The 71,219-nt window shown below is 44.7% G+C and overlaps 2 protein-coding genes and 1 non-coding gene across 5 annotated transcripts; 1 reads left to right on the top strand and 2 right to left on the bottom strand.

Annotated features, from left to right (window-relative positions):
* Positions 1-11,940: 11,940 nt before the first annotated feature.
* PGLYRP3 (peptidoglycan recognition protein 3) lies at positions 11,941-27,839 on the bottom strand. Of its 2 annotated transcripts, XM_055359686.2 has the most exons (9): positions 27,530-27,828; positions 25,504-25,599; positions 23,392-23,499; positions 21,945-22,146; positions 19,815-19,933; positions 18,722-18,874; positions 17,275-17,473; positions 13,977-14,095; positions 11,941-12,974 (listed from the first exon to the last, which is right to left on the bottom strand). In XM_055359686.2, the coding sequence occupies exons 2-9, from the start codon at positions 25,556-25,558 to the stop codon at positions 12,796-12,798; spliced, it is 1,134 nt and encodes a 377-aa protein (XP_055215661.1). In that variant the 5' UTR covers positions 25,559-25,599; positions 27,530-27,828; the 3' UTR covers positions 11,941-12,795. The 2 variants fall into 2 exon arrangements, with proteins under 2 accessions (XP_055215661.1, XP_004026768.4); XM_004026719.5 differs by lacking the exon at positions 23,392-23,499 and having other exon boundaries at positions 27,530-27,839.
* Positions 27,840-46,857: 19,018 nt separating this feature from the next.
* PGLYRP4 (peptidoglycan recognition protein 4) lies at positions 46,858-65,468 on the bottom strand. 2 transcript variants are annotated; one of them, XM_055359702.2, is made up of 9 exons: positions 65,180-65,468; positions 64,536-64,630; positions 62,748-62,837; positions 61,815-62,016; positions 59,739-59,857; positions 58,269-58,421; positions 57,033-57,231; positions 53,835-53,953; positions 46,858-47,617 (listed from the first exon to the last, which is right to left on the bottom strand). In XM_055359702.2, exons 1-9 carry the CDS (start codon positions 65,185-65,187, stop codon positions 47,439-47,441), a joined length of 1,164 nt encoding a protein of 387 aa, XP_055215677.1. In that variant the 5' UTR covers positions 65,188-65,468; the 3' UTR covers positions 46,858-47,438. The 2 variants fall into 2 exon arrangements, with proteins under 2 accessions (XP_055215677.1, XP_055215684.1); XM_055359709.2 differs by having other exon boundaries at positions 57,039-57,231.
* On the top strand, positions 48,294-48,400 carry LOC115932153 (U6 spliceosomal RNA). Its single transcript, XR_004068476.2, has one exon. It is a non-coding gene; the product is annotated as a U6 spliceosomal RNA (small nuclear RNA).
* Positions 65,469-71,219: the final 5,751 nt, after the last annotated feature.

The following is a 71,219-nucleotide window of genomic DNA, read 5'->3' as shown; positions in this document are numbered from 1 at the left end:
AGTTTTTCACAAAGTTAAACCTAGTCTTAGCACATGATCCAGTAATCATACTTCTAAGAATCTACCCAAATGATTTGAGAACTTAGGTCCACAAAAATGTGCATGCAAATATTTATAACATTTGTGCCATTGACTAAAGGTGGTGCCATTTTCATCATATCATCTCAAAGGGTACACACTATCACCATGACATCACTATTGGGTTGACCTTGATCATCTGGCAATGTAGCATTAGTCAGGTTTCTCCACTGTAAAGTTACTTTTATTCCCCCTTTGCACATGGCACTCTTTGGACAGAAGTCACATGTGCAATCTATACTTAAGGAGTGGGGAGTTACGTTCTACTTTCTTCAGGACAGAGGATCTACATAAATTATTTGCAATACTTTTTTCTCTTCTCTTCCATTTATTTATTTATTCAATTATTTGTTTATATTGGTATGGAGTCATGGATGTTTATTTTATGCTCTAGGTTATAATCTAATACTAATTCATTTATGTTCTTGTTCAAATTGTTTGATTTTGGCTGTTAAGAACTCTTTCAGTTGGCTCCCGTATTTTTTTATTTACCCCACCATTTTACTATTACTATTTTTGAGTAGTGCCTTACTTACTGGTACTATAAGAGGTTCCAAGCTTATATTGTATATTTCTTCCCAATCCTAGAGTCAGCCATTTCTCCAAGAAGCTTTGGTTTATTTCTTAGAGAATGGTATTAGAAACCAAGATCTGGCTACTAGGTGTGCTCATTGTTATCTCTGCACTCTTTCTCCCAAAAGCCCATAACCCCATTCTCATCATGAGAAAAATTAGACAAATCCCAATTGAGGGACATTTTACAAAATGCCTGACCAGTAATCCTCAACATTGTCAAAGTCATCAAAAACAAAGGATGTCCCAGAAGCTGTCACAGCCAGGAGGAGCCTAAGAAGACATGACGACGAAATACCTGGTGACATCACTCAGGGGAAGCAAATGGAGAGGATCCTCATGATGGGGGAGGGAAAGGAGCCCTTAAGGAAATCAATGAAAAGACAAGAAGAAAGAAATCTGGAGGGTGTATTGCCACCAGAGCCACAGAAAATGAAAGGTTTCAAAAATATGTAAGAAAATAATCAGGTGTGTCAGATACAGTTAAGATTGTAAGAAGAGGAGTGAGTGACAACTGCCCCCTTGGACTTGGCTTTACGACGTCCTTAGGAAACCAAGTAAGAGCAATTTCAGTGGAGCAGCGCTAAGTGGGGGTAAGGGCATAAGTGTAGTGCAGAGTAAATGAGACGTGAGAAACAGAATAATCTTTCTAGAGATGTGAGTGAGAAGAATAAAGAAGAGATTAGAAAGTAACTAGAGACAGCAGTGGAGTTAAAACAAATTTATTTTTGTTGTTGTTTTGTCCAAATTGTTTCAGGATGAAAGAATCTTGAGTATCTTTATAAACTGTGAGTATGAAGAGAGAGAGTATGTGAAGATGCATTCAATATATTCATTCTACAAATATTTTTTGGATTCTTACTATGTACAAGAACTAGAAAACAAAACAGCTGAAAATCCCTACCCTCCACAGAGCTGACATTCTAGTTGGGGGAGATAAACAAGAAAAATGGGTAAATACATTGTATGAAAGAGGGTGCAATAAAGCAAAGAAAGGAGACAGTGTGGCAGGAAGGGGTGTTGCAGTTGTGGGTGGGGTGACCAGGAAAAGCCTCACTGAGAAAGTGGCACTTGAGTAAAAGCCTGAAGGATATGAGAGAGAGGGCTATGTGAGTATCTGAGGGAAAAGCACTGCAGGCAGAGAGAACAGCAAAGCTAAGACCCTGAGGCAGAAGCCTGCCTGGAATGGTCAAGGAACACCAAAGAGGCCAGTGAGGCTGGAGCAGTGCGAGAAAGAAGAGTAGAATGTGTGGTCAGAGGCAAAATGAGAAGCTGGATCATGTAGGACCTTTTAGGTCTTGGTAACAACCTTGGCTCTTACTGTGAGTGACATGGGGAGCCATCAGAGGGTCTTGAGCCGAGGAAAGACAGGATCTGACATGGATTTTAACCAGATCTCTCTGTCTTCTGTGTTGAGAATAGACTTAAGGGCTGAAGGACGTCAGAATCAGAGGGACCGATTAAGAGGCTATTGCAGCACTTCAGGTAAAGGTGACTTGAACCAGACTGGTAGCAAGAGAGGGGCTGAGAAGTGGCTGAAATAATATATTTTTAAGGCAGATCCAGCCAGATGAGGAGAATGGGAGGAAAGAAGAAGTCAGTGGTGACCCAAGGTTTTTGTCATTTGGCTACAGATCATGAAGCTCCATGCAGGCTCCACAGCATGAGTCAAGCATAAGAGTCCTTCCACATCTCACCCTTGGCTTACTATATGAACACCACACTGTTACCAACATGCCTGATTCAGTATTAGGGTGGTGTGTCCAAAGTTCACTTGGAGAACTAAGGGCAGGCTCAGGGTCAGTTGGCCACAATACCAGGCCTGAGAGTGGAAGTGCCATTTACTGAGTTGTCCTGAGAGTGGAAGTGCCGCTTACTGAGCTGAGGAAGATTGTGGTAGGAGAGCTTTTAAGGCAAGATCAAGAGTTTGGCTTTGGGCATGAATTAGATGTTCTATGACACACACACATTGAGAGATAAATACATGGCAGAATTTGAACCTGTATTAAAGAAAAATGTGGTCGGGTGCAGTGGCTCACGCCTATAATCGCAGCACTTTGGGAGGCCGAGGTGGGCAGATCACCTGAGGTCAGGAGATCGAGACCAGCCTGATCAACAATGTGAAACCCCGTCTCTACTAAAAATACAAAAATTAGCCAGGCATGGTGGGCACCTGTAATCCCAGCTATTCAGGAGGCTGAGGCAGGAGAATCACTTGAACCTGGGAGACGGAGGTTGCATTGAGCTAAGATCGCACCACTGCACTCCAGCCTGGGAGACAGAGAGAGACTCTGTCTCAAAAAAAAAAAAAAAAGTTTCCACTGTAAATATAAATTTAGGAGGTAAAAGTGATGAGTTTAAAAAGAGAGCTCAAGGAATGTGAACAGGATGGGATGGAAGGAAGGAGTGAAAAGTTGACCCTCTGAAGCTGATGTCAAGGAAGCTTTGGGAATGTGGTTGCAAGAACATTTGCAAGGTTGCAAGAAGAGGACAGAGATCCTGCCAGATGGCCTCAATTTTCTCTGCTGAGTGGTAGGGGGTTGGGAAGGAAGCTTGGGGAAAGAGGTAAAATGTGGGCATGAATATACATGAGGACAGTGCTAGCAGGAGACTAGACAGGTAGGAGACTAGTCCCAAGGCAGTGCTGGGGCCCCAGCCTGGAGGCAGGGGAGGCTTAGTTCCTCTGACCTCCAACTCTTGGGACAGACAGCCTCACCACTCTGGCCCCTGATGTGCCAAGAGCAGTTTTGTGGCCAGAAGTACCAAGATGCCAACCACCCCCACCCCCCACCCGTGTAGCAAGCAACTGTCCCAGCAGGTTTGTATCTCCAGCCATTCTCCCTCCCTTTCTGTGCCTGTACCTGCTGGGTGCCCTGCCTCCTCATTAGGCAGGTCTGGGCAATGGCTCAGCTAAGGGCGCTCCCACTCCACACCCACCAGGGCTGGCCCAGCCCCAGCCCTGACCATGGAGCCAGCTCACCTGCACCACCTACTGGCGAGGCAGGGCAGGACTCCAGCGCCCTTCTGCTGCTATTCCCTAACCCCCCTTCCACACCAACAGCCGCTGGGACTTAGGGCTCACACTAGGACTCTTAGACTCCAAAGCGTTTCAGACCTGGAAAATGCCCAGGTCACCAGTTGCAACCCCAGTTTTACAAAAGGAGATACTGAAGCTATTCGTTCATTCCACAAATATTTATGGAGCTACCATTACGTGCTGGTGTATCTGGCATCACTCAGGAGCTAGGGACGCACTGGGGAGGTCCTGCCCTCATAAATGGAACAGGCCAGTGAGGAAGACAGATATAAACTAGATAGCCACAGAATTAAAGATAAGCTTTAAATGGCGCAACGTTGGAAAGGGAAAAGTTTATGAATGAATTTATGGCTGGCAGAAGGAGGGCTCCTCTCTGAAGACATGACCTTAAGACTGGAAACTTAAGGTTGAATATAAATTGGCCAGAAAAAGAAATGAAGGTGGGAGAAACATTCTAGACAGAGGAAACAGTATGTGAGAAGGCCCTGATGTCCACAGCCTATGAACAGAAGGCCCTGTCAACAATGGGGCTCCGGAGCTCTGGGGCTCCGACTCACCTCATGAGGAGAAGAGCCCGTGAGGCACACATCTGTTGCCTGGTGGGTCCCTCCCTCCCTCATCCCCCTCATCTCTGAATGAAAGCCCTCCTAAGGGAAGGCAATATTGATTGCTCTTACTTTAGTCGGTTTGAACATATGTATTTTATCCTTCAACTTCATAATATTGTCAGTTCTTCCTCTCTTTCCTTTAGATAGCAACCCAGAGAATTTCATTGTTGCCCAAATTTGACAGAATAGCAAACCAAGAAGGTTGATCAAGTATCCTTGGCTTCATTGAAACTAGCATCTAAACCAAGACTCCCTGTGCTTTTAAACAGCAACACACCTTTAACTTCCTTAAACACCAGAAGGCTATGCATCATGAAGCTCCATGCAGGCTCCACAGCATGAATCAAGCATAAGAGTCCTTCCACATGTCACCCTTGGCTTACTATATGAACACCACACTGTTACCAACATGCCTGGTTCAGTATTAGGGTGGTGTGCCCAAAGTTCACTTGGAGGGCTAAGGGCCAGCTCATGGTCACTTGGCCACAATACCAGAAAATGCACCCCTGAAATATGAACCTCATCACATGTGTGTAAAAAGACTAAGAGAAGAAAGGCAAGTAAGAATGGAGTTAAGGGATATTCTTGCCTTTCAGGGAAAGTCAATAATGAAAATTCCAGATTTGGGATCCAAAAGAATATTGGTGATAAATGAAATGATTGTGGGCATTCAATAAGGAAAATGGACTAATGAATAATAATGAGCAGTGGTGTTGGTACCCCACACACACACAAACACATACATCAGCCATGATTCCTCTTTCCCTCAGCAGTCACAGAATTACCACGATTGGATGATAGATAGTGCCTGTCAGTGCTCTTGTGGGTGACAATGAACAGAAGCAGAGACTTGTGGTTAATGGATTACCGTCAGCCTGGAGGTAGATCTCTGCAAAACCTACACGAGGCTATGGTGGTGCAGAGAAACAGACACTACCTAAGCTGAGTCTGTTATTCATGTATAAAGTGGGGGGGATAATAGTGCCCTCCTCACAAGGTTCTCATGAAGATCAAATGGGGTGATCTATGCAAAAGTTCCTGATATTCATTGCCCAGTACATGTGGATATTTGGGGCATGGGTGATAACGAAGGATTTGAATAAAAATGCTGGGCCGGGGTAATCCCAACACTTTGGGAGGCCAAGGTGGGTGGAGCCCTTGAGCCCAGGAGACCAAGGAGCACTTCAAGACCTGCCTGGGCAACATGGTGAAACCTTGTCTTTACGAAAAATACAAAAATTAGCCAAGCATGGTGGTGCACACCTATAGTCCCAGCTAATCAGGAGGCTGAGGTGGGAGAATGGCTCAAGCCCTGGAGGTCAAGGCTGCAGTGAGCTGAGACCGTGCCACTGCACTCCAGCCTGGGTGACAGAGTGAGACCCTGTCTCAAAAAAAAAAAAAACCTGAAGATAAAGACGTGAGCAATGACACATAGAGGATGACAACATCAAAATTCAAAAAGATTTCAACAGATTTGAACTAAAGGGAACACCACTAATACGACACTAAATCAAGACAAACCAGAGTCTTGCAGTTAGGTTGAAAAACAGGCCTGGTGAAGGCAGGAAGGGATGAGAGGCGGGTTAATAGCAATCATGATGAAGTGGAGGCTGATGGCATGATGCGGTGGCCAGAGAGGTAAAGCAATCTTGGGCTGCATTGCTATGGCCAGGGTTGTTATTATCACATGAATTCAGAGCTACAGCATTTACAGAGGGTTTCACATGTACCACCTATTAATTGAAGAATGTTGTTAGATCAAGGGAAGTGATTACTCCAATGAACCCTGAGTCAGAGGATCCCTGGAATTTTGTCTTCTGCCAGTCACCAAATGTAAAAAGAATATAAGTAATCAAACAGCCAGTGTGATATGGGCAAAGGAACAAAAACTCAGCTCAGCATTGACACGCACTAGCTATGCGACCTTAAGGAAATGACTTAATCTCTCCAAGCTGAGCCTCAGTTTTTTCAATAGAACGGCAGTTCCTACCCTGTAGAACTGTCTTGAGGATTAGATGTAATCCCATATACCATGTGCCTACCACAGAGTCTGCAAGCAGAAAAGACAATCAATTGTCATTAGGCCCGCAGCCCCCTCAGTTATCCACTTATGGGTATCTGCTCTGTAGTTCTGCTGGAACCTGGTTTCATTTCAAGTCAGTTTCCTTCTCAACCCTTAGTCATTACACACTGGGCCCTTCCCCCATCCTCACCCCAGTCGGAGCTGAGTGGGGACAGACCCAGACAAAGCCACTGTACTTGCCCCCTTCCCCGAGACATGCCACTGGACCATCACAGCACATGCTCCCCAGACCTGACGCTCAGCATGTCCAAAATGCTGACGGAGCACCTGCTACACACCAGGACTAGGTACGTAGTATGAGTGTGCTAAATGGGTTCCTGCTTTCACAGAGCTTATAATCTAGTGGGAAATTCAGATGATTAAAACATGTATACAGACAGAGAGAGAAAAACACATAAATAAGTAATTATAAGTGAACATAGTAGAGGGAAATCCTAATTTGGGGACCTCAAGAGCTAGGCTCTTAGATGAAGTGGCACATGAGCTGAGCACTGGAGAGAGAGGAGGAAACTCCCCAGCTCCCCTCCCAGGCAGGCAGCTGCTTAACTTTTGGGTACCAGAGGGCTCTCAGCCACTCTGAGAGGGAGCCCCAGCTCCCCACCCATGGGGTGACACTTCTTACTCCAGCCTACCATGGAAAGTTCCCAAGAGGTCCCTGCCACACGTCCTGGGAGCTCCACCCCTGCCCACCAGTGCTTCCACCTAATAACACCTTCCCCTCTTGCAGGGCCAGGCTCTAATTAACGCCCCGCCTGACGGAACCTGCTGGGCCAGAAACACACTGGGTGTGCTCAGTCTGGCTCCCAAATGCATACCTTCCCCAGAGCCACCCTGCGCCTGGCCTTCTGACCCTCTCCTCCCACTCCCAGCACCCCCGCAGCCCTGGGGCAGGGTGTGGAGATGATTTTCAGGGCGTAGCGTGGAGATAATTTGTGGGTGTCTACTGTACTGAGACTCAGACCCACTTCCCCCACTAATCCTTTCACACTGCCATATTCTAGATGTTGGTGAAAGAGAAGAGAAAGAATAAAGACAGGCACGAACAGGAGCAGAAGGGCAGACAGACAGAAAATGAGGAGCATGAAGAAACAGGCAGGGAGGCAGCGTGAGAGAAAAGAAGAGGCCGAGAGGGAGGGGAGGGAGGCACAGACACACACAAGACACAATGTTGGAAAGAAAAAAGCCCACAACATGAAGAGGAAGAGCCCAGGAAGCATGGGGAAGGGTGGCAGGAAGCTCAGGAAGAAAGGTTTTCCTAAGTCAGCCAGTCGGAAGGAAGCCACCGCCAGGGGAGCAGCTGCAGTCTCGTTTCCCGCCCACCACACCCCACCACACCCACCACCCACAGCCCCAGAGGCTGCATCCACCACAGTGAGGGGTCACAGGAGCCTCCACAGGGGCGGGGTTGGAGGGCATTTGGTGCTGGAGAAGATAGGATGTCTCCTCCAAATCTCACCAGCAGAGGGGAAGCCGCCAGAGGGTAAGGGGGAAGGATGGCCTGGCATTAAGAGGGAGTTCCCTGTGAGAAATCTGCGGAGGCTCAGCAGTGGAGACACTGGGATTTTCCGCTCTGCGACAAGAGTCTGAGACCAGCTGAGGGAGACACTGCCTCTGACCAACCCATCCTGGCTTTCCTCCTACAGACGCTTAGGTGGCCCCAGCAGTGTGCCAGGCCCTGTACTGGCCCAGGAGACGGAGCGAGGGGAGCAGGTGCAGCCCTCGGGGAGTCCAAGCCGGCAGGGAGAAGGCACGCGGGCAGCAAAGAGGCGCTACGAGGCCGGGGCCGAGTCCATGGGCGCTTGCGGTAGGAGACGCCATTTCTAGTTTGGAGAAGCAGGTTCTGGAAGAGCAAGCCTTTGAAAAGCAGCTAAAAAAAAAAAAAAAAAAAAAAAGTGGGATTGGAGAGGTCAAGAGAGGGGAAGTTGTGCAGGCAAAGGCAGGAACATGTGAAAGCCCAGCATGTGAGACTGCAAGTGACCCGCAGGGGCTTGTTCTGTGGGAAAGAGATTATGGAGGCCCTAACCGACATACTCGTGTGTAGTTAGTTGACTCAGTGGGGAAGGAGAGGCCATACCATGATTTTAGCAGAGGGGTGATAGGAATCATGCCGTGCCTCAACCTCAGAACCTGGGTGCTCCTTCCTCTACTTAACTCATGGGGCGACTTGAACAGGTCATCTACCTCCTTCCGGTTCAGTGTTCCGTGAAACAGGAGGCTTTAACCAGATTGATATTCACTATGCTGGAACCAAAGCAAACTTTGGAGTCTTTTTTTCCCAGCTTATAATCATGGACAACTACTGAGTCGATGAGCTCTGGGCCCTTCCCAACCTGACAATGCCGGGGGCCATGAAGGGGCTGTGCCCCCTCCTTCACTGTGGGCTCCTTCAAACCTGCCCCACCCACTTGCAGGCCTGCCTGGCTCCTCCCTGCTCATCACAAGGTCTGGGCACAATCTGCACCAATTTTCCCCAGGCAGCTGCGGTTGATGCCCACGAAGGCACATCCTTCCTGCCACAGCCAAACAGGAGTAACAGACAGCAACAATCACACGCCTCACCGGATGCCAGTGGAATGGTTCTTCAATGCTGAGCACGAGTTCTCAGACCCTTACACCTGATCGTTCATTTAACCCTCGCGATAATCCTGTGAGGGGGGTGTTAGTATTGCCCCTCACTCTAAATGATTAAGGGGAAGCTGGGAAGAATTTCTCTATAAAAGAACACAGGAGAAGCAAACTGCCTGGAATAAGCTGCCTTGAATTTGCCTTGAAAGAGCGTTTGCTGGCTGGGCACAGTGGCTCACACTGTAACCCCAGCACTTTGGGAGGCCGAGGCAGGTGGATCACAAGGTCAAAAGATCAAGACCATCCTGGCCAACATAGTGAAACCTCGTCTCTACTAGAAATACAAAAATTAGCCAGGCATGGTGGCAGGCGCCTATAGTCCCAGCTACTCAGGAGGCTGAGACAGGAGAATTGCTTGAACCCAGGAGGTGGAGGTTGCAGTGAGCCGAGATCGTGCCACTGCACTACAGCCTGGGCGACAGAGCAACACTCTGTCTCAAGAAAACAGGAAGGAAGGAAGGAAGGAAGGAAGGAAGGAAGGAAGGAAGGAAGGAAGGAAGGAAGGGAGGGGCATTTGCCGGTTGAGTGCTCTGATTTTACTTAGTATGTTTAAGATCAATAAAAGTAGATAATTTGGGAAAAACAATAATCCAGACCATGCATTATTTTTTCTTGAGACAGACTCTTGCTCTGCCACCCAGGCTGGAGTGCAGTGGCACTATCTCGGTTCACTGCAAACTCCACCTCCCGGGTTCAAGCAGTTCTCCTGTCTCAGCCCCACGAGTAGCTGGGACTACAAGCACCTGCCACCACACCTGGTTAATTTTTGTTTTTTTAGTAGAGACGGAGTTTCACCTTGTTGGTCAGGCTGGTCTTGAATTCCTGACTTCAGGTGATCCACCCGCCTTGGCTTCCCACAGTGCTGGCATTGCAGGCATGAGCCACCGCGCCCAGCCAATGTTGTTGTTTTGAGGCCTTCATGAGTGCTGATGGAGATGGGGAGTCTACAGTCTCTTCCAAAGTTCATAAGGGATGGGGATTGTGGAGGGAGGTCAATGAGTCCCTAAGGCCTGGGAATGGTGTTTAAATCAAAAAGAGGAGATCCTCTATTTTGGAGGATTATAAGGAAGGCCAAGAATTATAAGGATACCTTTTTCATGAAACCATTTCTCAGCATCTCAGTCTACCCCTTTGGCTACTTCCTGCATGAGGGGATGTTAAACTCACCCCTGCTGGGGAAGGTTCCTCTGGGAAGCCTGTGCCCACACCCCACCCCTCCACCAGAAGGGGGCTAGCAGGAGTGTCACTTCTTACTGCAAGAGGAAGACCTTTCACTACAGGAGTTCTCCTGGAGCCACCTTCCTCTGATTATATAAATGGAGCAAGAGTTCTGAGTCTCCCTGGGCTTATGTGACCCTCTAGACAAACCATTCTTCCCCTGCTTACATAACCAGGATGCCATAGGGCAAATGACAAATGGACAGAATCAATCTAATGAGATCGGAGGGACCGTTTTGAAAGCACGGAGCTGTATACAGATTAGGCTGTTAAAGCCTGCTTTGTAAGAGATGTGAAACACTGGAAGCAAAGACAGAGCATCAGTACTCAAAACATGTACAGGGGGAAGAAAGCCCATGTTTCTGGCACCCCTTCTTCCTCCTTCCCTCTTTAAACCAAAAATAAAGCTCTAATCCCCACAATTGACTGACGAACCTCCATCTTGGCCAAGGGTATTCCAAAGGAAACCTGAAAATCTAGTTCAGGCCATGTTGGGAAGTGGGGTCAGACATGGCTCATTATACCCTTCTCCCTTAGGGATTCAGGCACAACTGACCAGCATTAACCTTAAAACAGAGATCTTAAGACTGACCAAACAGACTGTTGCTATAAGATATCAACATGACAATTAGCAGGCCCTAAAAGAAATTGAAGTATTTTACCCCAAACTATATTTATTTGACATATTTTGAAATGGCCCTGTAAAGCTGTCTCTTGTGGGGAAAATTCCCATTCTGTAGAGAACTCCCTTCCCTCTCCAGGTCTTTTCCCTGATCCAGGAGAGAATTGACTAAGAGTCTGGCACCTTTTAGGTCTGATAAGAGCTCTGCAGCCTGCTACCTGGAGGTTTCATGTGCATGATAAACCGTGGTCTCCACAATCCCCATCTTAATCCAGACATTCCTTTCTATTGGTTGGAGGTCTTTAGATAATAACTCTTTCAACCAATTGCCAGTCAGAAAATCTTTGAATTCACTTATGATTTGGACGCCCTCCCCGCCACCCACCCACCTACCTCCTGCTTGGAGTTGTCCCACCTTTCCAGCGAAACCAATATACATCTTACATGTATCGATTGATGTCTCATGTCTCCCTAAAATATATAAAACCAAACTGTAGCCTGACCACGTTGGGTACATGTTCTCAGGATCTACTGGGGCTGTGCCACAGGCCGTGGTCACTAATATTTGGCTTAGAATAAATCTCTTCAAATATTTTACACAGTTTGACTCTTTCTGTCAACACCTTCCCTTGTTTCCAGATCAAAACCCGTGAAAAGGAGAGCCAGCTCACGTGCTTCCAGTAAACAGCAGTACGTCATCACGCCCCCATCTGAAGAAAAGGAGCTTCCCTCTGGGCAAGAGGAGCCCAGGTAGGGAGGGCTACAGAGCACCAGGGCTCTGGGCTCTCTCTCAGCCCAACACCCAGTGGGACCCGGCCAGGCAAGTGCAAGTGGCAGGCACTGGGCAGCTTGTGTGGACACAGCCCTGGCCTGACCCAGAGAAGCACATGCTCCCTGCCTTCAGGGTGCTCTTGGGGGACATGGACATGAGACCCTAACAATACAGCCACCATTACAGAGAGACGACCAGAGCCAGCTCTGAGCCTTGGACTGGGAGGGAACAGGAACAGAGAGAATGCTGGTGGGATGGGGACACTATCCAGGAAGGCTGCCTCAGAGGGAAAGTTCCGAAGCAAACTGGCAAGGTGAACAGGGACCTGGGTCCACTCATTCATTTATTCATCCATTTCTTTAACAAACATCTGTAGAACATATTAAACTCCAAACACTGCTGAGGAACTGAGGATAGAGATGAATAAAATAGAATTCCTCCCTTAGAGAAACTTACAACCCAGAGGAGAGGACAGACATATCTATAAATCATATCTATAAATAATTACAGCCCTTAAGTAAGGGCTGCATCCAAATATGTACCAGTCCATGTGTGAGCAGAGAGGAGGGGTGGGCACACTGACCTAGGTCATGGGTGAGGGATGAAGGGTGGGGGCTTCCAGGCAGAAAACAGGGAAGGCTCACCAGGCAGAGGTGGGGAGAGGGAGAGAGAGAGAGACAGGGAGAGAGAGAGAGACAGAGAGAGAGTGAGAAAGCAAGAAAGAAGGTGAAAGGAAGGAAGGAAGGAAAGAAAGAAAGAAAGAAAGAAAGAAAGAAAGAAAGAAAGAAAGAAAGAAAGAAAAAGAAAGAAAGAAAGAAAGAAAAGAAAGAGAAAGGAAGCAAAGAAAGAAAGAAGAGGAGACAGGGGTTGGGGGGAGAGAGAGAGAAATGCCACAAGGACCAGCCCATTGTCTCGCCTGACTGAGGAGGTAGGTGCCCGGGGGAGAGGTAGGTAAAGAGAGGGGAAGTCTGAATTCAGACCAAGAGGGCTGTGAATGCCCAGCTGTGAGGTTTGGGGGCTCCTGGAGGATGTTAGCAGGAAAGGACATGACCATTCAAACCTGAGAAAGGATGGGCTGGCAGGGGAGGGGGACACAAGGTGCTGAGCCAGCTTGGCTGGTGAGGGTTGGAGAGACCCGGCAGGGGAGGGAGGGCAGTCTCATAGGGAGTGGGGCCTCCTTCAGTGCTTGAAATGAGGCCAGGTGCTGATGATGTTATACAAAGCCTGCCCAGGGGACAGGATGTTGACCACGTCACTGTGACCCATCAGCAGGTAGTTTGGAGTCAGGTACCCCTCAACCACGGCACACTGGATCAGGTCCTGGGCCACCTCCAGCGCTGCAGCATTTGGAGGCTTTTCTGCAAAACACATTTTCCCCATCAGTCATTAGGGGCTCAAAGTTTCCTGATTAGGGAAGGGACAAGCACCTAGATTCCAGTTTCTTTCTTCCTCCATCACGCCCCATTCCGCCATCACCATAGCCAACACATTTACGTAAATTGTGGCAATCAGGCACAAAAAGAAAACAAGGTCATTGCTTTCTCTGATTCCTCCGTGCCAAAGTTTCTTCCAGAAGGTTAAAAACTGCTGTGGAGGGGGCCAGGCGCAGTAGCTCACGCCTGTAATCCCAGCACTTTGGGAGGCCAAGCAGGCGGATCACGAGATTAAGAGATCGAGATCACCCTGGCTAACACGGTGAAACCCCATCTCTACTAAAAATACAAAAAAATTAGCTGGGCGCCTGTAGTCCCAGCTACTCGAGAGGCTGAGGCAGGAGAATGGCATGAACCCGGGAGGTGGAGCTTGCAGTGAGCCGACATCACGCCGCTGCACTCCAGACTGGGAGACAGAGCGAGACTCCATCTCAAAAACAAACAAACAAATAAATAAATAAATAAATAAATAAATATAAAAAACTGTTCTGGAGGAGAACTGCAGCACAACACACCACTTCTGAGCAGGTATAAAGCAGATACAGCACCAGTGGGCCGCCCACTGGTTTTCCATAACAGGCAGTGGTGCTCCCCAAAGTGTTGCCATGGCTAACAAGAAAGGGGATGCATTTGCCAACTGAGCGATAAAAGCACTGAAGTTTGCAAAAGACGTTTCTCCCCTTGCTCCATGTTTGCCTTGGATATAAAGCAAGGTGGAGCTGGGCATGGGGATGGGTGGATTTGGGGGTAAATGCTCTGTCTGAAAGGGGATCCTGGTGACATCCTGTATTAAGAGTCCACTTTAAAGCTAAAATGTTCCATTCACACTGCCAGGCACTACAGGGCTGCCTTTCCTGCCATGCTTCCCAGACATGCCGCATGGTCCTTCAACCCCCAGCACCCCTCTATCCCATGCTCACCCCTTACCTACAAAGTAGCCGATGAAGGCAATTCCTAGGGCAATATCGTTGAATCCATAAGTGTGAGAGCCTTGGATGTGCCATCCAACCCCTTCATACACGCCACCATCCTGGCCCACCAGGAAGCTTAGGTCAGGAAAAGAAAATGAAGACAGTCACTCTGGGAAACATAATTTAAATACTTCATTCACTCCTTCAACCACTCATTCATTCTTTCATCCATTCATCCGATATTGACTGGAGATCTCTTATGTGCCAATGTGGACAAGGACAGAAAACAAAACAAAACAAAACAAAAAAATACCACAATCCATTTCGACCTGGCCTTTGTTCCCATCACACCACTAAATCTGACCCCTCCAAGGTGAGCAGTGGCTTCCTGGCACTAAGTACAATGGACACTTACTTTACTTCTAGACTACACTGACCCTGTTGACCACTCTCTTAAAATGTTCCCTTCCCCGGGCTTCCACAACCACACCCCTCCTTGTTCTCCTCCTCCTGCTGCTCCCTCAGGCCCCTCTGCCACCCCACCTTACCTTCCTCAAACATGGTGCTCCTCCGCACTCTAGTCTAGGCCATTCTCTCACTCAACGTATTCGCCCTGGACAATCATTGCCACAGCTTCAAGTACTACCTTCAAAAACAGTCCAAGCAAACCCACCTTCTTCTAAAATTTATCCAGCTAGAAAATTGGACAACACCCGGAATGCCTTCTACCCCCTCACTCAGCCCACCTGGTAACCAATCATGGCTTGTCAATTGTATTTCATACACAGCTTCTAAATTCCTCCACTTCTTTCTAGACCAACTGCCACGATCCCACTGCAAGTCACTGGATCACTGCAATAGCTTCCTGCCCAGAGTTTTGCCTCCTTCCAACCCATTCTTAAAGTAGCACCCAGAGTGATTTTTCTAAAATACAAATCCTATCATAGAGCATGACCTCCCAAATAGTCTGCAGCTGCCTTTCAAATTGAGTCAGTCTCTGTGAGTCTGCTATGAGGCCCTCCGCGATGTGGCCCCTCCCAGGCTTTCCCACCCTTACTACTCACCACTCCTCTCTTTCAAATCTATTTGTAATGCTCTGTCTGAACCCCGGGCCCTGGCAAATACTGTTCCTCCTCACCCAGATACTCTTCCTCCTTCTTTGCCTGAATAAACCCCACTGCTTATCCATGTCCCAATGAGGATACTCCTCCCTCTAGAAGCCATTCTCAGACCCCAATCACCCCCCACAAAGCCTTGATTAGAGACTCATCATATACATTATCCTGTTCTGCATCCATCACAGTGCTCAAACACTTTGACTTGTAGTTACTTGTTAGCCCTCCTTCTCTCCTATCTATCAGTGAAAGTTGTCAGAATCAAAATGGAGTCACTTGTGTCAAACTCTAACAAAAATAAATAAAGCCAGGAGGTTGAGAAGGGTGGACCCTCATGCACACAAGCCTACAATAAGAACTAGCACAAAGACTCTCTGAAGGACTCTTACGCACACAAGACTGTAACAAGAACTTTTGCCAAAAACTTTCAAAACTGCAGCTTGTTACTAGTCACAAGCTGAAGAACACTTGCCCAGCACACTGTCTCCACTAATGAACTGGTGTCACCTCCTGCGATAAGTGCCAATGTTCTCCAGTGTTCCCTTTATTTCAAAACAAACAACGTACACTTTTCCCTTTTGCCTTTAAAAGCTTCCCCTAGCCTGAACCTCTTTGGATATGCCTATGGTTCCTGTAGCATGCATATCCCAGATTTGCAAATTCCCTTTACACTCCCAAATAAAATACTTATCTTTATTCTCTTGCTTTTGTTTTTGTCTTTTTCAGACAGGGTCTCACTCTGTTGCTCAGGCTGAAGGGCAGTGGCACAACCATGACTCACTGCAGCCTCAAACTACTAGGCTCAAGCGATCCTCCGTTTCAGCCTTCCAAGTAGTTGGGACTGACTACAGGTATACATGCCACCACACCCAACTAATTATTTTATTTTTTTGAAGAGATGGGGTCTCCCTATGTTGCCCAGGCTGATCTCAAACTCCTGACCTCAAGCAATCCTTCCGCCTCGGCCTCCTAAAATGCTGAGATTATAGGCATGAGCCACCGTGCCTGGCCAAATTAATCATCTTTGGAGAATCTCTCTCTGTTTGTTGTTAGATTGATATATCTTGTCTAGCACCAGGCATATAGTAGCTATCCAATAACTATTGATTAAAAAACTAGAAAATAATGTGTGAGTGGGTGCTTTGTCTTGATTACAGTCCATATCAGGGTTACAGGTGACATATCATGAGGCTGGAGCAGAAGGATATTGCAACAGGTTTTGAAAAGTCAAGGAACAGGGATCGAGTCTCTAAAGACTGAGTGAAAGAGGAAAACAAACATTCCCTCACCTTCTGGCATTTTCCATGTGGAATTTCCAGATTTTTAGTCAATTTCTTGTTACCTGTGCTAAATAACCATAGAAAGCCTATGGAAAATCCTGCAAAGTGAAGCAAGAGTTCCCTCCTGTTTGCAAAGGCTGCTTTTAAAACAGGAGTTAAAAGGAGAGACAGTAGGCCCAGAACAACACATGTGCAAAAGCACATCTACCTGAGACTTTGTAAGATTTTTTGTGATTAAGTCACAGATGAATAATTGAAATACATTATACTCTAGCCCTAAATCCTTCCTTTGAAAATTCCAAGACATCTTCCAAGCAGCTCCTTCTACTCCATTAGTTTAATGTGTTTCTTTATTACAGACCTGGCATTAAAGGTACCAAAAGAAAATGTTTTGATCTTGCTCCCTGTCTTCAAACAGATAAAGCATTGTCCCTATTGTAGAGATGAGACAAAAGAGGCTCAGAGAGGTTAAAAGTTCCTACATCTATAAAATGAGGTAAGTAACACCAGAGGAATAGCAGGATTCTAACATCGGAGAGAGCAAGTTTGGAGCTGGGCAGACTGAGATAGGAGTGAGCAAGGCCTTTGTCTCTGACAGGTTAGAAGGGATTGCATTAAAAAGGTACAACCCTTCATGGCCTTCCCTGAGGGTATCACAGTCTTGCTTTATCACTAGGCTTCTAATGCCTTCTTTTCAGAATCTTCCCAACCACTTGTGGAGATACGTCCAAGCGAGGTAACTGACCATTAGCTATGCTCTGAATGATCCTCAGCCCAGTCTTGCAAAAATAAAATATGATGCCTTATGGAAAGCACCCAGCCCAAAGGAGAGGCTCAGGAAACATCAGTTCCCTCCCACAGCCTTCCTTCCTACAATCCTGAAGAAAAAGAGGGTTCTCTTGGCATTGATCCCACTTACTGATATCCAATGTCACAAAAGTTCCGTGTGTCCATGTGAAAGGACTGTATGTTTCGGACGACTGTCTGGCAGTCTGTGGATACAGTGCAGCTTGTGCCAGCGGTGTGGATGATGATGACGTATTTGGCTGGGAGGTTCATTTTAGGGCAGTGTGTCTCTCTGGCTTCCCAAGCAGATCGTTTGATGATGTTGGGGCAAACTGTGGTAAAATGAAAAGCCAAGGAAGTAGGAATTTTTTTTGCCTCTCTGTGAGCAATCACTCAACTCCAGGCTGGATTATTCCTCAGCCTCTCCCAGGCCTCCAGCACCCACGGGCACATCCTAATGTAATATCAGCTTTGGGATTCTGGGGAAGTCCAGTTGGGAGGTTTCTGATTCAGATGGCTGGAGCCAAGGGGCTGAGGCAAAAATCTACAGGCCTGATACCAATAGAAATCAGTGTATAAGCAGAAGGGAAAGGGCTGTGGGTTATACAGAGGCATGGTCATTGTCTTCAAAAGACCATGCATTGCAAATATATATGCAGGTATATGCGCTTATGTAACAGGGCTACTACGCAGAAGTCAGTGGACTCTCCGAACTGATCACACATATTTGGAAACAACTTGAAATCTAGAAAGAACTGTACAAATATTAAGAAATTATCATTATTGAAGATAGTGCCTGTCCAAAAGCAAGAAACATTTTATTTAGAGATTTACAGTTTTAAAAAGCTAATTCTAAAAATATCATTGATCCCAAGAAAAGGTCCACTAGCAGGAGTGCTTATTAATTTGACTGGTTTTAGATTGCTGCTTATTCACTTCAAAATAGTGCATTATTTTCATTACTCAGCTTTTTGTTATATGCACTCTGATGTCAGCATCATCTGTGAGCACAAGCTTTTCTCCGAGCTGTGGCTGTGCTGTGGCCATGGCTGGTTTTTGCATTTAGAAAGGTATGTAAGCTTATGTATGTCCTTCATGTCCCCACATAATAGACACAACTGTGTATACATGTTAATCCCACTCCATTCCCACTCTATTTTTCTCCATAGCTTTTATGCCATCTAACATCATATACATTTCGTTGTTATTTTGTTCATTTTCTGTCTTTTCTCACTGAAGTACAAGCTTCCTGAAGGTGAAGAGTTTCATCTGTTTTGTTCACAGTTGTATGCTCAGTACTTAGAACAGTGCCTGCTATGCAGTAAATATTTGTTGACTGACTGAAAATCTGTGTACATATGTATTTGTTTTAAGAAGTCTATGGCTATCTCATTCTGATGGGATGGAGAGGAGGCCAGGAAGATGCCCTCTCAGAATTTTCCAGATCTCAAAGTAGGCATGAGACGTTCTTAGTCCCAGAATCCCATGGGGTCTAACAGGAAAAAGCACTCCCAAACATGACTCCCAAACATGGCTAGGTGGTGACGAGGAGGAGGGTGAGGTGACATGGAGGGTCTTACCCTTCCTGGGCATCACTGGATGTTGAGGGTCCAGGCAGGTCTCTTCTTTCAGAAGAAGTGGCTGAATATACCTGGGCGACAGGTGACCCTTCTGGATGGCATAGGAGATCAGACCCTCTGCAGCTGATAAGGCAGCAGGGCTGGGACTGCTGCCTTAAAGAGGAGGACAGGGAGCACAGAAATGTCAGTAAGAAACTCCACCTAGACCAGACACCTGCAGGAAGGATGATATGACCACTTGAGCCTGAATAACTGGATTGGAAGAGAGGAAACTGGTCCAGTTGCCAGAACAGAGTGCTAAGAGGCAGGAAACTGCCTAGATCTCTTAGCAGCCAAGGTTGAAAACTTCTTCCAAGAGCCAAGCTAAGACTTTATCCACTCCATCTCTAGGCAGAAGAGCTGGAAGGCAGTGAAGGATACATGCAAAGGGAGGCCCACCTGACCAAGTCAGGTGTGCACTAGCACAGGAGAAAAGGCAACCAGAATTTACTCATAGCTCCCCTGACCAGGTGTGCAGTAGGCTCTTTATATCTGTTAACTCATAACTCTCACAGAAAACCTCTGAGAGAAATGCTGTTACCTAGCCCCAGCTGTCAAATGAGGATGCTGGCAGGTGCTGGTTCCATATGTATTATTTCTCAACTCCATCCCTGTTCTGTGCTTTTCTCTATTTTTCTAGGGGCTAGAAGCCTGCAAATTATACCTCCAGATTTCCTTGCCTGCTGCCTTCTGGTCAGTTTCTACCAGTGGAAGAAACTGGAATAAGAGATGAGCCATGCTTCTCTGCCTCTGGCAGTCACAGCATCTATGTCAGACAACCTCAGACTTTAGAAGTGACAGCAATAACCGTGAGCTCAAGCAATGCCCATGCAAGCTTCAGCAATATCACAGGAGTACAGACCAGTAAAGAGAGGCAGAGGACAAAAAGTATGCATGTCACAGGATCCAAAGGAGAAAAGAACTTCAAGAAAAGGGTGATCATCAGAGAAGGTAAGTATGATGTAGGGTGAAAAGATGAGTGTTGACACTTGGGAGTGGAGGAAGAGAGTGTACACAACTCTCCAGCACAGGGTCCGCAGGGAGTGACCCTTACCTATCTTATTGCCAAAGAAGGCGATGCCCAGGGAAATGTTGTTGTAGCCCTGGGTGTGCAAGCCTTGGATGCTCCAGCCAACACCTTCATACACCCTGCCATCATCCCCAACCAGGAAGCTGACAAGAAGGAAATAATGATTTTACTGCAAATCCCCATAAATGAAAACCTCTCACTGATCCTCAAAAGGAAAAGGGGTTCTGGAGGCTCATAAGTAAGTACTATGTTCCAATAACATAACAATGGGACGTGCAGAATAACCAGTTTTAGACCTCCAAGAGACATGGGAATATATTTTAATTTTTGTTGGGATTTAGCTTGCATGTGTTTTCCAGAACCTCACTTTAAAAATACTCATTTGGTTCAAAGTGGAATTTGACTGCATGACACTCAAGGACCTGAGGACATTAGTCCAACGCTTTTCAAGAGCTTAAAAATTACTACATGCTTTTAAATTATAAGACCAAACGCTTGAACATTCTCTAAAACAATTATACCAGATTCAATAGTTCCTTTTGAATTGATGTTTTTCTTCAGATTCTCTTTAGGAATTTCCTTAAGCTCTTCTTTATCATTGAAATGTGTTTAGAATGTTCCTTTTTCACATTTACTTTTTAAATCAATTTTTTATTCTACTTTTTTTATTCCTGCCTCTTTATAATTTCTCTCTTCCACTTTCCAATCAGTCTTCAGAACTGATGTTTTCACAACTTTGCCGTATTCATCTTTTAATAGAACATGAGTTTCCACAGCAAACTGAACACAGAAAGAACACCTCCCTTAGGTCAAGGAAAGACCCTGAACTGAGTCAGGCCGACTTTCCACCCTACACCGATGTCGACCTGAGGAATGGGTGTGGAGCCTGGTGTGTCCACCCCTTCCCTGGCTTTGCTGCCATTACTTTCACAGGTTCCTTGGTCACTCCTGCAGCACCCTGTGGTTAGTACAGTGTGAACAGTCCCTTACAGCTACTGTCAGCTGCATTGCAAAAACTGGAGATTGTCAAGTTGTCACTGTAGAAACCTGACTTAGGGATGCAGAGGCTGAAATAACTTAGGAATACAGTGACCAAACCAGACAACACAGCAGCGACAACAGCAGGATGGTGGAGGTGCTGGTGGCAGGGGCAGCAGGTGAGTCATGGTTGACACGGCATGCCCCATGGGCAGACAGGGAAGACCCAGCCATCCCAGGGGTGCTGGGGGCCAAAACCAGGGCCTGCAGCTGCTCTTATTTATTTGTGTTTAAAAATAAATAAATAAATAAATAAATAAATAAATAAGAAGACTTAGATTTTCCTTTCCAAAATGGATAATTCAGAAATTATTTATGTTTGTCTTCAGAGTTCAGTGGGGGACAGCCCCATTCCCACTCTCTCTTTCCCTCTCCTTCTACATGTGTCTCCTCATTCTTGAGGCTAAGGGAGAAAAGGTTCTGGGCTTCCACTGATGATCCCCAGAGCAGAAACTCAATGCACAGTGCACAGCTCCTTCATGCCCTCCCTTGTTTCTTGCGGGTCTCTCCTCCCTGCCATTCCCAAAGCCCACTCTCCCCGGTGGGGTCCCCGGACTTGCTGTCAGAGTGGTCTTTCAGGGTAACAAGTGGGACACTGCTTCCCAGGTGCGAGTCCCTGTGAGGTGGGGAGGAGCAAGGGCTACACTGGCAGGTACTCTCACACAGCTCTGGGTACATGCTTCCTCTCTCTGAGCAGAGCTTTTAATTCCCCCAAACCATGGCTTTCCCACCTGTGAAATAAGGGTAGGAATATGGGTAGGAACCCATTTCTCAGAGTAGCTGGGAGGGCCAAATTGGGTGATATTTGTGAAGACCTCTGTAAACTGTAACGTTTCATGAGTTCCAAGGGCTCAGTTAAAACTGCAGTTGTTACGTAACCTTCCTTGCTTTTTCACAGGAGCACCAGAATCGAAAGCCACTGAAATAAGTGGCTTAGAGTCATCCCTCTTACAATCCCCGAAGGATTCAGATTTTGTTTGATTCCCCTTTTACCATTTCTATTCATTACAAAAGCAATGTAAATGAAGCGCAGAAAATAAGAGCCACAGAGAAGGGGAAGTGGGAAGCACCCCGTGACTTTGGATGTGGGCCTCAGGGACTTGGCTAGCCTCTTACTTGTACGCCACGTCGCACCAGCCTACGGTGTAGACGGAATGGGACTGCAACCCCCGCAGCATCTGGCTGCAAACGCTCTGCTGCTGGCACTGCATCCCTGGGAGCTGGTCTGTGATGATGTAGGCCACAGGCAGGGTCAGCAGGGCCCTGCAGGCGAGCGGTCTTGCCCCCCACTCCTTGCGGGAGATGATGGTGGGAGTATCTGTAGGGAAGACCACAGAATGGCACATAGCAGGTCCTGCCCATCTTCCCCCAACAGGTCGACCATGTGCCCTGACCTCTCATGCTCAGGCCCGGCCTGCCCCATGCGTGGGAGACACCCTGAGGGAGCCCTTCACCCCCAAAGCCCCCTCCTTCTCTCCACTGTGGCTGAACCGTTGCCCAGACACACGCTGCACTCAGCCTGGGAAGTCGTGCCGCCTTGTTCCCAGACAATCTCTCCTTGTCTTTCCCTGAAGGGCAAATCCCATCCCCTACTGCCCCCTGGCCTACATGCTCCCCTCCTTCAGAAAGCACCCCAGCCAACCCCGCCGCCCACCCTGGGGCTCTGAGCTGCCTCCTTAGCCCAGAAGCCTGAGGATGCATTTTCCTCACTGCCATTTGCCCTGGTCTAAACTGTGTCTCTTGTCTTCCCCTCCCCTAAGAACCATGACTCTCTGAAGGAAGCTCTATCAGTCTCCTCAACTAGGGACTCCAGAGCCCACAGGAGGCTCCATAAACACGGGGTCTGCACCTCTTTCTTCCGGGCGAACACTCCCTAGCGGCAGGGCTGTGAGATCCCACCCGCCGCGGCAGGCTACCTGAGGGCTCCCTTTCTCCATTCTCATCATGGGAGCCCCAGGAGCGCTCTGAGGGACAATGGAGACACTGTCATGCTGGAGCTGGGAGTGGAGGACATGTCTTTTCTCTCTGGGTTTTTTCTCCTTCTCTCTCTTTCTCTTTTTTTTTTGAAATGGAGTCTCGCTCTGTCACCCAGGCTGCAGTGCAGTGGCGCGATCTCGGCTCACTGCAGCCTCCACCTCCCGGATTCAAGCAATTCTCTTGCTTCAGCCTCCCGAGTAACTGGAATTACAGGTGTGTGCCACTATGCCAAACTAATTTTTTGTATTTTTAGTAGAGACAGGGTTTCACCGTGTTAGCCAGAATGGTCTCGATCTCGTGACCTCGTGATCCACCCTCCTCGGCCTCCCAAAGTGCTGGGATTATAGGCGTGAGCCACCACGCCCAGCCTCCTTCTCTTTCTTCATTTGAGTTTCTCTTCTTTTTCTCTCCTTAGGCTGAGGAACTCCCCTTTGCCTAAGGACTCAGGATGATCCATGGGAGTGGTTGGAGACAAACCTCTTGGGATTCCTCCCCACCCCTTTGACTTTCAGCCCAGACATTATCAAGTCCTGAGAAACATTTCTGACCACTTAAGAAGCCCCAGCCAACCTCCAAACCGCCTCACCATTGCGACCCTTGTGAATGAACTGTGAGATGCTGACAAACAGGTCCATAAGCCTCTGGGACAAACCTCTGGCTTGGGTCTCACTCCGGGAGAACTGTGGAAAATCCCCTGCAAGAGAGCACTGGTGCATTGGTGCACTCCTTGGAGTGCACATGGCCAGCAAGCTCAGAGGCTGGGCCAGACATCCCACTCCGCAGTGCACAGCCTCTCCTCCTCCCCAGGTCACCTAACGTCTTCTAGCAAGCACACAGAGAACCACAGAAGTCTCTGGCCTTGGCCTGCCTCTGCCTTCCACATCTGCCCAGAGAGGCCTTTGTCCTCCCACCTCCCCCAGCCTCCCTCCATTCCAGGAGCACTGCAGTCTCGCCTGCTGCCTTATCTGGGCAGTGCCACCTTTCCTGGTTCACTGGCAGACCTACTAATCAAACCGTCAGTACCCAGCAGAGTGTCACATACCAAGACAGTTGTGACATGTTGAGCTAACACACATGTCTTAATCACCTATTGGTGCCAGACAAGGTTCTTGAAACAGAAATATACAGATCATTGTGACCGCCTTCAAAAACTAGATGTTTTAGAGACATTTTACTGTGGATTAGCCACCGCCAGCCTGTCCTTATCCCCCATTGCTCCCATTCAGTACCAGGGCTCCTGGGAGCAGTAGCCAATGGCAGCAGTGACATTGTCAGCAACCCCACCTCCCACAGACCAGCCCTGTGGTTACAAAGCACATCCAAGGATGCTATCAGAATCGTGGCTTAAAACAACTTCATGAGTTAAGCAAAGCAACTATGCTGTCTATACAGAAGGGAAACCAAGTCTTAGGGAAGTTAGGTTACTTGTCTAACATAACAGAGGTTTTAAGCATAGATTTAGATTCCAATCAGAATCTCTGACCCCGAAGACCCTGTTCATAACAACTGTACTCTGCAGCCTCCCCAAAGTTGTCAGATGAACTTGGGTTAGTCACTGCCACAATGTGACCTGTTTCTCTTCCTACAAGACAAAGTCACTGAGGGTCTCCACCATGATTCTGAGGTTCTGTCCTTCTGTGAAATCAAGAGCAAATACATGACCAGGACACTAAGTCCAAGGTGTGCTGGAGAGACTGCTGAGGACAGGAGCCCACCTCAGCAGGCAGAGGACCTAAGCTGGGCTGTGAAGCGGACACAGAGGACTGGGGAGGGGGAGGGAGGAGCCCAGAGAGGACACTTTACAAATGAAACCCACAGGACTCTCAGAGTGGAAGAGCAGCCCGCAGGCCAACACTGACACCTGGCAGGCAGGACAGGGGCAGGGCAGGAACCAGGAGGCAGGGATGAGGACCACACAAAACTCCCTGCTTTGCTTGGGCAAGTTAATTTCCCCATCAGGGCCTCAGCTTCTCCATTCATACAATGAAAGGCCTGTGAGTTTCTCTAACACTAACTCCAGGTAATCCCATTAAATTTGCTGTCTGAGTAGCAGAGGACAGAGAGAAAGCTATACTACATTTTTCCTTCAGAAGGGGGTCTGTGTATGTAAGACAAACTGAAAAACATGTCATATTTAAGAATCACCAAGCTCACTTTCATTTTAATTCAACAGCATTTGTTTAATGAACATTGCTATGTGTCTACTCTTATGTGTATAATGATAAGAAATCTTTTTAATCTAGAGAAAGGGCATTGCTACTCTTGGGGAATTTGCTTTTGTTTACAAATGTAGACCCAAGTGCTGGGTTTAACTATGACTGGTATAATAATGATGGTGATAATAATTAAATCATAGCTACAAATTACCCAGCACTTACTACTTGGGCATTGTGCTAAATGGCGCACACTTGTGATCTAATTTAATCCTCAAAAACAACTCTAAGAAATGAGCAATATTATCCTTTCATCATGGGAGCAAATAAGATTCAAAGAAATTGAATAACTTGCTGAAGACCATAACAAAGGGCAGGCAAGGATTTGAAAAAAATCTGTAAAGTCTAGAACAGGGCTCCAAATTGCAAAGCTACACTATCCACTAACAAAGTGAAAGCACTTGGATGGGTTTCTATTATTAAACTTGAGAACGGTCTTCTCTTGCTCATCAAAAGCACTTCTGATACAAGTAAATAAAACTTACCCCAAGCCTGGACACCCAGAATGAAGAAGGCAAGAAGCCATGGCAGTGTGCCCATGTGGTCCCAGGACTCTGACCGGGAGAGTGTCGACGGTGGCCCTGGAAGAGAGGCTAACAGTTAACGCAACCATGCTAACTCTGCAAGTGGAGCACCCACCTACTATGTGGCACCACTGTCTGCCTCCCCTACCATCCTGTGGCTTCCTGAGGGCCAGCACCTGGCTCAGGCTTCTCAGGGCCCCTTAAACACATCAGGTGCCCAATAAATGTGAGGGCACTAATGGCTATGTCTAGCCACCAACTCCCCACCCACCTCCTGTTGCCCTGGGCAACTCCTGGTTCCTCATAGAAGCGCAGTGCCTGATCTTAGGCCTTTCAGGGTAGAAAATAACAATTTCTAAAATCCTTGAGGTAGCTGTTATGAAAAAACACTGTGTATGTATTTTCATATCTAGTGGTGCAATTTCATATTTGATTCAATTTTTATAGGTAAGAACATTGAGGCTCAGATGGAGTGAACTACAAGCAGAAGCAGGCTTGGCTTCGCCCCCTGCACCATTTGAGAGTCCTAGGTATGTAAAGTCATTCAATTCAGTCATCTACTCTGCAAAGATCCCTGACAGTTGTTCGACTAACCTTTTCTTTAGTGAGAATCATAATAACAGCTACCACTTACTGACTGCATTCTGTGTTCCGAGGTTTTTGCTGAGGACTCCATGGATATTCACTAAGTAGTCTCACAATGACCTATGAGACCCGCACTTATCATCAGAACACTGGGCCTCAGAGAGTTTGAGTCACTTGTCCTAAGTTTCCCAGATAATAGGGTCAGAGCCAGATTCATACCCAGGTCTGTCTGACTCCAGAGCCTCTGCCTGAAACTTCACAACCTGTTTGAGTTTCTGATGGATGTTCTCAATGTGGGCCCAAGAGGTTGAACTACAGGATCACTATAGTCTTTTCCAGCTCCAGGAATCTTTCCTGCTCTTTCAGGTAGAAGTGAATTGCTTACTCATACTCAGACTGAAACTTTAGCTCTATGAGCTACCACCCAAAACATCAACTTTCCCCCCAATTTTCCTACTGAGAAAATATAAAGTGGAGTTTGAAACAAAATGGGATAGATCATTGCCCTCCAGGGTTTTTAAACTGCAATCAGCAGTCCCCAAATGGAAAATTTTTAAAACAATGTCTTCAGAGTAGAGCATGTGGAAGCCTCCTGGGTCAGGACAAGCAACCACTTAGCAGATAACACCCAGGATTCCATTCATTCAGGAAAACTGCAGTGAAGACAAAATGAGCCAATTACAAATGAGGCAGGCACCTAATAAATATAAGGAAAAATGTTCAGCCTCCCTCGTTAGTTAAATGAGAGGTAAGGATTCACTTTCCCAAGATTGAAGCCCTGTTAGGAGCTGGCCTCCTGCAAAGCTACTGGAAGCCACTATCAATTCTGGTTTGCACCCTGGTCACTTAATCACTGTGCTTCCACAACCATGAAACGTCAGTATGGCAAATCCTGCCCCAAGCTGGTCATATCATACATCCAAAATATCAAGGCTTCAGCCCAGTCCCTGACCTTGCCAGAGACAGAACTGATAGTGTCTCCAATCCACACCATGAACTGCAAACACTAAGCTGGTAGGATAAGCTGGAGCCAAGGATTTACCACCTTGGCTCACATTGCTGTGCATCCTGTATACTGAAAGAAACGTTAGACCAGGAGACAAGTGAGACATAATAGATAAGAATTTAGGGCTCTACAGAAAAGGAAGAAATTGGGTAGGGGTAACCTCAGAACCCACAGCCTTGCCAAGAAAGATCCAGCAGTGGTGAAACCAAACTCATCTAGAAGAATTTAGAATGAAGAAAATTTTCTTATTTGGAGAAAGAGTTCCAAAAAAGGAGATCAGGGGAGCTTTCCCTACCATGTACACATTTTAACCCTATAGACTTCAGTCCCATTGCTGAATGAAGACTTCTAAAGAAACACACACACACACACACACACACTCAAACTCACAGATACCTGTGGGTTCTGTGCTGTTCCAGCACAGCAGGTCAGGGTGCAGTCGGCTCGCCCCTGATTGGCCAGCAGCTCCTTCCCTTCCAGACTTGGCCTCCAGGCCCTGCCCTTCTTCTCCAGCTGGTGCCTCCTCAGGCCTTCACTCCCCCTGGCCCTAGAGGGCACTCCCTCCCTGGGAATGGAGCACTTGGGCTCTGGCTTCCCAGAGAGAAGAGGAGAGCCCAGGATCCCTAACAAAAGATGGAAGAGAAGAGAAAGGCAGAGAGCTGAGGCTCCAAGCCAGCTCTGTTTACAGCACCCAGAGAAAATTAAGTGGGAACAGACCCAGGCTGAGAGCACTTGGGGACCCGCCCTGTGAATAAGCCCAGGTAGCTCCTCCCTGGGAAAGGGCGTGATTGCCCAACACTCCCTGAGTTCCTTCCTCATCCCCAGCCCTTATGTCTTGTAGACCTGGGGTCCCGGGGATCCTGTCCCTGACATCTGGGAACTTCCTACCAATGAAGATCTATCTGTTCCAGGTTCCACTGGAGTCACCAGCAGGGGCAGGAGGAAGGGACAGAAATTGAAAGGCACATTCCCAGGAGGCAGCTAGCAATGTGTCACCACTAGAACTTATTCTGACCCTGTAGCTATCATGCCCATTCATCCACCACTTCATCTCAACTTCAAACTCTTCCCTTGAAACAAACCAAGGCTCTCCCCTCCTCACGCATTCCTGACAGTGGCCCTCAATCCTCAAATCTGGTCTCCAAGAATCCCTGTCTCTTCTCTGAAGAGGTTGATGCATAAGACTTTACAGTCAGGCTCAGCCAAGGGTACCTGAGCTGCAGCCCCCTAGATGGGGAATGCTCAGGCTAGAGGTCTTGGAAAGTACCATGCACCCTTTAGAAGATACTTGGATACCCACTCTGTTCTATACACTGATCAGCCCAAACCACACTTCAGGGACAAAAGCTGAGGAGACCTCTCCTAGACCCCACAGCCTCACATGGCTGCCAGCATCTGAGGGAGACATGCTGAGTGACCTCCATTTTCCATAGGGTGGGGAATCTTGGGTGAGGACCTCAGAGACAGACATCTAGGAAGGGGACCAGGAATTATAGTTGGTGACAATGACAGACACTATGAGTCTGAAATTTTTATTTATGACTTTGGATCTTTTGCAATCATGATTAAGTCCTTAAAATGAAAATGGTTTATAAGCTCATCTTTAGAACAGCAAGTTAGGGAGAACTGAGAGACTGTCTCACTCTAAGACCAGACATGGAAGAGAAGAAACCCAAATGATAAAGGGGGCAGTGACAGCCCACAAAAGGAAAGGAAAATGGGTAGGATCCTGCAGTCCCCAACTAGAGATCGAAGGACACCAAGGGATTAGCTGGCAGAAAGTCTGAAGCAAGACCACTGTTACCCAAATGGTATTTTCATTAAAATTAGGAAGTGTTCCTTCCACAGGTAAAAGTTATAGCTAATATGTTAATGCTAATGAAAGCAATTAGGATAAACAGCTACTTTGAATAAATTATGTAAATTGAATTATTAAACAAAACAGCACTTTGAATTTTTAATCACAATAATTAGGAACTCAAAGTCACTCACATATAATTTTTTTTAGTTATACTTTAAGTTCTGGGTTACATGTGCACAATGTGCGGGTTTGTTACATAGGTATACTGCCATGTTGGTTTGCTGCACCCATCAACTCGTCATTATGTTAGGTATTTCTCCTAATGCTATCCCTCCCCCCAGCCCCCAACCCCCTGACAGGCCCCAATATGTGATGTTCTCCTCCCTGTGTCCATGTGTTCTCATTGTTCAACTCCCACTTATGAGTGAGAACATGCAGTGTTTGGTTTTCTGTCCTTGTGATAGTTTGCTGAGAATGATAGCTTCCTTCATCCATCACTGGATGAATGATGGCTGGACCTTCATCCATGTCCCCACAAAGGACATGAACTCATCCTTTTTTATGGCTGCATGGTATTCCTTGGTGTATATGTGCCACATTTTCTTTATCCAGTCTACTATTGATGGACATTTGGGTTGGTTCCAAGTCTTTGCTATTGTGAATAGTGCTGCAATAAACATATGTGTGCATGTGTCTTTAGAGCAGCATGATTTATAATCCTTTGGGTATATACCCAGTAATGTGATGGCTGGGTCAAATGGTATTTGTAGTTCTAGATCCTTGAGGAATTGCCGCACTGTCTTCCACAATGGTTGAACTAATTTACACTCCCACCAACAGTGTAAAAGCGTTCCTATTTCTCCACATCCTCTCCAGCATCTGTTGTTTCCTGACTTTTTAATGATCACTATTCTAATTGGCGTGAGATGGTATCTAATTGTAGTTTTGATTTGCATTTCTCTAATGACCAGTGATGATGAGGATTTTTTCATGTGTCTGTTGGCTGCATAAATGTCTTCTTTTGAGAAGTGTCTGTTCATATCCTTTGCCCACTTTATGATGGGGTTGTTTGTTTTTTCTTGTAAATTTGTTTAAGTTCTTTGTAGATTCTGGATATTAGCCCTTTGTCAGATGGATAGATTGTAAAAATTTTCTCCCATTCTGTAGGTTGCCTGTTCACTCTGCTGATAGTTTATTTTGCTGTGCAGAAGCTCTTTAGTTTAATTAGATCCCATTTGTCAATTTTGGCTTTTGTTGCCATTGCTTTTGGTATTTTAGTCATAAAGTCTTTGCCCAAGCCTATGTCCTGAATGGTATTGCCTAGGTTTTCTTCTAGAGTTTTTATGGTTTTAGATCTTACATTTAAGTCTTTAATCCATCTTGATTTAATTTTTGTATAAGGTGTAAGGAAGGGATCCAGTTTCAGCTTTCTATATGGCTAGCCAGTTCTCCCAGCACCATTTATTAAATAGGGAATCCTTTCCCCATTTCTTGTTTTTGTCAGGTTTGTCAAAGATCAGATGGTTGTAGATGTGTGGTGTTATTTCTGAAGGCTCTGTTCTGTTCCATTGGTCTATATCTCTGTTTTGGTACCAGTACCATGCTGTTTTGGTTACTGTAGCCTTGTAGTATAGTTTGAAGTCAGGTAGCATGATGCCTCCGGCTTTGTTCATTTTGCTTAGGATTGTCTTGGCTATGAGGGCTCTTTTTTGGTTCCATATGAACTTTAAAGTAGTTTTTTCCAATTCTGTGAAGAAAGTCAGTGGTAGCTTGATAGCGCTGAATCTATAAATTACTTTGGGCAGTATGGCCATTTTCATGATATTGATTCCTTCTATCCATGAGCATGGAATGTTCTTCCATTTGTTTGTGTCCTCTTTTATTTCCTTGAGCAGTGGTTTGTAGTTCTCCTTGAAGAGGTCCTTCACATCCCTTATAAGTTGGATTCCTAGGTATTTTATTCCCTTGGTAGCAATAGTGAATGGGAGTTCACTCATGATTTGGCTCTCTGTCTTTTATTGGTGTATAGGAATGCTTGTGATTTTTTCACATTGATTTTGTATCCTGAGACTTTGCTGAAGTTGCTTATCAGCTTAAGGAGATTTTGGGCTGAGACAAGGGGTTTTCTAAATGTACAATCATGTCATCTGCAAACAGGGACAATTTGACTTCCTCTTTTCCTAATTGAGTACCCTTTATTTCTTTCTCTTGCATGACTGCCCTGGCCAGAACTTCCAGTACTATGTAGAATAGGAGTGGTGAGAGAGGGCATCCTTGTCTTGTGCTGGTTTTCAAAGGGAATGCTTCCAGCTTTTGCCCATTCAGTATGATATTGGCTGTGGGTTTTTCATACACAGCTCTTATTATTTTGAGATACGTTCCATCAATACCTAGTTTATTGAGAGTTTTTAGCATGAAGGGCTGTTGAATTTTGTCGAAGGCCTTTTCTGTGTCTATTGAGATAATCATGTGGTTTTTGTCATTGGTTCTGTTTACATGATGGATTACATTTATTGATTTGCATATGTTGAACCAGCCTTGCATCCCAGGGATGAAGCCGACTTCGTTGTGGTGGATAAGCTTTTTGATGTGCTGCTGGATTCGGTTTGCCAGTATTTTACTGAGGTTTTTCGCATTGATGTTCATCAAAGACATTGGCCTAAAATTCTCTTTTTTGTTGTGTCTCTGCCAGACTTTGGTGTCAGGATGGTGCTGGCCTCATAGAATGAGTTACGGAGGATTCCCTCTTTTTCTATTGATTGGAATAGTTTCAGAAGGAATGGTACCAGCTCCTCTTTGTACCTCTGGTAGAATTTGGCTGTGAATCTGTCTGGTCCTGGACTTTTTTTGGTTGGTAGGCTATTAATTATTGCCTCAATTTCAGCACCTGTTATTGGTCTATTCAGAGATTCAATTTTTTCCTGGTTTAGTCTTGGGAGGGTGTATGTGTCCAGGAATTTATCCATTTCTTCTAGATTTTCTAATTTATTTGCGTAGAGGTGTTTATAGTATTCTCTGATGGTAGTTTGTATTTCTGTGGGATCAGTGGTGATATCCCCTTTATTATTTTTTAGTGCACCTATTTGATTCTTCTCTCTTTTCTTCTTTGTCTTGCTAGCAGTCTATCAATTTTGTTGATCTTTCAAAAAACCAGTTCCTGGATTCATTGATTTTTTGAAGGGTTTTTTGTGTCCCTATCTCCTTCAGTTCTGCTCTGATCTTAGTTATTCTTGTCTTCTGCTAGCTTTTAAATGTGTTTGCTCTTGCTTCTCTAGTTCATCTTTCCTGCTTTCTCTTGTGGGCATTTAGTGCTATAAATTTCCCTCTGCACACTGCTTTAAATGTGTCCCAGACATTCTGGTACATTGTGTCTTTGTTCTCATTGGTTTCAAAGAACATCTTTATTTCTGCCTTCATTTCGTTGTTGACCCAGTAGTCATTCAGGAGCAGGTTGTTCGGTTTGCATGTAGTTGTGCGGTTTTTAGTGAGTTTTTTAATCCTGAGTTCTAGTTTGATTGCACTGTGGTCTGAGAGACAGTTTGTTGTGATTTCTGTTCTTTTGCATTTGCTGAAGAGTGTTTTCCTTCCAATTATGTGGTCAATTTTAGAATAAGTGCATTGTGATGCTGAGAAGAATGTATATTCTGTTGCAATATTTGGCGTGGAGAGCTCTGTAGATGCCTATTAGGTCCACTTGGTGCAGAGCTGAGTTCAATTCCTGGATATCCTTGTTAATTTTCTGTCTCAATGATCTGTCTAATATTGACAGTGGGGTGTTAAAGTCTCCCATTATTATTGTGTGGGAGTCTAAGTCTCTTTATAGGTCTCTAAGGACTTGCTTTATGAATCTGGGTGCTCCTGTATTGGGTGCACAGATATTTAGTATAGTTAGCTCTTCTTGTTGAATTGATCCCTTTACCATTATGTAATGGCCTTCTTTGTCTCTTTTGATCTTTGTTCATTTAAAGTCTGTTTTATCAGAGACTAGGATTGCAACCCCTGCTTCTTTTCTGCTTTCCATTTGTTTAGTAGATCTTCCTCCATCCCTTTATTTTGAGCCTATGTGTGTCTTTGCATGTGAGATCGTTCTCCTGAATATAGCACATTGATGGGTCTTGACTCTTTATCCAATTTCCCAGTCTGTGTCTTTTAATTGGGGCATTTAGCCCATTTACATTTAAGGTTAATATTGTTATGTGTGAATTTGATCCTGTCATTATGATGCTAGCTTGTTGTTTTGCACGTTAGTTGATGCAAACAACTAACGTTTATGCATGATGACGTTATGATGACGTTTCTTCATAACGTCAATGGTCTTTACAATTTGGCATGTTTTTGCCGTGGCTGGTACCAGTTGTTCCTTTCCATGTTTAGTGCTTCCTTCAGGAGCTCTTGTAAGGCAGGCCTGGTGGTGACAAAATCACTCAGTATTTGCTTGTCTGTAAAGGATTTTATTTCTCCTTCATTTATGAAGCTTAGTTTGGTTGGATATGAAATTCTGGGTTGAAAATTCTTTAAGAATGTTGAATATTGGCCCCCACTCTCTTCTGACTTGTAGAGTTTCTGCCGAGAGATCTACTGTTAGTCTGATGGGCTTCCCTTTGTGGGACCTTTCTCTCTGGCTGCCCTTAACATTTTTTTCTTCATTTCAGCCTTGGTGAATCTGACGATTATGTGTCTTGGGGTTGCTCTTCTAGAGGAATATCTTTGTGGCATTCTCTGTATTTCCCGAATTTGAATGTTGGCCAGCCTTTTTAGGTTGGGGAAGTTCTCTTGGATAATATCCTGAAGAGTGTTTTCTAACTTGGTTCCATTCTCCCTGTCACTTTCAGGTACACCAATCAAACATAGATTTGGTCTTTTCACATAGTCCCATATTCCTTGGAGGCTTTGTTCATTTCTTTTCACTCTTTTTTCTCTAATCTTGTCTTCTTACTTTATTTCATTAATTTGGTCTTCAATCACTGATATCCTTTCTTCCCTTGATCAAATCGGCTATTGAAGCTTTTGTATGCTTCATGAAGTTCTCATGCTGTGTTTTTCAGCTCCATCAGGTCATTTATGTTCTTCTCTACACTGGTTATTCTAGTTAGCCATTCCTCTAACCTTTTTTCAAGGTTTTCAGCTTGCTTGCGATGTGTTAGAACATGCTTCTTTAGCTCGGAGAAGTTTGTTATTACCCACCTTCTGAAACCTACTTCTGTCAACTCATCAAACTCATTCTCCATCCAGTTTTGTTCCCTTGCTGGTGAGGAGTTGTGGTCCTTTGGAGAAGAAATGTTCTGATTTTTGGAATTTTCAGCCTTTCTGCTCTGGTTTCTCCCCATCTTTGTGGTTTTATCTACCTTTGGTCTTTGATATTGGTGACCTACAGATGGGGTTTTGGTGTGGATGTCCTTTTTGTTGATGTTGATGCTATTCCTTTCTGTTTGTTAGTCTTCCTTCTAACAGTCAGGCCCCTCAGCTGCAGGTCTGTTGGAGTTTGCTGGAGGCCCAGACCCTGATTGCCTAGGCATCACCAGCAGAGGCTGCAGAACAGCAAATATTGCTTCCTGATCCTTCCTCTGGAAGCTTCATCCCAGAGGGGCACCAACAAGATGCCAGCCAGAGCTCTCCTGTATGAGGTGTCTCTCTGTCCCTACTGGGAGATGTCTCCCAGTCAGGCTGCACAGGGGTCAGGGACCCACTTAAGGAGGCAGTCTGTCCGTTATCAGAGCACAAATGCCATACTGGGAGAACACTGTTCTCTTCAGAGCTGTCAGGCAGGGACGTTTAAGTCTGGAGAAGCTTTGCCCATAGCTGCCCCTTTCCCCAGGTGCTCTGTCCCAGGGAGATGAGGGTTTTATCTATAAGTCCCTGGCTGGGGCTGCTGCCTTTTGTTCAGATATGCACTGCCCACAGAGGTGGAATCTAGAGAGGCAGTTGGCCTTGCTGAGCTGCAGTGGGCTCTGACCAGTTCAAGCTTCCCGGCAGCTTTATTTACACTATGAGCATAAAACCGCCTACTCAAGCCTCAGCAATGGTGGATGCCCCTCCCTCCAGCAAGCTCCAGCATTCCAGGTCAATTTCAGACTGCTGCTCTAGCAGGGAGAATTTCAAGCCAATGGATATTAGCTTGCTGGGCTCCATGGGCGTGGGACCCACCGAGCCAGGCACCAGAGGAAATCTCCTGGTCTGCCAGTTGCAAAGACCATGGCAAAAGTGCAGTATTTGGGCAGGAGCATACCGTTCTTCCTGGTACAGTCTCTCACAGCTTCCCTTGGCTGGAAAAGGGAAATTCCCTGACTCCTTGCACTTCCCAAGTGAGGTGGTGCCCCACCCTGCTTCAGCTCACCCTCCGTGGACTGCACCCACTGTCCAACCAGTCTTGATGAGATGAACCAATAAACCAGGTACCTCAGTTGGAAATGCAGAAATCACCCATCTTCTGCGTCAATCTCACTGGGAGCTACAGACCGAAGCTGTTCCTATTCAGCCATCTTGGAAGAGCACTCTCTTGGCATACTCAATATGTTTAGTTGCCTTACTTTCTTTTCTTTCTTTTTTCTTTTTTTGTTGAGATAGGGTCTTGCTTTGTCACCCAGGCTGGAATGAAGTGGTGCAATCTTGGCTCACTGCACCCTCGACCTCCCAGCCTTGTGGGCACCCACCTCAGCTTCCCAAATAGCTGAGATTCCAGGTGCACCACTACACCTGGCTAATTTTTGAATTTGTGTAGAGATGGAGTTTCACCATATTGCCCAGGCTGGTCTTGAACTCCTGAGCTCAAACAATCCACCTGCCTTGGCCTCCCAGAGTGCTGGGATTATAGGTGTGAGCCACTGTGCCCAACCTAGTTGTCTTACTTCCTGAAGAGAAATGATCCTGCATGAAAGAGTAACCTGTCATGTTGTGAGAAGGCCTATGAAGGGGGCCCCAGAGTGGATCTGAGAGAGGCCTCTGGGAGCTAAGAATGATTCCAGGCCAGCATCTAACAAGAAAACAGGGGCCTCAGTCACACAGCCATAAGGAAATGAATGATGCCAACAAACTGAATGAGCTTGGGAGCAGATTTTTCCTCAGTCAAGCCTCCAGATGAGAATGCAGCCCTTCAGACCTTAACTTAGCCCTGTAAGGACTTTAGCAGAGGACCTACATAAGTCGTGCCCAGATTTCTGACCCATGGAAACTATGAAATAATAAATGTTGTTGTTTTAAGCTGCTAAGTTTGTGGCCATTTGTTATGCAGCAATAGAAAACAAATACAGTATCTAAGATAATCAGGTAGTCTCCTGGCCACATAAGAGCAAGTCAACAGCTTAGAATGGAATCTTTGATGTATCTTTCTCATAACCATACAAAGACACAAGAAGAATTAATATGTTAAAATCCTACACCTTTAGCAAAATTAGCAGATAAAAAAATCCAATTTTAGTTACAAAGGATGAATATGTTTGGGAGATCCGTAGTACCACAAGGTGATCATAGTTAATACTAATATATTGTATACTTGAAAATTGCTAAGAGTAGATCTTAAATCTTCTCACCACAAAAAAAAAAAACAAGGATGCATGGTGATAGATATGTTAATTAGCTTGATTTAACCATTTCACAACGTATACATGTACCAAAACATCATGTAGTATGCTGTAAATATATATAATTTAAGAAGACAAAAATGGCGAAAAACTTTTTGGTATATGAAAGTAAGTGTGGAGAGGGGAGAGAGCAAGTCAGGAAACTAATACTAGAAGCCATAACAATGAATGGTGAGGTAGTGGAATGGTCAGTGCTATGAGGAAACATGGAGATGGAAAGAGAGACCATTATAATCTGGAATCCACAGCAGATATTCATCACCAGAATGTGAGGGACCACCTAGAGGGGCACTGCTCTGGACAGTTCTAAGAATGAAAAGGGTATTGCATGAGAACTGGTGGAGATCAACAGAAATGACTGGGAGTGCAAGGAGAACAAATGTAGTATCACAATATATCCAGTAAACTACCAATTGAGTGCAACAGATGGAGGAGCCAATGAGCTGAGAAACAGGAGAAGCTATATTAATTTTCTCCCACCTCCAAACACAACTGCCACAGGATACTCCTGTAGCAACCGGACCAGAAAAAAACCAACTCATTCAAATACGAATAATAAAAAGGCAAACTGTCACATCCAAACAAAGCCTCCATTTAAACATATGGCATAAGATCATATTTTATTAACAAAAAACTCATCATTAAAAAAGTTTCCAATAGGCAGAGGGAAAACATATTTCAACATAATTTTCCTAATTGCCTACCTATAAAAAAATTCACAAAACAGAAGTAAAAGGCCTCAAAGAAGAATTTAACTAGGCAATAGGAGGATGTGAAAGAGAAGTGACATAATCATCTCAGGAATTAAGACTAAAATACAAGGAGTACAAAGGGGAGCATGTGCCTCAGAAAACACATGTCAGGGGTCTAGAGAAAAGAAATTTTAAAAGTCCAAAGAAACTAAAATTTTTTAAAAAGACAGAGATAAAAAAGAATTAGAGAGAGTTTGTACACAATATGATGCACTTATTATCTCAGAACTGTACACTTAATACTTATGATGGTAACTGTATGTGTATTTCACCACAATAAAAAATTGGAGGAAAAAAGAATTAAAGCAAAAGTGATCAATGTAGAAGACAGGCAAAGGAGATCCAACATACATATAATTCATATACCAAAAGAAGAAAACCAATGTAAAAGAGTAAATACCTTAAACAATAATTCAAGAAAAAATGTTTTGAAATCAAAGATACAACTCTACATATTGAAAGGCCACACTTTTACCTGTGAGAATTAACTTGCAATAGTAATTGCTAAACCATGTTATGGTACTTAAAATATGAAGAAATAAACTTTTTAGTCAGTCATGTGAAGAGACTAAGCCATTTATAAGAGAAAAAATTAGATTGCCATCAGGCTTCTCAACAACAACATTCACACGCAGATTGTGAAGAAGAACCTACAAGAGACTCATCAAAGAAAACATAGCATTAGCCAAGGATTTTATGTCCAGCCAATCTGTCCTTCAAAGTATAAAGGCTACAGATAAAAACTGTTTTGAATATGTAGTAACTAGGTAAATCTTTTTGCTCCATGAGCCCTGCTATGGTTTGAATGTGTTCCCCAGAATCTATGTGTTGGAAATGTAATTCCCAATGTGATAATTCTGAAAGGTAGGGCCTAATGGGGGGTGTTTAAGTCATGAGGGCTCATGCCTATCTGCCTTCCACTATGTGAGGATGTAACAGAAAGGCCTTCACCAGATGCTTGTGCCGCAGTCTCAGACTTGCCAGCCTCCAGAACGGTAAGCCAATAAATTCCTGTTTATTATAAATTACCCAGTGTCAGGTATACTGTTATAGCAGCACAAAATGGACTAAGGCAAGCTCTTTATTAAGTACTTTACTAGAAAATAATCTTTATCCAGTCAACAAGTTATTGGAGAAATTTCGGCCAAAAAAACTAAAAACTTGTGGTGAGCATTGAATGTGTTTAACTGTAGAACTAGGGCTAAAACAAGTCTGAAGGACACAAAAGTAGATCCAACAAGTGAATGGGCATTTTTAATAAATATTATTGAAACAAGTAGATAGTCATATGGAAAGAGATAAATTTTTTATCCATACCATACACAACACAAAAATAAACTCTAAATGAATCAAAAAATACATACAAAAATTAAAACATTGAATTACTTGAGAAAACATGAATTAATTTTATTATAACATGGGAGTGGTTGGCCTTTCTAAATATGACTCAGAAATCATAAAAGATGATAAATTGGCTACTTAAAGTAAAAAACTCTTGCATACTCCAAAAACTAAAAATGTATCATAAGCAGAGGCAAAAAGCAGATAACAAGCCTGGGAAAAATATTTGCAATTAGTTTCACAAAAAAAGCTAATTTCTCTAATGTATATATTTTTGCATGAAAGCACTTAGAAGCAGAAGACCAACAATCAAATAGAAAAATGGGCAAAGGACAAGAAGAAAGGATGGAAAGAGAGATACAAATCTCCCTTACACATGTGAAAAGATACTCAAGGTCACTTATAAGAGAAATATATATTAAAGTTTCACGTAAATGCCATTTTTAACCAATCAAATTTGTTAGACTTACTTCTATGAATCTTACCTCTTTATAAATTCCAGATCTTTAAAATATTCTGTATATGATCTTTTTTGTCATCTGTGCTTTGCGGATGCTTTCTCTAACTTGGCGGCTTACCTTTGCACTTTCTTAATAGTGTCATTTGATGAACAGTAGTTATTAATTTTAACATAATCCAACTTATAATCTTTTAGGGTTAATGTTTTTTCCATCATTTTTAAGAAGTCTTTTCCTACACCATAAAAAATGAAGATTGGTATATTATCTTCTACATCGCTTATGTTTAGCCCATTGTATGCAAATCTACAATTCACCTGGAATTGATATTTGTGCATCGTGTGAAGGATAGGTTTTATTTTTTCTATAGGAAAATCCAATTATTCTAGCAGCATTTGTTGTAAAGGCAGTTCCTCAAATATTCTCTCCCCTCTCCTCCTACTAGTAATGAAGTGTCACTCTCCCTCTCCCTCTCCCTGTCCCTCTCCCTCTCCCCTTTCCACGGGCTCCCTCTCCCTCTCCCCTTTCCACGCTCTCCCTCTCATGCTGAGCCAAAGCTGGACTGTGCTGCTGCCATCTTGGCTCACTGCAACCTCCCTGCCTGATTCTCCTGCCTCAGCCTGCTGAGTGCCTGCGATTGCAGGTGCGCGCCGCCACGCCTGACTGGTTTTCGAATTTTTTTGGTGGAGACGGGGTTTCGCTGTGTTGGCCGGGCTGGTCTCCAGCTCCTAACCACAAGTGATCCGCCAGCCTCGGCCTCCCAAGGTGCCGGGATTGCAGATGGAGTCTCGTTAACTCAGTGCTCAATGGCGCCCAGGCTGGAGTGCAGTGGCGTGATCTTGGCTCGCTACAACCTCCACCTCCCAGCCACCTGCCTTGGCCCCTCAAAGTGCGGAGATTGCAGCCTCTGCCCGGCTGCCACCCCATCTGGGAAGTGAGGAGCGTCTCTGCCTAGCCGCCCATGGTCTGGGATGTGAGGAGCCCCTCTGCCTGGCTGCCCAGTCTGGAAAGTGAGGAGCGTCTCTGCCCGGCTGCCATCCCACCTGGGAAGTGAGGAGTGCCTCTTCCCAGCCGCCATCCCATCTAGGAAGTGAGGAGCGTCTCTGCCCGGCCGCCCATTGTCTGAGATGTGGGGAGTGCCTCGGCCCGGCCGTGACCCCGTCTGGGAGGTGAAGAGCGTCTCTGCCTGGCCACCCCATCTGAGAAGTGAGGAGACCCTCCGCCTGGCAATCGCCCCGTCTGAGAGGTGAGGAGCCCCTCCGCCCAGCAGCTGCCCCGTCTGAGAAGTGAGGAGCCCCTCCGCCCGGCTGCCACCCCGTCTGGGAAGTGAGGAGCGTCTCCGCCCAGCAGCCACCCCGTCTGGGAGGGAGGTGGGGGTCAGCCCCCGCCAGGCCAGCTGCCCCATCTGGGAGGGAGATGGGGGGTCAGCCCCCCGCCTGGCCAGCCTCCCCGTCCGGGAGGTGAGGGGCGCCTCTGCCCGGCAGCCCCTACTGGGAAGTGAGGAGCCCCTCTGCCCGGCCAGCTGCCCCGTCCGGGAGGGAGGTGGGGGGTCAGCCCCCCACCCGGCCAGCCGCCCCGTCTGGGAGGGAGGTGGGGGGTCAGCCCCCCACCCGGCCAGCCGCCCCGTCTGGGAGGGAGGTGGGGGGGTCAGCCCCCTGCCCGGCCAGCCGCCCCGTCCCGGAGGTGAGGGGCGCCTCTGCCCAGCTGCCCCCACTGGGAAGTGAGGAGCCCCTCTGCCTGGCCACCACCCCGTCTAGGAGGTGTACCCAACAGCTCATTGAGAACAGGCCATGATGACAATGGTGGTTTTGTGGAATAGAAAAGGGGGCAAGGTGGGGAAAAGATTGAGAAATCGGAAGGTTGCTGTGTCTGTGTAGAAAGAAGTAGATATGGGAGACTCTTCATTTTGTTCTGTACTAAGAAAAATTCTTCTGCCTTGGGATCCTGTTGATCTATGACCTTACCCCCAACCCTGTGCTCTCTGAAACATGTGCTGTGTCCACTCAGGGTTAAATGGATTAAGGGCGGTGCAAGATGTGCTTTGTTAAACAGATGCTTGAAGGCAGCATGCTCGTTAAGAGTCATCACCACTCCCTAATCTCAAGTGCCCAGGGACACAAACACTCTGCCTAGGAAAACCAGAGACCTTTGTTCACTTGTTTGTCTGCTGACCTTCCCTCCACTACTGTCCTATGACCCTGCCAAATCCCCCTCTGCGAGAAACACCCAAGAATGATCAATAAAAAAATAAAAATAAAAAATAAAAAAATTTAAAAAAAAATTAAAAAAAAAAAAAAAGTGTCAGCCCGGCCAACATGGTGAAACCCTGTCTCTACTCAAAATACAAAAATTAGCTGGACGTGGTGGCACACACCAGTAGTCCCAGCTACTCAGGAAGCTGAGGCAGGAGAATCGCTTGAACCTGGGAAGAGGAGGTTGCAGTGAGCCAAGATCGCACCACTGCACTCCACCCTGGGCAACAGAGTGAGATTTTGTCTTCAAAACAAAAAAAAAAAGAAGAAAAGTGTACTTTTCTGTCTTAGTAGTATTGATCTGGCCATGTGATTTGCTTTGGCAAATAAGTAGATCACGGAAGTGAGGTGCAAAAGCTTGAAATTTACATATGCATTTGGGCCCCAGAATAATTATGCATGGGGCTGTTCTGTGTCTAGTCTGGAGCAAGAAGCCAAACCCAGACAGAGCCACAACTTGAAGCAAAGCCTGTCAGTCAACTCTAAATCAGCTCATTCACACTTGTTTCTCAGTGTGAGAATAAATGCTTATTGTTGTATTCTGCTAAGTTTTGAGGTGATTTGTGAGGCAACATTATTGTGGCCAGTGCTACACTGGGGAACCAATATATTATTTTAAAGAATCAAGCTTTTGTTTGGGGGGGGTGTGTGTGTGTGTGTGTACATATTGTTTTTTATTTTTTCTGTATGAACTCTATCTCATGGTATTCAAATGGTTGGTAAATGGAAGTTTCCCTTTATAAAAGTATTCCAGCTAATAAATGAAGCTGGAATTATTGAATTATAATATCAGCATTTTATCATCCCTAATAAATTTCTGAACATAATTATCAGTGGCTGCTAACATCAAAAAGAAGAGCTAAATAAGCCATCAGGCATTATGTGACTTCTGATGGAAGAATCTAACCCCATCATTAAGTATTCTTGCCCTCAAAAAAATTGAACCAAAAACCTCTAGATCTACCAACTCACAGGAAATTTCAGAGCAGAGAGATGTGTTAAAATGTACCATGGATACAAAATTGCAAAATCTATGCTGTGGAAAACTGTAGCAAACCAAACTAGTTTCTTCAACAAATAAATAGCAAGGAAAAAAAGAGATGCTAGGAGCCTACAGATTAGAGGAATTATAAAAGACATATCAAACACAATGTATGGGCTGGGTGCACTGGCTCACATCTGTAATCCCAGCACTTTGGGAGTCCGGAGTGGGTGGATCACTTGAGGCCAGGAGTTCAAGACCAGCCTGACCAAAATGGTGAAACCCTGTCTCTACTAAAAACACAAAAATTAGCCAGGAGTGGTTGCAGGCACCTGTAATCCCAGCCATTCAGGAGGCTGAGGCCTTAGAATCGCTTGAGCCCTGGAGGCAGAGGTTGCAGTGAGCCAAGACTACACCACTGCACTCCAGCCTGGGTGACAGAGTGAGATTCTGTCTCAAAAAAAATAAAAAATAAAAAATAAATTTAAAAAACCACAACGTATGGACCTTATTTGGATGCCAATTCTAACAAACAGGAAAAAAGCAAGACAAATTCGTGCACAGACTCAGCATTTTATGATATTGAGAAATTATTATTGATTGTTGATTCTTTTAGGCATGATAATGATATTGACTATTTCTTACTGTCATTTTATTTCAGCAACATATAATGAAATGTTTATAGGTGACATTGTATGATACATATGAATTTCTTTTGCAGAAATGTGTGGGGAGTATGGTTTAAATGTAATTAGCCATGAATTAATCATTTAAGCTAGATTTTGGGTACATATGAGTTAAATATATTAGTCTCTATAGGTTTGTATAAATTTAAAATATTCCATAAGGGGGTATTTTTATTATGCTGCCTCATACAACAAGTTGGAGAGTGTTCCTCTTTTCCTACTATAAAAAGGTTGTTTAAAATGGATGTTATTTCTAACTTCTTCACTTGTAGAATTCATTAGTGAAGATACCTCAGACTAACTTTTTTAATTGTTGTTTTGTGTTGTTTTGTTATTATAAGAAGGTATTAATTACAGATGCCATTTCTTTAACGTTTAGGACAGGTTAGGTTTTCTATTCCTTCTTGTGTCAAATTTGGTGATGTGCACCTTTTTAGAAATTTTTCTATTTAATGTCAGTTTGCAAATGTATTGAATACTGCTTTTCATACTATCTTCTTACTATGTCTTCAATGATCTTCAGTAATGTTCCTTGCTTAATTTCTGACATTAGTTATATATGTTTCTCCTTCACCCCCTCTTTCTCAGTTAGACTCATTAGAATTTTACCAATTAATCTTTTTTAAGATTAATTTTAGACATCAGGACAGGTTCCAAGATGGCTGAATAGGAACAGCTCCAGTTTACAGCTCCCGGCGTGAGTGATGCAGAAGACAGGTGATTTCTGCATTTCCAACTGAGGTACTGGGTTCATCTCACTGGGGCTTGTCGGACAGTGGGTGCAGCCCACGGAGTGTGAGCCAAAGCAGGGCGGGGCATCGCCTCACCTGGGAAGCACAAGGGGTCACGGAATTCCCTTTTCCAGCCAAGGGAAGCCATGACAGATGGTACCTGGAAAATTGGGACACTCCCACCCTAATACTGTGCTTTTCCAACAGTCTTAGCAAATGGCACACCAGGAGATTATATCCCGCACCTGGTTCAGAGGGTCCCACCCCCACAGAGCCTCGCTCACTGCTAGCACAGTCTGAGATCGAACTGCAAGGCAGCAGCGAGGCTAGGGGAGGGGCGTCCACCATTGCTGAAGCTTGAGTAGGTAAACAGTCCACAGACCTTTCATCAGTTGGGAGCTGTGTGTGTGACGTTAACAGTCATTAATGCCTAGATTTTTTATTAGGGCTTGCAAGGTGATGATATTCCATTTCTACCATTACTTTTTCAGGTATTTATTAGAGTACATCTATTAGGAGAAGTTCTCTACTATTTGGTTATTCAATTGTATTCTGTGTATAGGAAAGGAAGAATAGTTACATTTCTCTTTGCCTTTTTTTACAAGTTTTAAAGTAAAAAAGTACGTTCAGTGGATGTCCTAGCAGTGACAATTCAGGGTTTTTTTTAGTATTATTATGAATGTGTTGATTTAAACTTAACAAGCTCAGACCCATTGCAGTTGTTGTTGCTATTTATGCTCATATTGTCATTAGCCATTAGACACTGGAATTTTCCCATTAGACAGTAGAAATTTCCCAAGTCCTTTTGACCCAATATGAGAAATATTTAATAGCTTCATTGCTACCTGATATGATAAAATGTTTTAACTTATATGTTTCCCATCCCAGACCTGAAATCAGCCATTTCTCTAAGAACTGTTGATTTCTTTTACTGGGAAATGGTATTTTAAGATCACAACTTGGGGGCTACAGATACTTATTGCTACCATATTGATCGGGTTTCTGGGCCCTTTCAGTGAGCAAAGGTAAAATTATTTAAGGTGAAACACCTCATATGTTCATAAATGAGTTCACCCTATTGTTTTTTTAATTCACATCCAGGGACACAGTATTTCACTTAACCTCTGCTGTGTTAATCTGTATCTCCTTTTCCCACACTGAGAATCCTACTTTCAAAAACACTGGGGATGATAGAACTAGAATATCACATAATTACTCATTTGTTTGATTCAACATCTCATACTAAACTTTCTTCTAATAACAATATTAATATTAGAACTATAATATGACTAAAATGATTTTAAAAACTAACTGGCAGATGCTCTCCTTATTCTCTCCCCACTTTTTTACAGTTCTACCTTATACTACATTGTCAGAGTTCATAAACATTACATACAATACTATTTTTCTAATAACTTTCATTTGGTCTTAATTCTACAAGTAAATATATATTAAATGCTTACCACCAGTCATAATGCCAGTGTCTCTAAAGTTATTTTGGTCATTTTTAAAGACATTCTCCTGTAGAGTCTTACAAAGAGTCTCATGGGAATAGTATTCACAGAGTTCTTCCATGTTCATGAGAGTTTATCTGTGACCCTTGTACATAAAAGTCAATTTGATTGAACATAATCCTTGGATCACATTTTTTCTTATTTTTAAAATGTGTTATTATATTTTCTCCTAGCCCAAAATGTTGTTGTCAATAAGTCTGATGATATTTTTCTCTCTTATTAGTAATTTGTTTTTTTGTTTTTTCCTGAATGCCCAAAGGATATTTTCCACTAAAGAGAATGAGTTCTTAAAAATCCATTAGTTCAAATAGACCATATGTTTGCATTCATCATTTTGAGTGCATCATTTCTGGTATGAAGTGTGCCCTTTAAAAACAAAATTTCAAATTTTTTTTATTTCAGGAGGTGTTTCTAGCATAGTAGTTTTGAATATTTGTTCTGTTCCTTTACTTCAGTTTTCTTCTTTAGGGACTCCAGTTACATGTATACTTGTATCTTGTATCTTCTTTGCCTATCTTTTATATTTATCACTTTCTCTCTAATTATTTTAATGTTACTTTTTAGTTTATTTTTTATTTTAGAATTTTCCTTCGTTTTATCTTATTTTTCTTTAAAGATATTATCCATTATGTATATCCACTTTTAACATTTTTTTTTACTGGTTATTTCTGAAATTGATATTTCCTTTATTTCTTATTCTCTTCTGAGCCCCATTACCTTATTTCTGAGTTTTTGTACTTTCCATTAATTGTTCTTTCATATCTTGTATTATTTTCCTAATTATTTTAGCTCAGTTTGAAATTGTAGTTTATAGTTTTCACCCATAAGCATGTCTTTATGTAATGCTTTTATTTTCTTTATTCTGCTCCTGATTCTATTTTTATCTTAAAATGACTTTATGTGGGTTTGAACCTCAATTATTTTCTGTTGTTTATTTTATATATTAGCTTTCCTCAACTTTAAAGATGTATGGTTTTGAAAAGCTTTTTTAATTCAATCATTCTGGAACACCATTATTTTTTTCAAGTAAATGTTCAACATTATGATGGCTTATATTCAGAGAGCTTCTTGCTCCACTGCCTTTCCACACTTTCATGTGAGCTTCTTTTTTGTTTTTTCTTTTTTTAATCTCTTAGGCCTGGACTGAATTAGATTCTGTTTCCAGCAGTTCTCCCCTGTGGGGCTTTGTTCTAGAAGGGAATTTTAGCTGGCTAGTTTTGAGAAGCATAGGACTCAAACCGTTGCAGTTCCTGCAGATCTTACTACAGAATCCTTTGTGTTTACACACCATTGGAGTGTGCAAAAAGGCCTCTTGATTTTAGATGCTAAGCTGTCAAAAATTTGGGGTAAAAATATCTTGGTTATTTTAGGTTCTCATGTCCACCAGACACCCTGTTGCTTCTCTTTGCTTCCTCTTACACAGATGCTGGTACCATAGAGATCTTATGGCTCTTGGACTGAGAGGGAACAGAAACACAGAAAATGCTGGTGGTATGTGGGCACTGTCCAGAAAGTTGTTCTCCAAATAGGAGATGATGTAGTGAATTGGCAAGGTGAACATGAATTTGGATCTCTTCATTCATTTATTCATCCATTTCTCTAATAAACATCAGTAGAACCTATTAAATTTCAGACACTGCTGAGAAACAGAGGACATAGAGATGAATAAAACACAGTTCCTCCCCTGGAGAAACTCACAACCAAGTAGAAAGGATAGACTTATCTATAAATAATGACAGCTGTTAAATAAGGGCTGCATCCAAATATATACAAGTTTATGTGTAAGCAAGGAAGGGTGGTCACGTTGACCCGAGTTATGGGTGAGGGGTGATAGGTGGGAGGTGGGGGCTGCCAGGCAGACACCAGGGGAAGGCTCACCAGGCAAAGGGGAATGGAGAGAGAGAGAGAAATGAAACAATAACCAGACCATTGTCTCACCTGGCTGAGGAGTTGGGTTTCCAGGGGAGAGGAAGGTAAGGAGAGAAGAAGTCTGGACTCAGACTCAGAGGGCTGTGAATGTCCAGCTATGAGGTTTGGAGGCCCTTGGAGGATGTTGGCAGGAAAGGGCATGATCATCCCAACCTGAAAAAGGAGGCACAGGACGGTGTGGCAGGGGAGGAGGGCAAAAGGTGTTGAGACAAGCTGGATGGTTAGGACAGGAGAGACCTGACACGGGAGGGAGAGCAGTCTCAGAAGGACCTGGGGCTTCTCTCAGTGTTTGAAATGAGGCCAGGTGCTGATGATGTTGTACAAAGCCTGCCCAGGAGACAAGGTTCGGGCCACATCACTGTGGCCCACCAGCAGGTAGTTGGGAGTCAGGTACCCCTTGACCATGGCACACTGGATCAGGTCTTGGGCTGCCTCTAGTGCTGCAGCATTGGGTGGTATACCTGCAAAACACAGCAGCCCATTGTCCACAGGATTACAGGGCACCCTGCAAAATAGAACATATCCCCAGAACACACCCTCATCACCAAGCTAATAGATTCCACTGTTGGCAGCCTCCCTAGAGACAGGCAAAAAAAACAAGGTCAAGACTTCAGATTTCTTAGTGCCAAAGTTTTCCTGAATCAAAAGAGCCAACCCTGGGATAATATATTCCTCTGGGGATATACAAAGCTTTTATCCACTGCAAAAGTTTAGCCTGGTAGTTCTTTATAAGGGTGCAATTTAGCCCCCCAAAGGACATTTGACAATGTCATGAGATATTTTTGGTTGTGAAAACTGGGATGCAGGGGAATACTAGTCGGTAGAAGCCAAGGATACTGCTAAACATCCTAGGACAGGACAGCCTCCGACAACAATGAATTATCTGAGCCAAAATATCAATTGTACTGAGGCTGAGAAACTTGATTTAATCACAATGTACTGCCTGTACCCTTTCATGTCTAGCTCAATGCTCAGCCCAGTATCAAGTCACAGTCCTGATTCACCCCATCCCCAGACCCAATGCCCATTTTAGTATGGGCCATGTCACTGAATCAGCCCCAGTGACATGACCTCATCTTTTCAGAGGTTCAGTGAAAGGCCCTTGAGTCTAAACAAACTGATTAAGAGCTTTGAGTTGTTCTCACTTTGGTAGGACATACATTAAAATTGGAATGATACAGAGAAGATTAGCGTGGCCCCTGAAGTAGGATGACATGCAAATTCGTGAAGCATTCCATATTTGTATGGAGAAATAAAGTGTTTCCTAAAGGAGCAAATGCTAAGGGAATTTGTCACCACTAGGCTGGTCCTATAAGAAATGCTCAAAGAAGTTCTACACATGGAAACTAAAGGGCAATACACACTATCATAAAAACATATGAAAGTACAAAACTCACAGGACTTATAAAGCAATTACTCAATCAAGACTGCAAAGCAACTGGGTAACCATTAACATTATGACAGGAATAAATCCTCACATATCAATATTCATCTTAAACAAAAATGAACTAAAGGCTTCACTTAAAAAATATAGGCTGACGAATGAATAAAAACACAAAATCCAACTGTATGCTGCTTACAAGAAACCCCCTAACTGGTAAATAAATTTACAGACTCAAAATCAAGGGTAGAGAAAGATATTTCATGTAAATGGAAACCAAAAAGGAGGAGTTGCTACACTATATCAAGTAAAACAGACTTTAAGTCAAAACAGTTAAAAAAAAAGATAAAGAAGTTCATTATGTAATGATAAAAGGATCAATTCAATAAGAAGCTATAACAATCCTAAATATATATGCACCCAACTCATATATATATAATGCAACATTAATTCAAGATGGATTAAAAACTGAAATTTAAGATCTCATTACCAGAGCACCCACATTCATAAAACAAATACTGCTAGACCTAATAATAGAGACGAATGGCAATATAATAATAGTGGGGAGCTTCAACACCCCACTGACAGCACTAGACAGATCATCAAGGCAGAAAATCAACAAAGAAACTCTAGACTTAAATTGGACTCTAGATCAAATAGACCTAGCAGACATTTACAGAACTTTCTAGTCAACAATGGCAGAATATATATTCATCTCTTCTGCACACAGAACATTCTCAAAAATAGACCATATGCTAGGCCACAAAGCAAGCCTCAATAAATTTTTTAAAAATTAAAATCATATCAAGTATCTTGTTGGACCACAGTGGAAGAAAACTAGAAATCAATACCAAGAGTAACTCTCAAAACTATACAAATACACGGAAATTAAACAACCTGCTCCTGAATGGTCATTGGGTCGATGATAAAATGAAGGCCAAAATTAAAGATTTTTTGAAATAAATGAAAATAGAGACACAACATGCCAAAGCCTCTGGGATACAACAAACAACAGTGATAAGATGGAATGTTACAGCATCAAATGCCTCTATCAGAAAGATAGAAAGGTCTCAAATTAACAACCTAATGTCACAACTCAAAAAAATAGAAAATCTAGAACAAAAAAAAACCAAAACTAGCAGAAGAAATAATAAAGATCACAGCAGAACTAAATGCTATTGTGTAGAACTTCTTTGAGCATTTGGTCTCTATATGAGACCAAAAAAAAAAAAGAAATAGAAAGGATCAATGAAACAAAAAGTTGGTTATTTGAAAAGATAAACAGAACAGAACTCACAGACCACTAGCTAGATTAACCAAGAAAAAAAGAGATAAGATTAGAACACCCACAATCAGAAATAATAAAGGTTGCATTACAGTTGATACCACAGAAATAACAAAAGATTGTCAGAGATTACTATGAGCATCTCTATGCATAAAAACTAAAAAACCTAGAGGAAATGGATAAATTCCTGGAAACATACAACATCCCAAGACTGAACCAGGAAGAAATAGAAATCATTAATAGACCAATAACAAATAATTAAATTGAATAAGTAATTAAAAAAAGATTCTCCCAACAACAAAAAGCCCAGGACCAGATGGATTCACAGCCGAATTCTACCAGATGTAAAAGGAAGAATACCAACCCTACTAAAATTGTTCCCAAAAACTAAGGAGGGGGAATCCTCCCCAACTCATCTACAAAGCCACTCTGATACCAACGCCAGGTAAGGACACAAAAACAACAACCAAAACTACAGGCCAATAGCCCTGATTATTATTCATGCAAAAGTTCACAACAAAAATCTAGCGAACTAAATCCAACAACACATCAAAAAGTTAATTCCCACAATCAGGTGGGCTTTATTCCTGGGAAGCAGAGATGGTTCAACATATGCAAATAAATAAATGTGATTCACCACATAAGCAGAATTAAAACAAAAACTATATAATAGTTTTGATGCAGAAAAAGCATTCAATTAAATCCAACATTACTTCATGATAAAAACTCTCAAGAAACTAGGCATCAAAAGAACATACCTCAGAAGAAAAAATCCATATATGACAAAATCACAATCAACATCATACTGAATGGTAAGAAGTTGAAAACATTCCCCCTAAGAACTAGAAAAAGACAAAGATGCCCACTTTCACCACTCCTATTCAACACAGTATTGAAGAAAACAATCATGCAAGAGAGAGAAATAAAAGGCACCCAAATTGGAAAAGAGGAAGTCAAATCATCTCTGTTCACTGATGATATAATCTTATACTTACAAAACCCTCAAGACTCCTTCAAAAGACTCCTATATTTAATAAATAATTTCAGTACTTTCAAGATACAAAATCAATGTACAAAAATCAGTAGCATTTCTATACACCAATAACAAGCTAAGAACCAAATCAAGACCTCAATTCCATATACAATAGCTACATATAGATAGATATAGATAGATAAATACACCTGTTATATATAGGTGTGTATATGTTTGTATGTATATATATGTATTCCTAGTGTGTATATATATGTATTCCTAATATATATATGTATTCCTAGTATGTGTATGTGTGTGTATAAATATATATATATATATATATATATATATATATATATACCAAGGAGGTGAAAGATCTCTACAAGAAGAACTACAAAACACTGATGAAAAAAATTGTAGATGACACAAACAAATGAGAAGAAATCCCATGCTCATGGATTTGAAGGATCAGTGTCATTAAAGTGACCATACTGCCTAAAGCAATCTACAGATTCAATGCAGTTCCTATCAAATTACAAACATCATTTTTCACAGAATTTGAAAAAACTATTCTATAATTCATATGGAACTAAGAAAGAACCCAAATAGCCAAAGCAATTCTAAGTAAAAAGAATAAAGCTGGAGGTATCATATTACCTGACTTCAAATTATACTACAAGACTATAGTAACCAAATTAGCATAGTACTGGTATAAAAACAGATACATAGATCAATGGAACACAATAGAGAACCCAGAAGTAAAGCCACATAGCTACACTCAACTGATCTTTGACAAAGTTGACGAAAACATACACCAGGGAAAGGACACCCTATTGAATAAATGGTGCTGAGAAAGTTGGATAGTCACATGCAGAAGAATGAAACTAGACCCACTGTATATAAACATTAACTCAAGATGGATTAAAGACTTAAATTTAAGATCTCAAACTATAAAAATCTTAGAAGAAAACCTAGGAAAAAACTCTTCTGGAAATGGGCCTAGGCAAAGCATTTATGACTAAGTCCTCAAAAGCAAATGCAACAAAAACAAAAAAAGACAAATAGGACTTAATTAAACTAAAATATTTCTTCACAGCAAAAGAAATAATCAACAGAGTAAACAGACAACCTACAGAATGGAGAAAATGTGTGCAAACTATGCATCTGACAAAGAGCTAATATCCAGAATCTACAAGGAACTCAAACAACTTTTAAGGAAAAAAGTCAGCTCATTAAAAAGTGAGCAAAGGACGTAGACAGACGTTTTTCAAAAGAAGACATGCTAGCAGCCAAAAACCGTGAAAAAATGCTCAACATTACTAATCATCAGAGAAATGCAAATTAAAATCACAATGAGATACCATCTTACACCAGTCAGATTGACAGAGACCGAGACCATCCTGGCCAACATGGTGAAACCCTGTCTCTACTAAAAATTAAAAAATTAGCTGGGTGTGGTGGCATGCACCTGTAGTCCTAGCTACTCGGGAGGCTGAGGCAGGAGAATTGCTTGAACCCAGGTGGCGGAGGTTGCAGTGAGCCGAGATCACACCACTGCACTCCAGCCTGGCGACAGAGCAAGACTCTGTCTAAATAAATAAATAAATAAATAAATAAATAAATAAGTCAAAAAATAACAGATGTTGCTGAGGATGCAGAGAAAAGGGAATGCTTACACACTATTGATGAGAATGTAAATTAGTACAACCTCTATGGAGATTTATCAAAGAGCTAAAAATAAAATAGCCATTTGATTCAGCAATCCAAATAGTATCACCCCAAAGAAAAAGAAATCATTATATCAAAAAGACATTTGCACTCATATGTTTATCTCAACACTATTCATAACAGCAAAGGCATTGAATCACTTCAATGTCCATCAATGGATGACTGAATAAAGAAAAGGTAGGGTGTGTGTGTGTGTGTGTGTGTGTGTGTGTGTGTGTGTGTGTACACCATAGAATACTATTCAGCCATTAAAAAATGAAATCATGGCACGGTGGCTCACTTTGGGAGGCCGAGACGGGAGGATCATGAGGTCAGGAGTTCGAGACGAGTCTGGCCAACATGATGAAAGCCTGTCTCTACTAAAAATACAAAAATTAGCCAGGTGTGGTGGCATATGCCTGTAGTCCTAGCTACTCGGGAGGTTGAGGCCAGAGAATCGCTTGAACCCAGGAGGCGGAGGTTTCAGTAAGCCAAAACTGCACATTGTGTTCCAGCCTGGGTGACAGAGCGAGACTCCATCTCAAAAAAAGAGAGAAAAGAAAAGAAATCATGTCTTTTACAGCAACATAAGTGGAAATGGAGGCCATATTCCTAAGTGAAATGACTCAAAAACAGAAAATGAAAAACTACATGTTCTCACTTATAAATGAAAGCTAAACAATGGGTACATATTGGCACACAGAGTACAATAATAGACATCAGAGACTTCAAAAGGTGGGAAGGTAAGAGCAGGATTAGGGATAAGACGTTATTTAATGGGTACCATGTACACTACTCAGGTGATGGGTACACTGAAAGCCCAGACTTCACCACTGTGTAATATATCCATGTAACACAATGGATTTGTAGCCCCTAAATCTATAAAAATGAAAAAAAAAGTAAAATAGAGCTCTGAGCCATGACAATTCTCAGTGTGCACTCTCAGTGCAAAGACTGGGGCTCACTGTGGCTTTGGCATATAAGGCAAAGTGTCTCTACATTGTTGTCATGGTAACCAAGAGAAGATGCATCTGCTGACCAAGATGAGCTAAAAATAAGCACAAAGATCTTTTCCCCTTACTTTGCATGTTCCTTACATATTGGAAGAAACAGACATTTGGCTGGGTGTAAAGGAGGGTAGATATAGGGTGAGCATTATGTCTGGGGGTCACCTCTGGTCACACTCAGCTGAGTCAAATGTTGGATTGGAAGCTGGGTCAATCAAGCATATGCAGGCACTAAAATGACGCTTGAGACTGAGACTGTCTTCCATGTCAGATGCTCTCTTTCAAATACCATGCAATGACCCTACTGACCAAAGCATCCACTTACCTGTGAAGGTGCCCATGAAGGTAATGCCCAGGGCAATGTCATCGTAGCCAGGGGTGGAGGAGCCTTGGACATTCCAGCCCACCCCTTCATAAATGGCGCCATCCTGGCCCACCAGGAAGCTAGAGGACCACAAGGGGAGATGGAGACCAGCATGAAATTCTGGAATTGTTTCTCTCTTTCATGTATTAATTTATTCATGTCTTTACTGCTTCAGACTTTGATTATCTATTGGATTCTAAGCACTGGGTTACAGAAACAAGACAGAGTCCTTGCCAATGGAGTGCTGGTAAACTAGCTCAGGTGGAATGAGGGAGGCAGGGTAGGGAGAGGGAATCCCAGTTTACAGCATATGCTGATTTCTGTGGTGTAAACCTCTCACTATAGCAGATTTCAGGTGACCAACAATTTAACAACCAGCTCTCAAAATTCCAGAATCTCTAACAATCAGCTCTCATGAGCTGGCACAAGCCCATTCAGCTCCAGCACACCACTGCGGCCCCCCAGGTAGCTCACAGTCAATGAAGATAAAAGAGAATGACAGCTTTCAATCCCTAGGCCTTTTCTCCTTCTCACCAAGAAAACCGTTTCCCCCAAGGTGGCCCAGGATCTCCCTACCATTAAATACAAAGTAAACTTCCCCAGTCTTTCCTGACTTGATCTCTCTGTACATTTGACTCTGCCACCTCTCTTGACTTCTCCAAACACTCTCTTCCCTTAGCTTCCATCACACCACACTCTCTTGGCTTTCTTCTCCAGCTGCTCTCCCTCCACACCTCATCTTCCTGCACCCTTTCCTTAAATGTGAGATTCCTCAGGATGCTATCCTGAGCCCTCTTCTCCCCATACTCCACACAGGACTAACCCATCCACTTCCTTGGCTTCAGTTGCTATCCATGAAAGTCCGCATGTTCACAACTGGACCCATCTTCTTCCTCACCTGTTCCCCTTTCTGGGCTCCCCATCTTGGTGAAAGGCATGGTCACCCACCCACCCATTGGCCCCAGCCAGGAATACAGGCATCAGCCCACCCACTTCATCCACTCATTAACCCAGGCTTGTCAATGATGTCTCCCAACTACACTCCCTGATCTGCCCTGCACCCTGGTCATTAACCATTAACCTCCACTGACCTCTGAAATTCTTCCACTTCTCTCTGTAACCTCTGCTACCATCACAGGGATGTCACCACTCAGTCCTGCCTGGATTGCTGCACAGTCCTCAGATCTCACGGCCTCCAGTTCCACCCTTTCCCATCCAGTCCATTCCTAAAGGGTAGCCAGACTGGTCTTTCTAAATACAAATCTTACTATGTCAAAACCCTGTTTTCAGTCCCTCAGCACTGAGTGCACACACCCCAGCTTAAGTTACAAGATCCTTCTGACATGGACCCTGTCTGCCTCCCCAGCACCAGCTCTACCACACTCCTCTTTGACATCTATATTTATCCCAGTGAACTTCTCTCAGCTCCCCACAGGCACCTCTCTCAGGCTGGAATTCAGTCCTTTCCACAGAGGCCATTTCCCTCTTCCTGAATCACTCTTCCTGCTTTCTCCTCCCACTCAACTGTAAGGCCTCAGCTAATCTGATGCTCCCACAGGGATTGTTTCCTTCACACCTATTTTCCTGGCATCCTAAACCTCCCGTCTACCCTCCATGTGTCCCCTATCATAATGTTTAACCTACCCTGCTAGAACTTATTTGTTTGAATTATTTTTCTTCCTCACTAAAGCATTGGCTCCATGCAGGCAAGAACCGTATCTGTGAGGCACATCCAATGGCATCCCCAGAGTAGCCTTGTGCCACGCAGAGTACCCATTCAATTACATGTTCAGTGAATTGTAATTTATGAAGGAGGGAGTGTGTCATCCTGACTACAGACCACCTCAATGAAAGAAAATGACACAGTCATAATGCTATAATAGGAGAGGATACAATACAAGGTCCAAGTCAAGGGACAGGCAACTACCCTCTGAGACCTGAATGGAAAAAAGGAAAGGGCCTCCCCTCAGCCTCCACCACTTTCCAGTTTAGGCTTTCCAAATTTACAGTACATTTTCAGGTATCCACTCTTATTAAAGACAGCAACGCTGCAAGTAATCCTGTATGGCAGGACCTAGCAAAGCACTTGGTAGGTTCTGATACATCATAGGTGTTGGAGGGAAGGTGTTCTCCTATCTTGAAAAGGGTGCTACTAAAATGGGGACCGAGAGCAAGGGGCCAGAGAGGGGAGAGACAGTCAGCCCAGAATCATGTACCAAGCAATGGTAAATTCATTGCTAAGCCATAAATGGCCCTAGAGTTAAGGGTTCCTTCTATGAATGTACATGAATATGCCAAATGGGCTACCAGTAGCCTTTTCTTAGATTTAAAATTTAGTGTGATTGTTCCTGATGGGACGTTACATGGGGTCTAACGCCGGATGTCTTATCTGCAAACTCTGAAAGCATCCTTCAAGAAATTTCTACTTGTTTTGTGGACTATTCATTTTGTGTGTTTGTGTAGCAGTTTTTAAAATCAATACTTTTTAATGGAAACATCTTGATCAAAAATGTGTCACAGAATTTTGAGACCCTTTAAGATAATGCTTAATGGGGAAAAAAAAGAAATGTTTACTCTTCCACTTAGGTCGGTGTCTTCCTTATTAAAGAATCACAGACCTTAGCATTAGAGAAATCAAAAGATAGTATTTGGTCTCTCCCCCGCCTTCAGACAGGAAGGATATTCTTCCCAAGGAAGTTGGTGGTTTCTAGAAGCAGAGAAGCAGCACGGGTCTACCATGAGAGGGAACCACTTCAGGTTGTGGCCAAAGTGAGCAGCAGAGCCCCAGTCTCTGAGTAGGAGGCGGTGGTTACACAAACAAAGCACAATCTTTCGATTATCTTTTCTACAGGTGTCACAATCTTTCACGCGTACTGCTTCCTCCAGTGACTTTTTGGCAGAGTTTTAGCATCCGTCATGCCAGTGTACTACCTTTAGTAGGTACACGTCTTGAGAACATGTTTGGGCAAATGACTACCCCCTTGGCTATCTCCTAAGAAAGACCCAGGCAGGGTCGTGTGATGAATTCATTTGGTTATCCATACAGTGCCTCTCCTATGGTGACTACCCAGTAAATATTAGTTCCCTTTCCCCTTCCTTTCAAAGGTTCAGTTTCTGCCCCCAAGGGAAGAGAAGCCCAGGGTACCCAGACCCACTCACTTATACCCAATGTCGCATGACTTGAGCCTGTCTATGTAGAAAGACTGGATGTCCCGGACCAGCAGGCGGCACTCATCAGAAATGTTGCAGGTCCTCCTGGCAGTGTGGATAATGATGCCATACTTCGCTGGGAGAGTCATCCTGGGACAGTGGGTCTCCCTGGCTCCCCACACAGACCGTGGGACAATGCTGGGGCAAGCTGAGGTGGGGCGAGAAACCACAGAGGGTTCATCTTCCCCATCTATGCCAGCCACTTCTCCACTGTAGGCTGATATAATGCTCAGGACCCTCAACTTCCCAAACCCCTCTGGGTCTCCCACCCTGCCCCCAACAGTGGGACTTGAGAGCAGACAGTGTCCCGCAGTGGGACATGGACATTTTATTCCAAGAATATGTATTTGAGTCATTTGTAATCCATGAAACTCTCTATCAATGTAAGTGATCATTTATGTTAACAGATGGCACCAGACATCAAATTTACTCAAGGCTTTAATATAATAGAGATGAATCTTCTTTCAATCTTGATTAAGCCCAAGAAAAGGCTGAAAGTGCTTATTAAATTTACTGTTTTTGATGTTGCTGCTTGTTAAACTCAAAATGGTATCCACCTTTTATTATCTGAATTATGTTAAGCTCTTTCTTTAAAGTCTGTGTAAGTGGTGGTCTAAGTTTTCTGCAGCACTTCAGTCTATTCGTGTTGTTTTGGTTTTTGTATTCAGAAATGTGTGTTAGTGTGTGTGTGTTCATGTGTAAACATATGAGTGTATAAATATGTGTATAAATGTATCCAGTCCCTTTCCATTGTTTCCTCCCTTGCACTTTTCTCCATATAACATACCAAATATGTCACTTATTTATTTGCTTTTTGTCTTTCTCTGCCCTCTAGACTGAAACTTCATGAGGCCAGGGACTTTTGCTTTTCATTCCTGAGTATATTTTCAGGGTCTAGAAGGTGTTCAGTAATTGCTTGTTGAGTGATGGAAGAAAGGAGTGTGCATATATGACACCAGGGATAATGCTATGGCTCTTTCATATGAGGAATCTGGGGGACAAAGAGGTGGCCTGGAGGTTTCCTCTCAAGATTTGCCAGCCCCAAGAGTTCAGAGAGTTGGGTGGCCAGTTGCCTTCCAGAAGGAATCTAATGGGCCCTACTGAAAAGGTCACTCCCAATGGTATTTGCGAGTTAGTTGGGGTGAGCCCAGTGGCAGGCCCAGTAGGGTTGAAGAAAGGTCTTACCTTTCTTCAGGCTTGTCTTCTGCCGAGGGGCCAGGCAGTTCTCGCCTTTCACAAGAAGTGGCTGAACATAACTGGATGACAGGTGGCCCTTCTGGACAGCATAGGTGATTAGGTTTTCCATGGCCGACAGGGCAGCAGGACTGGGACTGTGGCCTAGAAGAGAGAAATCTGTGGGAAACCTCCACCCAGCCTGAGTTTCAGGGGATCTTTTGGGGAAGGAGAAGATGCTCTGCCAGCCCCTGCACAGCTGATGGAGAGGAAGAAAAGGGAACAGGTTATGCCCCCAGTTGGAGAGGCTGAGAATTAAGGATCTTCCTGGAAAGATCTCTCAGTGGCTCAAAATGAAGTCCTTTCTCATCCCAAATACCTGCCAAACTTCACCTCCTCTCTCCATGAAAGAGCTCAGAAGCAGCACCAAGCCCAGCAGCACCCACCAGGCCAGGCCAGGGTTTCCCATCAGAAGGGGCCCCTCCAGGCATGTGTCAGGCTCTTTGCCTACAATAACTCATTTAATCCGCAGCACAAACCTCTGAGAGATGCTATTATTAACTGCATTATTTGTGAAGAGGAACTTGAGGCTCTGAGAAGTAACATGCTCAAGATCCCAAGCTAACAACAAATGGAAATGAGTAGTCATGAAAACAAAAGCAAAAACAAGATAAACACAGAGTCCTCTGGAATGCTGGGGAAACCACCCAGGAGCTGGAGATAAAAGATACGGACCATGTTCTGATTCCTCTCCTTCTAGCTGTGTCACTTGGGGTCATCGACCTCTCTGAAACCCAGACTGCACCTCTGCACAACAGGGGTCATGAAATCTAGCTGGACTATCTCAAAAGGTACTGGAAGGGGAAAATGAGAAACTAGGTATGTAAGATCTCTGTTAACGAGAAAGGGTACACAAATTCAAAGGAATGGTCCTGGAGTACATATGTTAAGATGCATGTGGCAAGGGGCCTTGGAGCAACAGTCCAGAAAGAAGTGGAAGAGAGTCAGAGATTAGGGGACCCAGAGTGTCTTTTTTTTTTTTAGAAATATATAGAAAATCTAGGAGTAAGAGATGAAAGGAAGAGGTGCCTGGCAGGAACTTGGAAATCATGGCCCACAGCCACAGAATGGTCAGAGCTCAAGAGGAAGATGTGTTAGTCATTGACGTAGAGGAGAGAGCTGAAGCCCAGATAAGCTTGCAGAGAGACGACTGGTCAGCATCTCCACATACAAGATGGCTAGAGGAAGAGGAGCCTGTTTACAGGGGTTGAGAAGGAAGCCAGGGCGGTAGGAAGAGACCCTTCACAAAGTCATTTCCTGGAAATCAAGGAAGAAGAAAATTCCAAGAGAGAGTGGGTCTTCAGAGAAGTATGAGAAGGATAAGAAGACAGCAGAGTAGCAGATAGCTACTTCCCACGAAGTGGCCCCTGAGACAAAGGATTTGAGAACTCTTTGGAGAAGGTGAGCTGTGATAACTGTTACCTTTCTTAGTGCCGAAGAAGGCAAAGCCCAGGGAGATGTTGTTGTAGCCTTGGGTGTGCACTCCTTGGATATTCCAGCCAACACCTTCATACACCCTGCCATCATCCCCAACCAGGAAACTATGGAGCAAGATAATACAGGTTTCATGGCTGGCACTGTAGGACATTCCTGAGAGGTGAAACCACTTACCCAGCCTCAAAATGGAGAAGGACTGAAGCCATGTTCACTAAAAGGAATTTGCACAAACTCTTCCCAGACATTGAAAAGAACAAGTCATTTATACTAGTCCTTAGAATTCAGAAGGACCCACTCTCACACTCCCTACCACCTTCCCTTTTCAGAGGAGGCAGTTTTACCATAAATCATTCTACATGCTCAGGAGAAGAGGTCCTAGAGGTTCCATGGTAACTGATCACACAATGGAAGGCTCTTCTGTCTTCCACACTTCCTTAAACAGGGCTCTCCTACCTCCTCCAAAGTGTGTGCTGCCTGTGTGATCCACGCAGAGCTGTTCATTTGATTTCTCCCTGTCACATAACTGTCCTACATTGACTTCCCAAGAAATAGCTCCTGAGACAAGGATGAGGATGCAGGCACTTCATCTGCAAAGGGATCTAACAGAGCAGGAGCACCATCATCTCAGACAAACACCACCACTTTAAGTTCCAGCTCCCTTTCTAGCCTCATGTATTTCAAGGAAATCACTTCTCTTCTAAAAACAAGCAGCCAGAAAGAGCAGACAGTAAAACACAGATAAGACAGCTCAGGCACAGAGAGAGGTGGGAGGAAAGTCCCTTGAGTAACTGCCAAACTTCACCCTCATACAATTGGCCCCAGTAAAACAGTGGGCCTTAATAAGCACATTCCTTTCCCTTCAGGTGCACTAAGATAAGGAAGCTAAAAGCAGACTGGGGGGTGGTGGGGATATGCCTGCAGCTGCAGAAAGATGTATGGGAACAGACACACAACTCTCCCTCCCAGATAAGCACAACAAAGACTCAGAAGCAGTCCAAGCCTCTGATAAACTCTCCCACCCTGAAACCTTAAAAACTCTTAGTCTGTAAGAGAGTAGGCTCTGACCTAACTTGGACAAAAGCCTCTCTCAGTTTTGTTTTTTCTAAAATAAACCAGTCCTCAACTGTCGAGCCACCTTTCCTGTTTCTTTCCTCTTTAATTCTTACAGGATCCCAGAAGCCAGGGTGAGGAGAGTGAGACAGAAGGAAGAAAGCCAGCAAAGTATGTGAAATTGGGCTGGCTCACAGTGGCTACCTGTGGCTCCACCCCACCCTGTGCCCTTCCCAGGAGCTGTGTACATGCGCTTTAGAACTGCCTCTCATAAGGGCTGGGGTTGAGGAGGCTACACACCAAGCCCTGTCCCCCAGGAAGGCATTCACTCCCTTTTGTTGTCAGGGGCTGGGGGAAGGTCTGAAGCAGGAAAGCAGAGAGATGTGTTGGGCACTTGAGGCAGGAAGCCATCACCACACTCAGGAAATGTCCACAGCTAGCCAAAGTCAGAGGTGAGCCAAGGGCATGTGGTATGGGCACCAGTACAACCTACTAGAGCGATCATTACAGGAACAGATGGACATTTGCCTCACTGAGGCTGGGCCCATGTGTGAGGTGTGGAGGAGCACACCAGGGATGAAGAGAGCCAGTTTAGGCTCCATGGGTCCATAGATATGTGACTTCAAATTAATCAGCCTCCCTCCCTTGGGCCCCTCTTCCCAGGGCAAAGAGATGGTGACACCTGCCTACCAGTCGGGAGAGCTAAAGCCCTCATGTATGAGGAAGTCGTTTGCAATCTGTAGTGTGCTGTGCAAGCAAGGGTTGGGGGAGGGTAGAGAATACAGTTATTACTTAACCTTCCTTGCTTCCTCCTGGGAGCTCTCAGAGACAGGCACCTCACAGAAAAATCCAAAGGATTGGGAGTTTCATGAGGGTTTTAAATATTTTATTCATTATAAAACATATAGGACCACAACCCAGAAAATGAGGAAAAGGGATGAGAAGGGACAGGAGAAGCATCCCAGGAAGCAACACTGACCATGTGCCGTGGGGCCCAGACCCAGCTCTTACTTGTAGGCCACATCACACCCACTGTTGTTGTGGACATGATGGGCCTGCAGTTCCCGCAGTCTCTGGCTGCAGACTGTCTGGTCGTGACACTCCAGTCCAGGGACATGGTGTATAACAAGGACATTCACTGGCGTGGTCAGCTGAATACTGCAGCCAACAGCTTCTGCCCCCCATGCCTTGCGAGAGACCGTGGTGGAGACATCTGTGGGAAGGCCTTGGGGACGTCACTCAGTGCACCTGCCCCATCACTACCACATTAGCCGGCCAGGCTGAACATGCAGGCATGGGCTGTGTCGGCCCCGTGGTAGTGGAAGAGCCTTCAGCAGGCAGGTGCACCTGCCCTGCCCACCTCTGCATCCCCATCTCTCCAACACTCACCCCGAACACAGACTCTGCACCTGGCCAGGGAGCCTAATGCTTTGCTCCCCCATCCCATAATGTCCCCTACTCATCTCTTCCCCTGCTGTGGTCCAGGCTCTGCACTTCAGGAAGCATCACCTGCTTATCCCTGGGGAAAGCCCTGAGCAGCCTGGCTTGGTGTTACCTCAGCATTCAATGTGTACTCTCTGATCATTTCCTCTGTGGTTCTGAGTGTTCCCTGAGGGGACTGCATCTTCTCCCCCCAGCAGGGGCTATGTCTCCCCCTCAGTCGGAGGACTCCCTGAGGGCAAGGTTTGGGTCTCCCTCCACAGGGGGTCCCTGTCTGCAGAGGCTGTTTCCCCACTTCCTGGGTTTCTAGCCCTCCAGCACCAGCCTTCCATCCCAAGGACCTGGGTAATCAATGCAAGTGGTTTACTGGTACTGCTCTCTGCACTTCAACCCCATTTTCCCCCTCCCAGTCACATGTGGCTTTGCAGACCTCAGAAACATTTCCGATCACATGAAAAACCCCAGCTCGTCCCAAAACCCCCTTACTATCCAGATCCAGTTTACCTTTTTCAGTGAGCTGGGAGATGTTCTCAAATAGGTACTGGAGCCCCTCTGATACCTGTTTAGCTTGTGTTTTGTTCCAGGAGGAATCACCTGCAAAGGAATAATCCCATTTTGCATCAGAGAGCACCAATACCAGCCATCATGGTGGCACCAGCTCTGAACAGAAACAGCCATCCCCTCTCCACTGCCCCTCTGCCTCCTCAAATCCCAGAGCCCCCTCTAAGAAATCTCTCTGGGCTGACCAGAGAGCCACCTGTAATAGTAGCAGGTGGCATAACTTCCTTCCATGCCAACTCTGGGAAATCCCCCGGGATAGGCAAGGAGTTGGGAATGTTATCCTTTTCTCATGAGCTGTATCTACACACACAATTGGCGGAAAAAAAAAAAAAACTGGAAATGTATTCAGACACTACAAAACCACAAAGTCCTCTCTTGTGTGCATTTTACCGAAGCAACGGGGAAGCGTGTGTGAAGAACGGGTTAGAATTACCTGCACGGCTCAGACCAGTTCCCCCAGGATTGATTTTAGGGGCGTGTGCTATGCCCATTCTCCCGTCTGAAGGCCCGTGGGGGATGGGCAGGGTGTTGATTGAGACCCTTACCCACAAGGAGCTTTCTCTTATTGACAATCACAAACCCAAGCCATAGGCTGGACTCTGAATGACATCATAATAATACAAATGTAATCCTTGCTCCTGTTTATTTGCTTTTACTGCCCACGTATTGCTATATCTTCAGGTGCATTATCTCATTTAATCCTCACAGTGAGTTTAGGAAGTCATAACTATCTCAGTTTTCAGATGGGAAAATAAAGGTTTATAGAGCTTAATTGCTTGTTTAAAATCATTCCTAGAGGCAGAGCGAGGACTTGAATCCAGGTCTATAGGCTCCAAGTTCTGTGCTCTATGTACAATCTATTCTTTCTCCTTAAGAGAGAGTAGGTTTGGGGGTTTTTTTTCGTTTTGTTTTGTTTTGTTTTTTGTTTGTTTGTTTGTTTGAGACGGAGTCTCACTCTGTCACCAGGCTGGAGTGCAGTGGCTCGATCTTGGCTCACTACAACCTCTGCCTCCCGAGTTCAAGCAGTTCTCTCATGCCTCCCTCCCGAGTAGCTGGGACTACAGGAGCACACCAGATGGAGTTTCACCATGTTGGCCAGGATGGTCTCGATCTCTTGACCTCCTTATCGGCCCGCCTCGGCTTCCCAAAGTGCTGGGATTACAGGCGTGAGCAACTGCGCCCGGCCAAGAGAGAATGGGTTTGTTTTTGTTTGTTTGTCGGTTTGTTTGTTTTTTGAGACAAGTTCTCGCTCTGTCACCCAGGTTGGAGTGCAGTGGCACAATCTCATCTCACTACAACCTCCATCTCCTGGCTTCAAGCAATTCTCCTACCTCAGCCTCCCTCCTGAGTAGCTGGAACTAGAAGCAAGCGCCACCACACCCAGCTAATTTTTGTGTTTTTAGTAGAGACATGGTTTCACCATGTTGGCCAGGATGGTCTCGATCTCTTAACCTCGTGATCTGCCCACCTAGGCCTCCCAAAGTGCTGGGATTACAAGCATGAGCCACCACCCCTGGCCAAGAGAGAGTAGTTTTTTTTGTTGTTGTTTGTTTGTTTTTGAGACAAGTTCTTCCTCTGTCACTCAGGCTGGAGTGCAGTGGTGGGATCTCGGCTCATTGCAGCCTTGAACTCCTCAGGCTCAGATGGACAGTAGGTATTTTTTAATTCCTATTATGAGACTTTAGGATCACCCTTCTCGGTTGCTCTTTGGCCCAGGGAAAGAAAACTTACCCCAGGCCTGGAGACCCAGAGCAGAGAAGACAAGAAGCCACGGCAGCATCCCCACGTGGTCCCAGGACACCAATCTGGAGAGGGTGGATGGCAGCCTGAGAGAGACGCTGACAGTTGTTAACATGACCATTCTCAATCTGCAGAGCATCCCAAACCCTGACTGCAGTGGGTGCCATCTGCCTCCTCTACCATCCTGTGGCCTCCTGAGGGCCAGCACCTGCTTCAGTCTTCTCAGGGCCCCCAGCATACAGCAGGTGCTCAGCATCCCTGTCCTATTATTACCCGAGGAACTCAATTTCATCATGTGCCCACGGCGTGCAAGGCTGTGTACACACTTGCACATGCAGTCTTATTTAATTAGTCCTCACACTAATCCTGTCATGTAAGACTGTTTACCCCCATTTTTACAGACAAAGGAAGTAAGATCCAAGAATGGTACAACCGAGAAATCCAGACTCATATGGATGGGTCTGATGCAGAGAATCCCTTCCCAGCTGGGAATATGCCAGATGAGGGAGATATAGGAGTAGGAGGGGTTCCTAGTTCTAGGGCAGAGGAAATCCAATCCTTAACACTCTTTCTGGTGGATTCCAGTCCCTTTGCTGGAAGAGGGCTTCTGAAGAAGAAACACATACTCAACTCACAGATACATGTGGGTCCTGTGCTGTCCCAGCCCAGCAGGTCAGGGTGCAGTGAGCTTGCCCCTGATTGGCCAGCAGCTCCTTCCCTTCCAGACTTGGCCTCCAGGCCCTGCCCTTCTTCACCAACTGGTGCCTTCTCCTCCAGCCTTCACTCTCCCTGGCCCTAGAGGGCACTCCCTCCCTGGAAATGGAGCACTCGGGCTCTAGCTTCCCAGAGAGAAGAAGAGAGCCCAGGATCCCTAACAAAAGATGGGAGAGAAGGGAAGACAGAAGGCAAGGCTCTGAGCCAGCTCCTTTCACAGCACCTGGAGAAATGCAAGTGGGACCAGACTCAGGCTGAGAGCACCTGGGGACCCGCCCTGTGAATAAGCCCAGGTAGCTCCTCCCTGGGAAAGGGCAAGATTGCCCAACACTCCAGAGAGCTCGTCCTCAGCCCCAACCTAGGAAAGCCTGCAGGGCCTGAGGGTTGTGTCTGCAACATCTAGAAACTTCCTGCCTGTGAAGATCTGCTCCAGGAGCCTGAAGACTGTGGATTGAAGTCACTCACCAACACCACCTTTTACCAGGGTCATGAGCAGGGTCAGGATGGACAGAGAGAGACTGGGAGGTACAATCTCAGGAAACAGCTCACGATGCCTAATTCTGCCCCAATAGCTTACATGCCTGCCCATCATTCTCCCGCCTGCCACTCCCTACCGTCGGCATCAAGCTGCCACCTACCACAGAAAGCCTCCCACAAACCAAGAATCTCCAGCTCCTCGCCATGTTCCAGTTGTCACCTAATCTCATTCCACATTCTGCAACCTGGACTTCCAGCCCTTGAGTCTTCACAGAGGAAACTCTGCATGACACTTTCCAAGAACGCAGTAGGATGCAGTCTCCACGGGGACCTGCAGAGCCTCTCATGTCCCGGAGGGTGGGGCAGCCTCCCTAGACACTTAGGAAGTGCCCTGAATCCAGAACGGTTGCTCTCAGTGAGCTGCAGTCCCACTCTCAGACTGGGCTCCCCAAGAGCACTCTCTGGATGGGGCCCCTTGAGCATGCGCCAGGTCTACCTGGCATTCATCCCAGTCATGCACCCAGACCCAGGCTGGAGCTGTGTGATGAGCAGGGGCTGCTGAGCTCTGTCCTGGGGTGAGGGTGAATGTGGGGCACAGCCGGAGACAGAGATGAAGGAGACCAAGAACTGCAGCCTGGGACCAGCACTGTAGGGACCCTGGTAGTTTCCCCAGCCTGGCAACATGCTGTTTCTCCATGCCTTTTGCTGGCCACCCATCCTAGATAAGTAGAACAGCTCTCAAAATGAGAAGGTTTCTGGGCTTGCATCCGGGGCACCAAGGACTTGAGGAGACTCGGTTCCCCTTTTTGGAGCGGCTTGGGGAGGGGAAGCCCAAGAAGAGATTGGGTGGTGGCTGCCAAAGGGGACCAACAGATTCTCTGCCCCATCCAGAGACCAACAGATTCTTGAGGACTAACAGACTGGGGGCTGTCCGGGACGAGGGCATCAGGAGGGAGGAAGAGAGCAGTGTGGGTTGTCCCTCTCTGATTCTGTGAACTCAGAATCCCGAGAGGACCTCCTAAGTCCTAAATTATCTGGCCCCCAGCCCCATCTCACTCCACGCTGCCAGAGCAGGCTCCCAGTGCTCTCTGCCCCACCTCCCACCATCTCAGGACCCTTCCCAAGTGCCCAGCCTCGCTCCCCACCTGGGCCCAGAGGCTCCACTTCAGCCTGGCATCTTTGGAAAGGGCTCCGTGACTAGTTGGGACTGGTAGAGGCTCAGAATCTCTCTTCTCCATTCTAGCACCTGTATGAATTGTAATTATAATCTCCTCAAGAGCAGTTCCCAAGTGTATCTCTTTACCTGCCTTTAATACTATCATTATTTATATTTACATTTTTTTGTCCTCTGTCTTAAGCTTCCCTCCAGCTGTGAATTTCACAGAGGTGGGAATTTACTTTATTCTGTAGTCTCGGGGTTTAGCTTAGTGTCTGGCATAATGCTGACACATGTTAGAAACTCAATAAGCATTTGTCAGATAAGGAAGGAAGGAAGGGAGGGAGGGAGAGAGAGAGAGGGAGAGAGAGAGAAAGAAAGAAAGGAAACAAGAAAGAAAGAAAGAAAGAAAGAAAGAAAGAAAGAAAGAAAGAAAGAAAGAAAGAAAGAAAGAAAGAAAGAAAGAAAGAAAAAAAGAAAGAAAGAAAGAAAGAAAGAAAGAAAGAAAGAAAGAAAGAAAGAAAGAAAGACTTAAAACAGGACACACTTTTAAAAGGTGTCAAAAGAAGAAATGGAAAGGAAAAGCAAGCCAGCACGCCGACCTGCTTCAAATAATGCATACCTTCAAGTACCTAAGGCAGTGGTTCTCAAAAAGTGGCCCAGGGGAAACTGGGGGACCCCAAGACCCCTTGGGGTGGTCCATGAGATCAAAACTAATTCCAGAACAATATTCTCTGAACTGCCCACCACAGGAAACTGCCCACAAACCAAGACTCCCGGCTCCTCACTTTCCTCACTGTGCTGATATTTGCACTGATGACACAAAAACAATGGTAGAAAAAACCGTTAGAGACGTGAACCTATGTGTGGCGTCAGACTGCACTAGCAGTCATTGTATTCCTCACAATGTATTCTTTCAAGAAAGGGAGGCTCACTTAGGAATGTTCTTGATGAAGCAGTGAAAATTACTCATTTTATTAAATCTCAACCCTGATTCTCTCAAGGAAAAGCATTTGTGTGCTACAGTTGTGAGCTGAACCAGCCACTTTTTCATGGACGCCATGAACAAATAACATAGAACAAATGATAGCCAAACTATGGATACTCATATTTGGGTATGCGGCATACATTTTCTTGAAAATTAACAAAGTGAGCCTTTCACTTCCGGGAAAACAACTAGAATTTGTTAGCATAATAAAATTGGAGCTTTCAGGCAAAAATTTGAATTTTGGAAAATTTGTGTCTGCCACCATGAGTTTGACAGCTTCCCAATATTTGAAGACTACTGACAGGATCAGTGGTGATATTAACAAATGTGATGGGGCTTTTTGGCTTTTTTTGTTTTGTTTTGTTTTGTTTGTTTTTGAGACGGAATCTATCTCTGTCGCCCAGGCTGGAGTGCAGTGGCACGATCTCTGCTCGCTGCAACCTCTGCCTCCCGGGTTCAAGTGATTCTCCTGTCTCAGTGTCCCAAGTAGCTGAGACTACAGGCATGTGCTACCACACATGGCTAATTTTTTGTATTTTTAGTAGAGATGGGGTTTCATAGTGTTAGCCAGCATGGTCTCGATCTCCTCACCTCATGATCTGCCCGCCTCAGCCTCCCAAAGTGCTGGGATTACAGGCGTGAACCACTATGCCCGGCCAAATGTGGTTTATTTATATGTGTGTGTGATATATATAAATATGTATATATATTGAGTAATAAATGATGTCAGCATTTAGAAGACGTACATAACTCAGTCAACCAATATTTTCCAAACGATCAATATATGAAGTCACAAAGTCACAAAGTTTGGATAAAAGATCCATTAAATTTTAAGAGGCACCAATTGATTCTAATGTAACAGAGAACAAATAATTCATTGATATGGTTTCAGACTCTACGTTGCAACTAACCTTTGAGAAACCATCACTTGTTGGGTTTTGATGTAATATGAGAGAAGAATATCCACAATTATATATTTAAAATCTATTAATGTATTCATCCCCTTTGCAACTACTTATCTGTGGGAGATTGGATTTTCTTCAAATCTACAACCAAAGCAACACACAGCAATACCTTGTATGCAGAAGTAGATGTGATAAACCAGCTGTCTTCTTTGAAGCCATACAGTAAAAAGGTCTGCAAAAATGTGAAAAAAAACACTCTTCTCACTAGCTTTTGACATATATATATATATATAATTATTTTTAATTGTTTAAAAATGTGGTAATACGTAATGTGTTTATTAATGGTACTTTAAGTGAGTTAATAAATCATTTTAAATTTTTTAAACTTTTAATGTAGTAAATACTGATACATCTAATCCACAAAAGCTCTTTGGGATACTCAATAACTTCTATGAATACATATAAAAGGGTCCAGAGAGCAAAAAGATTAAAAACCTGGGGCCAAAGGAATCCCACAGGCTGTCCTGATGCAGATAGGCCACAAGGTGGCAGCATGCGCCCTCTGATAACTCCGGAGCCACTTTCACTCACTAGGAGTCTCTGAGCAACCTCTTTTATCCATCACTCCCTTCCACTTCCTTCCTTACCTTCATGCTTCTGTGTAGCACGTCTTTTTTTTTCTAACTAGCTTTATCCACCAACGCCTTCATAATTACAGGGCATAGCCATCTCCTAAGCATAAGTTCTGGCCAAACCAAGCCAGTCATTCATTTTATTCTGCAAACATTTGTCAGGTGTCACTCATATGCAAAGCTTATCATCCAGGGATGAGTACATTGAGAACACTGCTCTCAAGTAGTTAATAATATAATGAGGGAGACAGATCCAAAGGCCAGTGATTATAATGCCTGCTGAGTGTGAAAACCCTTTATTCTTTACAAAGGGCTGTGGACTTCAAAGGGAGTCCTGAGAGCAGACGATGCCAAAAGCCAGATGCTGAGATACTCGCCAAAAATTTCTGCAGGGATCTGGAACCTAGGGACATAGTGAGCGCGAAAGCCAGGTTCCCAAGAGATCGAGGATGAGAAAGGGTTGGAGCAACAGAAGCCAGGCAACAAAAGGGAATGCCAGCTTTCTCAATTTTGAAGGTGGCATGTCTGAGGATGATGAGCAGAGGCAGCCAAGGTGGAGACAGGGGGAGAGGTCCAGACTTGGGGAAGCTTAGGTTGAATGTCTAAGAAGCCAGATCATTGGAGGGTCCTCACTGTGGATGCTGGAGCAGCCCAGCATGGGGGCAGGGAGTGCGGCTGGTCTCAGCAGGGGGCCTCAGAGACCTCAGGATGGCCAGTCAAGGGAGGCCACAAGGATGCCAGGGGTGGTCAAAGCTTGGTGTGGACTGAGCCCAAACATGGTAGAACAATGGTCTGAAGCTACCCGTGGATAGCTTCTGTAAGTCATCCTAATGCACTAGAATCTAGAATGAGCACTGGAGAAATGGGGGATGTTAGGGTGCTTGTGGTTAGGAGACCCATATCCAGAGATCTTCAAGGAAGAGCACCTGGGACTCCCAGCAAGGAGGAAGACAGGGAGTGGAGGAATAGGCAGCACGCTGTGTGCAGCCTGAGTGGGGCTGGGCCTCAGGCATCAGAGTCCCTGTGAGGAGAGGGACCTGACTTCACCTGCAGGTGGAGCAAGTAAGCCAGGAGACAGTGTCCAGGGCCCATGAGGCTAGTGGTAGTCATAAAGCCCACCAAGAGTCCATCAAAACTTGGAATCTGTGCTAGAAATGACCTAAGGGTCAGCTGTCCCAATCTCCTCATGTAATGGATAAGAAAATGGAGGCCCGAACATGGAAATCACTTCTAAAGACCACCAGCAAGTCTGGGAAAGCTAAGGACTAAAACCAGCTCAGTCCCTCAGTCCGGGTCCCACTGTGTGCCTGCTGTAACACCCCCATTACAACACAGGAGGGGCAAAGCTCCCTGAAAGGCCACAGTGGGAGCTTCAGAGAAGGGAAAGACAGACCCACAGTGGGTCCCAGGCATCTGGGAAAGAGCACAGTGATTTGATGGTAGCTGCAGGAACCTCTGCCTGCTTGTTTGTTTACTTGCTTGGTTGTTTGTTTGTTTGAAATGGAGTCTCACCCTGCCACCCAGGCCACAGTGCAGTGGCGCGATCTTGGCTCACTGCAACCTCCGCCTCCCAGGTTCAAGCAGTTCTCCTGCCTCAGCCTCCTGAGTAGCTGGGATTACAGGTGCGCACCACCACACCCGGCTAATTTTTTGTATCTTTAGTAAAGATGGAGGTTTCACCATGTTGGCCATGCTGGTCTCGAACTCCTGACCTTGTGATCCACCCGCCTCGTGCTCCCAAAGTGCTGGGATTACAGTCGTGAGCCGCCGTGCCCGGCCATTTATTTGTTTTTTAACCCAAAA

The sequence above is a fragment of the Gorilla gorilla genome, chromosome 1 (assembly GCF_029281585.2).
Source record: "Gorilla gorilla gorilla isolate KB3781 chromosome 1, NHGRI_mGorGor1-v2.1_pri, whole genome shotgun sequence".
In the NCBI taxonomy this organism is placed as follows: domain Eukaryota; kingdom Metazoa; phylum Chordata; class Mammalia; order Primates; family Hominidae; genus Gorilla; species Gorilla gorilla.
Note: the sequence above shows the minus strand (reverse complement) of the source record. Positions and strands in the feature narration are given on the sequence as shown.

What these genes read in the sequence shown, in the direction of transcription:
- PGLYRP3 (XM_055359686.2), bottom strand. Translation starts at nt 25,558, where the DNA reads ATGGGCACACTGCCATGGCTTCTTGCCTTCTTCATTCTGGGTGTCCAG. An exon ending in TGGTGCGACGTGGCGTACAA is followed by an intron (nt 19,934 to 21,944) that starts GTAAGAGGCTAG and finishes CCTTCTTGTCAG; the next exon opens with CTTCCTGGTTGGGGATGATG. An exon ending in TTTTGTGACATTGGATATCA is followed by an intron (nt 14,096 to 17,274) that starts GTAAGTGGGATC and finishes TCCTGACCTAAG; the next exon opens with CTTCCTGGTGGGCCAGGATG.
- PGLYRP4 (XM_055359702.2), bottom strand. An exon ending in TCTGGGTCTCCAGGCCTGGG is followed by an intron (nt 62,838 to 64,535) that starts GTAAGTTTTCTT and finishes ATTCCTTTGCAG; the next exon opens with GTGATTCCTCCTGGAACAAA. An exon ending in GGGTGTGATGTGGCCTACAA is followed by an intron (nt 59,858 to 61,814) that starts GTAAGAGCTGGG and finishes CTTGCTCCATAG; the next exon opens with TTTCCTGGTTGGGGATGATG.